Source organism: Falco cherrug, chromosome 3 (genome assembly GCF_023634085.1).
Source record: "Falco cherrug isolate bFalChe1 chromosome 3, bFalChe1.pri, whole genome shotgun sequence".
Taxonomy (NCBI): Eukaryota; Metazoa; Chordata; class Aves; order Falconiformes; family Falconidae; genus Falco; species Falco cherrug.
In genome coordinates, this window is record NC_073699.1 from 19,772,220 (window position 1) to 19,844,308 (window position 72,089).

General features: G+C 43.2%; 1 protein-coding gene across 1 annotated transcript; it reads left to right on the top strand.

The window, feature by feature from the left end:
• The first annotated feature begins 24,692 nt into the window (after positions 1-24,692).
• On the top strand, positions 24,693-45,755 carry HAS2 (hyaluronan synthase 2). The gene is made up of 4 exons (XM_005438423.4): positions 24,693-25,306; positions 35,435-36,061; positions 40,626-40,727; positions 42,775-45,755. The coding sequence occupies exons 2-4, from the start codon at positions 35,435-35,437 to the stop codon at positions 43,702-43,704; spliced, it is 1,659 nt and encodes a 552-aa protein (XP_005438480.1). The 5' UTR covers positions 24,693-25,306; the 3' UTR covers positions 43,705-45,755.
• The last annotated feature ends 26,334 nt before the right edge of the window (positions 45,756-72,089 follow it).

A 72,089-nucleotide genomic window follows, 5' to 3' on the forward strand; every position in this document is an offset into this window, starting at 1 on the left:
TAAAAGAATCTTCTAAGTCAGAGTTAAACTTCTTTTGCAGATTCAAAAATAGAAGCATCCAATATGCAACTAAACCATTCAAAAATGAAAGACAAAAAACTTTTTTTCCTTTCCATAGCACAACTCATTGAAGAGTGGATTTTCCATTGCTTGAGTTGAGCACCAGAACTTGTAATGACAGCGTCTCCTTTAATTTCTGATAGGAAAGGAAAACTAAACAGAATTCTATGTAGGCCTTCACAGTAGATCTTGAAAAGTTAAACTTTATGTCCAGGCCACAAGAGACAACGCAATGAATTACTGCAAAACTCTGCCTGACAAGAGGCTAACAGTTTGCAGAAAACATGTACATCACTAAATGCTAACTGATCTGTCAGACACATCAAGAAAAATCAAAGCTTATTATGAAATGTTCAGATAAAGAGTTGATTAAAATGTTGAATATTGGTAGACACAGAACAGCCCGCTGGGGAATTTCCATGAGAAACACTTCCACTTGGTAACAATTCCCCATTGACAAATACATTTCGAAATCCGCCAGCTGGCCAGATCTTAATCCATGTAACGTGTGCTATATTGACATTTTAACTGCTATAGCACTAAACCAAATGACTTTGCAGGAAAATACCTATGCTAAATCTGAACTGTTATCTTTGTTAGCCAACATGTGATCTCATCAAAAAAAGTGAAACAGCAGAAAATCTGTTTTCCACAAAATCATGTTGATTGGCATTAATGTGTTCTATTATTCTTTATTGATTGTGTTCCATAATTCTTTATCAACTGATCTGTCTCTGCGTTATCTTTATTTTGCCTGGCACTGAAAGCTACCTAATTAAATTTATAAACTGAAACATTAGGGAAACATAAAAACTCTTCTAAAAATTACAGAGGAGAAAAATAGGATTGCCAGGATCCATAAATTAATCTTTACGGAGGATGCTCAAGACCAGCACCGCTCTCTGTCTGGGATGGCTTAAGGGTAAGGAAATCAGTAATGCTGCAGTCAGGGACAAAGTTCTTCCCACAAAGGGCAGGAGGTTCATTCGTCATCAGAGAAGTATGTTGTATTATTCTTTCACTGGAAGTAGTTTTTATGATTCATTTTTCTTTCCCTCATTCATTTTCTATTCTGTTTTTGGTATAAATTGAACCATTGCTTTTAATATGATTTTGACTTTTTAGATCTATGTTTGGATGTTTTTTTAAGCTGTCCATGAAAAGTTATTTTCCTTTTCATATGTTAAGAAAAAATTGTTTTATCACTGATCAGGTGCAAATTGCAAGACTCTGGTGGGCGTGAAAAGAGTTTATGATTATTAATGGGTAGATTCTTCACATATTGAGCTCCCCTGGGGAAAGTTAGTGAAGAGTTTCGTGTAACATAAATCCAGAAAGGTGAAAATATTGATGCAGACTTTTCCCTCTGCAGCATCCAATATTTAAATGAATTTAATGTAAAGATATAATTTAAATATTAAATATTTGGATTAATTTAAACAGTTAAGCAATGGCTTTGGATTTCAAGTGTTATGGCCTTTATTTACTGAATTCTGTGGCAAAAATCAGCATTAAGATAATTTATAGACTTTAACAAAGATACAGAAAAGAGAATGGTAGGGGCAATGTCAGCAAGTTTGTTATATACAGTCCTAAGAGCTTTCTGACTGAAAATCCATGCAGTTCAGATCACAATTCCAGCCAGTGTCATTATTTGTCTTTTCTCCCTAAGAGATACTAATGTCCTTAACATTATATAAGAAACTGAGTAACGAGGCAGGAGTTAACTGTGTTCTTACACAAATTTTAAACACAAATATTTTGTGTTCTTATACACAAAATATTTTTTTGTCCTCAGGTCTCTTCAGTTACTGGATGTCTTCTGTCCAGTTCCCACTTCTGTTTTGAAATTTCCCCAGAAGGGAGAATCTGCCAGACCTGAAGCACTTTTGAAGGGCAATAGGAGGTACTGAGATATTCAAAAAGACTCTAGTTGTCCCAGGTGGAGCAACAGGTGCAGAAATTTGAACCATCTTTTCCAAGGACAAAAGAGAATTCAGCTCTCTTCTGTTGTATGGTTGTTGTTCACTGAAGGTACTTTACCCATCATGTAAGAATTAGGTGTTCTTGACAGATAGATGTGGATCACTGATAAAATTAATAAAAATTTATGTGTGCAGATAATCTAACATAAATCAAATAAATTGCTTGTGATATGCCAGCAACATAAATAAGGGCTGTTCCTTTCATTAAATCAATTGGGGTTTTTTTTCCTTCCCAGATATGATACTGATGCTGCTAGTATGAACAAATAACATGGGTGATTTTAAGCAATAAAGATTTATAAAAATGAGGCAGTGAATGGGAAACAGTACATGCACTTTGATGTCAGAGGAGTGAATATATATTTATAGTGCTTGAGGATTATCAAGGCAAAATAGTCTGGCTTGTTAACACCTGATCAGAGGGATTCACATTGGACTGATAAAATAAAAGGGGGGATCTTGTTAAAGCGCTGGAAGTAGATGGAGTGTTTTGTTACTGATAGTCTCCATCTCAGCAAGACTAACAGTGTTTGTACAACCTAATTATAGGGGAAATTGGATACAGAATGTTATCATGTCTTTAAATGGGGGACTCAGGATGAGTTAGTGCAAGTTTTAACAGGTGGAGCAGCGAAACGTTGGTTAGCAGTACTCACATGACTTGGAAGGTTTGAACTCTTACATTTAGGGAAAAGAGAAACTTTAAAAAAAAAATTCACAAAAGGTGTGTGGCTCCCTCGAGGTGCTACTGCTCCTTTTTCTTTAGAAAATACTCTAAAATGTTGAGTGAGCATGGGCAGAGGAAGCGGTGTGAGCAGACCCAGGAGCAGCTGAAAGCATTGCCAGTGTATGCCCAGCTAAAGCACAACACCTGCAGAAACACATGCGTTTGGTGATACTTCAGCCATCTGGGCAATTCAGGGAGACATGCTTTAGGTGACATTTCTCTCAAAGGGAGAGAAAAGCCAGACACATGGCTGCCAGCTAAGACTCCCACGTGGTACAACTTCATTTACAGAACTGTGGCCTCCCTGCTGCTCTGGGACCTTCTGCACCCCATCCAGCTGGTCAGATCTACCTGGGACGCACTAAGCAGGCATGCATGTGTGTCAGGGTGTCCAAGCTGGGAGGAGGATGCTGTGCCGTATTGCCCTCTAAGGGGAATCCTCCTTGGAGGAAGAGCTGCCTGCATGCTGCCCAGCCCTGACCTCGTCACAGGCTATAGATGTCCCATGGCCAAGCGGAGGGCACCCTCGTAACCTGGTAGAGCAGAAACATGAGAGGTGCAGGGGAGAAGTGGAGATCCACTGCTGGGCTTGGCAGGTGACTCTGGGGGTGCACCTCCTGGAAAATATTGCTACTGTACCAGAGAGGGTACACGTCTCTGCCATCACCTCTGGTCTCTGGTGGCCTGGTGTGGTTCATGTACATCAAGAGCTGCACCCATTCCATGTACACTCATGCAGCAGCATCCAGCCAGTGTGAAACCATTCAATGCCCTGGTGCAGGCAGACTTATAGGTCTGGGAAATCTGTTTGGACCCAGATTCATTGCAATGGGACCCTAGCATCTTTCACTGGGCAAACCCCCCTCTAGTTGTGTTTAATCAGCCCCTCAGTCATCCCGCAGTACTGGTGATAGTGTTATTGTTGACTGACCACTGGAAGGGCAATTGCTGTGTCAATCTAACACTTTTTAGATGAGGTCAAATACTATGGTGATAAAATCACTTGGTTGTATACATGTATGTGGGTATGTCTGTTGATTTCAAAGCCCATCTAAGATATGGGGAGTTTTCTGTTTATCACCATTAACTTTAGCTTAAATCCTGTGGGACTGACATTTAGGGGACCTAGCAACTGGGCAGGGACTCTAGAGACCAGTTTATGCAACTGTTTTTTCCATTTTCCTCTTGATGACCTAAGTCACCTCTCCCTATGACTCAGTTTCCCCATCTGAAAAAAAGTGGTACTAAGCCTGACCTTCCTTGGAGAATTGTTTGTTTCTGAGGATGAAAATCTACAGACAATAAAGGTGAGATGAGCTGGGTATTCTTATTTTGCACCTAGAAATGAGGCAAGAAGTTAAAAATACATGCAATAAAAGAAGATGAGGAATGATCCATTTGATTAAATGTTTTTCTTCTGGTAGGGAAGCTGAGCTCTCAGGCAAATTTGTTTGTTATTAGCAGACACATTTCTCATCAGCAGCTGCAGAGGTTAGTAATCTTCAGCTATCCAGAACTGAAATCCATACTGTCTGCATTCAGAGTGTCTCATTATCAAACCCCTGCTCATCACTCGGTTAGTGCAACAGCGGTAGCTGAGGCTGATTGCCAGCCTCAGACCCTGCCCTCAGTGAACAAAAAATGCAAACCCCTCCTTGCCTCTCCTTCAGGAAGCAGCTTGAGACCAGGCTCAGCTAGAAATCAAACTGGAAAAAGAAGTCTGGGCCCTAATCTAATCAATGGAAACTCTCCTCACCTCTACAAAGCCAGGGTTTAACTCGGTATCCAAAAATAAATATCAAGGATTTTCCAGTGTGTATCTGTGACTTTTAAGACTGAGCCTCAGTGGGTTTCCTCTGAGCAGCGGCAGCCAGCAAGCAGCGTTGTCATCAGCATCGATCCTGAGCATCTCCTTCACCAGAATGTCATATGAAATGCACTTACCAACCCTTGCAGTTATCACACTCTGTCAATTGTATCATGGAACTTCCAACCTTGGAAATGTACGTAAGAACATTTTTTTAGCAATGGCCAAGTTAAGGTTTTCTTGTCTGGAGGGTGTTTTGGAAAGAAGTGCAGCTGCATACTTGGAATAACTGAATCAAGTGAATCTCACATGTTCAATAAAATTTTCATTGGTTTCTGCAGCTACTGGGACAGTGCAGGGAAGGATATGAGGTCCAGCCACAGAGCTGGAAATGCAGAGGAAGATGCAGGATTCAGTAATATCTCAGCTCCCTGCAATCCAGTAACAGGAGTTCTTTGGCACATGAATCTTCCATTAAGCACATTTTTGGAACCAGGCTGATGGTCAGGGAAGGCTTTGTGTTTGCTTGATAGATTTATGATAGGATTTCATTGGCCTTCTGCTCTGTGTTTATCTGGCTCTCATTTCCAGTTAAGCATTCAGAGTAATACCCTTGGGCTCTGACTGCATGAGAACCAAAACTGCTAAACCGAAATGGCTAAAATTTGCACATCTTGCCTAGGAGTCCATGAATCCTTGGAGATAAGTAAGGAAGTCTTGTCACTGAGCTAATTTGGACACTCAGACTGGCCAAAGCATCAAAGTGAGTCTCCATGTGCTGCCACTAAATGCTGGAATTTAGAGTGAGTTTTCTGTCACGAACAGAAATGCAAAATACAACAGTTCTCGTAAACCAGGGTGCACCTTAAAACCCCTACAGCTCTTTGTTACGAGCACAGGCAAAGTTAATTTAAGGACACATATCTTACTAAATTTCAGTAAGCAAAAAACTGCAAATGGAAATTAAAAGCCTCAGAAGGAAAGTGACAGTAGGGTTCAGGCAGCGTAGGGGCAAGGGTGGGCATCAGAGGTGCAAGTCACCAAGGCTGACCTCAGACCATGAAAGGAAAGATCATCATGGATGCCAGTAAGGAAAGCAGATGGGGATGTGACATAACATTGGCTTCCCAACACTTCATTGACTAACAACATGACCAACACCATAACAATGTTTTTGACCACAAAAATCTGCAAGTGTCTAAAGACTTCAAAGGTGGTGAACTCATTTTGTAGATGACAAATATTGATTAATAGCTCCATGAAAGGCCCTATAACCCACCACCTAAATTTAGAGCTTCTTGCCCCAAGCTACATAATGAATCTCTGTGGTATAACGTGAAACTTATTTTAATCAGGGGATATGATCTTCTCCACTTACAGTAGGAATAATAATGGCTTTGTCTTCTTTATACTGGTGTCAGTCACAAATGAAGAAGTACAAAGGAAACGTATCCAATCTATGTCAGCAAAAATAACAGGAGATGTTGCCATTTTGTAAGTATTTATTCTTGAAAAAAAAAATAATTGAAAAGATAAGGAGTTTGGGTTGCTTTTGGGTTTTTTTGGTATAAGGCTTTACGTTGCTTTTTACCTTAAAACAGAAAAGCAATGCTTGTAAAATAAAAAAAGTTTTCCCTGCCTTCTAGCCACAGATGTAAGACACATTAAATATTACAAAATTGCCTAATGTTGATGCAACAGCTGATCATTGTTCTGTTGGTCATTTTAAGGAACCAGACCCACAATTTTGATTTGGAGTCACTGAATCAGCCAAATCCAAACAGAAATTCAGCCTTGGTGGCTTTGTGCCAGAAGCGTGGCTCAGGAAGCCACCTCAATAACGTTTGCCTATTCATTCATTTGGCTTTTGTAAACAGAAACCAGACATCTGGGATATTGGTTATAGAAGGTTGGTTTGGTTACGGTTTGGGGGATTTATTCTGAACAGAATGCTGCTTTTTCTACCGTGGATATTCATGTGATTTTATATAGCCTGATGTCATTCAGATTAGGTCAGGACATCCTGAATTTGTCTGTAAGCTGACCAACATAAAATCACAGAGAGATTCAAGACTACATTTTGGTATCTTTCCATGTGTGTTTTGTGCAGATAAACATCACCTAAAAGAAGGATAACCAGCTTCTACAGAGTTACAATATCTAAGATTTTACTAGAAATAGAAGCTGTGATTCTAACAAGCCTAGCTTTGTCTTACAGAAAATTGTGAATGTATCATTCAGTTATTTATTTCCCTGTTGTCAGGCATTTTATTTTTTATTGATAACATCTGCATTGAACCCGCATCTGTTTATCAAAAGGCAACTACTTTCCTTCAAGTTGTCTGTTCATGAGTTTCATCCCATTTTGCAAGTTATCCTGTATTGCACACAAAAAATGGAGATCTAACTGTTTGCAGGAGGAAAAAAACTATTCAGCTATAGGAAGGGGCTTATCTATAAAATATAGATATTACCCCCCAACCAGACTGCTGCAAAATGACTTCGTCACATCGACTCCTTGTGCACTTGAATACATAGTCTTGATAGAGGGAGGCATCTTTCAGCTTGTCTTCTTGCCCCTGCCTGTTGCTCTAACTCAAAAGCAGCCAGCATTCAGCCTTGCCGTTTTCACATGGGAAGCAGGAAACAAGTCAGACTTTGGACTCTCAATCTGCACTTCTCAGCTATCCCCCATCATCATTCCTGAATATCAGAGACTTTATATAATAGTTATGCAGTGTTTTAGCTAGACTGGTCACTCTTCATGAAGCAGATCTGGACAACTGTGAAAGCTAAGGTTTAGAGTCTGAAGGACAGGCTTTTGCTCACTTAGCTTAGCTGCCTAAGAGTTAGGCATTTTCTTTAAATGATCACTCAAGGTTTGTCCTGAAACACTCACCCAAACAACCTTAGGAAGGGATGAACAGTCATCAGCAGTGTCTACATTGCTCTGCTGAAAAGTGAGAAAGAGTTTAAGTGACCACCTTAGACTCAACATCTAACACTTAGATACACAAAATTAGGAGAAGTGAACACAAGCATGAGAAGTATATGCGAAAACAACCTAGCAACTTCTGAAATTATATAGATGTAGCACTAATAATCTTCACCTGGATACAGGTTAAAATAGTCTCACTTTGCTGTAAACCTATATCTATAAATGTTAGAACCAAAAATCTAAGACAAGATGTTAAGACTAGGTGTGCCAGGTGTATATTTAGGTATCTAAAGAAGTGGTAAGGATTTTTTTGAGTGTGTATACTAAGCAGAGCCATTGGGGCCAGAGGGGAGCTACTAGTGTTTGGTGCTTTTGAAATGAAGCTATGTGTTGAAAGCTTTGCACTGCTGGAGAAATCTGATGGATGCCATTACTATTGCTAATATTGATTTTAGTCTAGAAGGTTTTTATCTTCATGTAGGTCCAGAACAGAAGATTGTATTTTGCTGCCTTGTTTTATATTCGAATCCAAGGACAAGATTCAGATGTCCTGAAATCTTGCCTCGGGTGGGACATACAGAGTCAAACACCTCAGCCCAGACGTTTATGCTTAGATTTGAACAGGCAATTCTCCAGCACCTTAACATTGCCAAGGAGCTAAAATTCACCATGCAACTCACTTGCATCTGCTCAGAAACACCCCAGCCTGCAATGACTGTATCTTAATTTTGCCTTTATTCATCTGCATGCTCCAAACTTTGCAGGAATCTGCAGGAGCACCTCGTACAAGTAAGCGTGCTCTGAACAGGGCTAAGAAATGCTAATAGCAAGGGAGGTTGTTGGCTGGAGGGCAGCTGGAGGAAGTGGGAATCAGCCCTGTCTCACCCATGCTCTTGAGTAACATTAGAGCTTTCACTTGAAAATCTCAGAAACCATGATGGAAGATTTTTGTCTGCTTCCAACCAAAGGGAAGACGACAAAACAGGTTAAATGTATGTGCGTGGTCATATATCCATATGTGAAAGGTAGCATTTATGGTCTGTGTGGAACTGGACTGACATTTAGAGGTGCTTTTCTGGGCTTCGTCGTAAGAAACAGAGCAAGAAAAGGATGAAGAAACACATTCAGTGCTCTTTACCTGCCAAATGATTAAAAATGGTACATCTATCCAGGTAGATGGTAGATGCCTGTCCCAGGAAGCATCACTTATATCAAAACTGCTTCTTAAAACATGAATCTGGAAATAACTTGAAAGCTGGAGGCTAAAGACGTGCATGTAGATACAGAGAGCAATACTTTTCTGTTCTTGGTACTACCAAAAGCTTCGATCTCTTAAATGATAGCCAGTGACAGGAACCAGCCTAACCGGGATGATAAAACCCTACATTACAAGAAAAACACCAAAACAAAAAGCACCACATTCTCAGGACCAAAAAATAAAAATAAAATATAAAAGGGTGGATGGGGAAAGATATTTGCCACTTCCTAAGAAGATTTTTAAATCAAAGGGGGGCTCTGTGATTAGATTAAAGCTCCAGAATGACAACAACTCAGCTTTCTCTTTGAACTCAGAGCGGCTTCCAGGATGAAGTGGTGTTCAAAGACAATTCCTTTGCATGAATAATATGGGGGAGGGTTTAATTACCACCTCCTCCTCTCATTCTTCATCTTCTCTAGCCAGAAAGCTCAAGTTTCAGCAGTTTTGTTTCTCATTGACACTGTGGCAGACTGGGGGAAGGGAGAGAAGGGAGGAAATACTACAAGGCTGGGAAAAAAGGGCAGTAGCCAGTGAGCTGTAGCAAAAAGGACAGAAAATAAAAGAAAAGGGCACTGCCTTCTTCATCTATAAATCAGGGTGGGTTTTTTTTTAAAAAAAAAAAAAAGCAAACAAAGAAAGAGCTATCCCACTGATATTACAAAACTCTGAAAAGTGTAGTGTCCAAAAGTGCAGCTCTTGTGCAAAACAATCCTATAGCTCAACACTCATCTCACTCAGAGGTGTTACATTATAGCTATATGGGAACAATGGTATATACTGAGCAAAGCTGCTTCGAACCTGGTTTCGCTCTGGCTAATTCAGCTTAAGCAGAGTTACAACAGATCCAGACCAAGAATGACTAAATCTTAATGTTCCCTTGTGTGAATAAAGACCAAATCCATGTTGCCATTCTATTTATGTTGTCACTCATCCTCCTTTTAATGGATTTGGCATTATGCATTGCTAATGTTATTGGCAGTAACACCAAACAAAGAGAGAAGTGTGAGTCTTTTTTCACCAGATTTCGTATCTTTCCAAATACAATTGACTTGAGCTCATATAATATTCACAGCTCAGAGCAGAGGTAAGAAATCCTCTTTGTGAATGGTGTTAATAGCTTACAATCAGCCATGCTATCCTTGTCTGTCCAGACCTCTTAAAATATCTGCAATGAGAGTGCCCTCTCTGGACAGAAGCATAGGCTCTCCACATGCATTGCAAGGACAGGGATCTGCTTGTATTTCCATACTCTGAGCGGCTCAGACCTCTTTCTGTAACACTCGCTGGCAGATCGCCTCTTGCCGCTCTCTTCCCGGTTCATTTGCCAGCTGAGAAACTCTGAAATGTGGTGTTCCCCAACGCAGGAACTGCACGCCCTGCCTGACGTGAACTTTCCCTTGCCAGAACTGTACCGTGAGTCAGTTGGAACCAATTACTCTGTTGTGCAAAACTCACGTTAGGCAATAGCAGCTGCGTGATGAAGCAGATTCCTCCCAGGTTGCTCCGTTTCCAGTGGTTTCTGACTAACCTTCCCGGTCCATACCAGGCGTCTACAGAACACCCCACTGGGTGGGTATGGCTTCATTTGCTTTCCTCCAGCGTCTGTCTAGGGCGGAGGTGAAAGGGAGCAGAGCAGGCGGTTAGAATGTACTTCATAGAGTCCACCCAAATCAAGGGCACCCAAGGACACCTGAAAGCAGGAGCAAAGGATCATTGAATGCCTGATGTCTGAATTACCAAGTAGAAACAGCCTAGAGTGTCAAGGACACTCTCAGGACCTTGGTCTGACCTCAGGTTTCCACATCCCATCGGCTCCTGTACTAAACAGCAATGGGCCTTCCTAGCAAAGCTCTCGGGCAGCTCTGCCTGCTGAGTAGAGGTCATATGAAGACTCAGCACAGGGACATTAAAGCTTTTGGCCAGTCACAAAGTGCTGGAGCCCATCCATGCTGTGGGCGAGTGCTCCACCAAACCTCCAGGACTTACCTGGAGAACCACGTGGGCCAAGTCAGAAGCAGCCCCACAGGTATTTGTACCATCAAGGAACACGGGCAGAAAGAGAATTGACACTTAAGCTTGTTCTCAGGGCTATTTTTACCCTGTAGAGGCAGCCTGTAAGCCCCTTTTGTGGTGTGTACAGTAAGGCAAGCCTAGCACCTCACCACACAGGGTGCTGCCTGGGTGATGATCTCCTCAGTAGGAGGATGAGAGGGAAGTGGGGAATATTCAGTAGGGCTGCTGGTTTCTGTAGGAAGAAAACAGAAGGTAAAAAAAAAATAAAATAAAATAAAAGGTAAAGAAACTTATATTTTGCTTCAGTAAAAGATTCCTCTCTGTTCCTGAGAAAGAACCAGAGATGAGCCAGCATAACACATCACCACAACCTGGCTCTACCCAGCTTCACGCAGCATCTGGGGAGGAGGGGGGTTGTTGCTGATTTGCATTTACCGAAACATTGTCCGGCTGCTGAGGGGTTTGATCAGCTATCCAGAAGATGATGAAACAAAAGACACCAGAGGGTATGGAGGTTCCCAGCAGCAGACACAAGATAAGGATTGCAGCCCTGCCCTCCCTGCTCTGGGTGGCTGGAGCAGCTCACACAACCACTGAACTGCTTTAGAGAAGACTGGATTCTGGAAGAGAGAAGAAGATAAAAAAGGAGACATGGACATATCATCCAAGATTAATGATGGAAAAAAAATTGAAAGGACTTGTAAGAGGAAATTTTCGTTATGCTAGAATCTTTATTAATCCCCTGCAACTCCCTATGACTAAGATCTGTTAAACTTCATTGGCATTTAAAAATGTAGATATTCCATTACACAAGAAAAAAGTGGCTCAGATATTGGGATATGCAAAGGGGATTAACTGTAACAGGCATTTTTCTTTCAGATGTTAGGGTATTTTTTCGAAATTGCTTATTACCTTGTCTCTAACGTCTGGCAGATTTTTTTTTACCTCCTCTGTTTTTAACTTTTTTATTATTATTATTTTGTCAGGTTTTTTTAACTTCCATGCCAGTTTCTAGTTAACCAGAGAGACAGAGAAGTTTCAAAAGTATGAAGGTATTCCAAGCACTGGGTAAATAGGTGTCCAAAAAAAAGCCCCAAATCAATTCCCTCACTGAGCTAAACATGGGCGCAACCCATAGCAGACATTAGAGAAGCAAAGCTTGACAGGAAGCAAGCCTTGATGCAGGAAACAGCGTCACCTGCTTTGATACATGTTTGTAGAATTATAATTTTAACCATTTTTTGCAACTTTTTCTCTTCAGGGTCCCCATCACAAATAAAACTAATGTAGCATCTTTGTCTTTCGTTGCTTTACACAGCATGCCATTGTTTGAACAACATGAGACTGAGTTCCTCGCATAAAGCAAGACTGGCATTCAGGTTTCCAATTTGTTCAGCTATAAATGGGCCACATAGTGACAAGGATTGAACCTTTTGCCTAACAGGGATGACATGTTAGTAGGCAATACCAGGCTGCTTATACACCACATACTCCAAACTCAGGCATTCCCAGCAGCTCCCAGCTGAAGGGCCACCCTGCTTTTCAGTGCAGAGCCAGCACTGTGGTTGTACAGGGCTGCCAAAGCACTAGCACGTGGCAAACCCTCTGCAACGTTGGACTGGGCAAAAAGCTAAAGCCCCAGCAGGGGCAAAAGGTTGAAAAGCCCCTCTGAGGCTGCAGACACCTATGTTCAAGTTATCATCACTCCAAGATTCCTCAGCTCTTGTGTGCACCTGCAGACTCCCTTTGAACGGGCAGGTGGGGGATTCTGATTTCTTTGTTACCTCCTCTAAGGAATACGTGATACTGCCTCCTGAATCTTCAAGATTACACTGTTTGCAATGTTTGTCTGAAATGGGCTAAAGAGGCACAAATCCACCTCTTGGAAAGTAAATGCTGCTAATTGAAACACATGGCCCTTTACTTCCTCTGTTAAGAGGGGGTCTAGAGCAGCTAAGCAAACTCAGAGGCAGGATACAAGATAAAGGCAGCTCTGAGAAGAAGGATTTGAGGTTTTGTTTTTCCATTGCTCCATTCTAGAAATAACAAACCTCAGGAAGGGGTGAGGTGGCACCCCGTTGTTACAGACTGTGAGTGTTGGTACAGAGATGCTATGGAGATATCCCTAGCTGCGGCCTGGACCTGAGCTCAAGCATGGAAAGTCCCTCAGGAGTAGCTCTGTACTTCTGAGGAAGCAGTAAAAATGTTATAGGTCTCTGCAATAACTGGTGCTCGCCTGCTTTCACAAATCACCTCTTTACATTCACATTCATGCCCATATTTCTTCACTATGAGAATGGCAAGGCACTGGCACAGGTTGCCCAGAGAAGCTGTGGATGCCCCATCCCTGGCAGTGTTCAAGGCCAAGCTGGATGGGGCTTTGAGCAGCCTGGTCTAGTGCAAGACATCCCGGCCCATCGCAGGGGCGTTGGACTAGATGATCTCTGAAGGTCCCTTCCAACCCAAACCATTCTATGATTCTGTGATTTCTTGAATGAAAGAAACAACTAACATCCCTGTTTTTTCCACTGTTACAAGGAATTGTAACTAAAGGATGGAGACAAATTCCGTCTGTCCCAGGTCTCAGGAGAGGGAAAGCCTCAGTACCTCCAGGAACTGGGGACATCAGAGGGTGAATCCAGGGAAAAGCCACTGTTGTTTCAGAGCACAGGGAGGAGACAGGCTGCAGGATCAAAGGACCCTGCAGATGTGTCTGGAAGGGAAATGGGGAAAGAAATGTCTGTTAGCTGCGGAAAGCTAGGGGAGCTTGCATCAGGATACAAAGGGAATCGACAAACTTTTTCCTGTTCTCTTGAGAACAAAGATGTATGAGAAACTGTCCCCTAATTTAGTTCTACTTTTCCCATGATTTCTCTGCCTTCACTTGGGGTGGGTCTCCTTCCACCAAGGAGTACAACTTACACAGATTAAGAGAACCCCCGATCTTCAAAGGGCTGCAGCACATTGCCATAATGCCGTCATAGCATGGCTTAGCCCCATCTATATAGGCAAGATCAAACAGTATCCTGCAGAGTCAGGATGCTATTGCATTACAACATGATTCTTCCCCGTGACAGATTTGGCCAAAAGCCAGACAACAAAATGGGTCTGCTCAGAGTGAATGGACTTGGAGTCATAGACAACAGTTAGAGATTTATGCTGCTGCAGTTGCCTCAATCTCCAATGTATTCGTGTCAGAAATCAAATCAAGATGCTGTCCCCCAGTATTTCAGGCTTACTCAGCCATCTGCAAACCAATGGTATGAACTTTGTGCCTTCTATGTCATCACTGTAGCTAAACATCTTGCATTTTTCCTTCAAAAATGTGTTAATCAAGTAAATTACTCATTAATAATAATTAATATCCGTTAATATTATTCTGCAGAAAAATTGAGGGGGGAAATGCTTTGGGAATACCCCTATGTGAGCATATCAAGAAATCCTGTTGTGCTCTCATTTTCTAATGTAGCTGCCTATTCAATAGCCTGATAGAGAGTGGCATAGATCTTTTTGGTGGCACTTTGCTGCCAAGATGTTTTACTGAAAGAGAATCAGCAGGAAGGAGCAACCTGAAGTACCAAGCAATGCCACAAAATGCAGACATTTTGCAAAGAGATTTTACCTGTCCTTCTTCATATATCTGTACCATTGATCTTGGCTCTGAGGTTATGAATGTATTTATTATTCCTTGCAATATGCAGGATGGATCCATCAGTACTGTGGATTGGAGAGGGAAAGGTGAGAGAAGTGAGCCTGTTAAGGCTTGGTGAATCTAGCAGGACTAGCAGAGGGACTGAGGCCCTTAATGTAGAGACATTAAAAGACCTTGTGTCTGCTATAACCTGGAATTTGCCAAATGTATGCTGCATGCATGTAGGGTTGAATAAAACTTGAGTTTATGCTGCGTATAAACCAGCCACCAGATCTGAGATGAGTCACAGCATGCACTAAGCTCAAACCCAATGCAGAAAGGGAAAAAAAAAAAAAAAAAAAAAAAAAGTGAAGGAATTTATACAAAAATATAGATTAGCATGGCCTGAATGAGTGCATTTCATTGGGTCAAATGATGGGTTGCAAAATCTTAAGCTGCTGCAACTTAAGTCCTAGCAATCATATGCCTAATATATTATGAAGTCTGTGTCTATCCTAGTAAATGAAATTAATTAGAGTCTGTCCACTGGTCCTGAAGGGTCTTGTTATGGCTTTTGTTCTCATGACCAGGCTGCAGCCTGCAACTCGTTCTGCCTGGTTTGGTATAGTAGACGCACCTGACATGCTGTCAGATGAGCATATTCAAAAGAAAAAAAAAACAAAAACCCAAAAAACAAAACACCCCAAACAACGCTTTCTTGACCTCAGAAAGCTGAGATGTCCACAGGTGACATTAAATGTCATGGGAGGACAGAGCTGTCTCCAGTAAGTACTTGCAGACCAGAGACTTGTTAAGTGTCATGTCCAGCAGGAACCTGAGCTCCAGCTGGATGGCAGATGGAGGGTGGCACTTCTTACCACTGGTCACAGAACATGAGTGTTTGCAGAATCACTGTTTAAATAACAGTATCAGAGTATTACGCTAAATTGTGTGTTTGCCTGCACAGACCAATGTGTGAGATGCGGAGGGTTACTCCAAAAGGTTAATAAAATCCATAGGGCAAGGTATATTTAACCTCCAGAAACACGCACGTGCCAGGAACACTGGAGATATTTTAATAGCCAGATCACTGTTGTATCCTCCAGCCACCACGGGGAAAAGCTACTCACTAAAACACTGGAAGATGGGATGGGGGGGGGGATGTCTCTTTATCCGTGATGCTCCCTTAAAAGTCAGTTCACAACATAACACGACAGTTCTGAACTACCCTCTGTAGGAAGCTGCTGTCCTCCACTGACTATGGAAGGACCTTGGAAAAAACATCCAGGCTTTGCACATACTCCCCCCCTGCCCTGACACGCTGTTACCAGCTCAGGGGGTGAGGGTCAGAGACACAGTGGCTGCCTGCAGCCTGCAGCAGGGACAGCGGGTGGCCAGGCTCACAGCTCTCCCTGCCAGATGCATGTGGAAGTTCATGCTTCTCGTGGCATTGTTCCCACATCAGTGTCTACTTGCAGGATTTCTTCTTTCCATGCCTGGCAACGGAAAGACTTTCCCCCATCATAGGCCAGACAGTCCCTATCACTTCAGACCGCAGTGGGCAGCAGCAGGAGAAGCTGAGCTCTGCGCTGGGACATGGTGACGCTGCCAAAGCTCTGTCAGTTCGCTGGGAGCTCTGAGGCGTCACCTACTCCTGTGGCTGTGGTCAGGAAAAAGACCCCCTCTTCGTCAAGGCTTCAGTCTGACAACAGGCATGAAAAAGCAGTGTTTTTGAAATCTGCCCACATAACCAGAACTGGAAAAAAAAAAAAATCAGTAAAAGATTAGGAGAGCCAGTTGAATCAGCAGGCTCTGCAGCCTGTCATTACTCACAGGTTTGCTTTGTTATCAGCACGTACATTCAAACGCATGTTTGCAAAAGGCTTGTGGTACAGTTGCCCGGTTCAAATCATGGAGGAAAGCGAGAAAATTATTTGGCTTGTGTTTGCCTGTGATGAGGTCTTGCCTTCTTTGTGTGCAAGCTGCTGGGGATCATTAGTACTCTCTGATAATCATTATTTGTAAGCAGGCCTGCTCTCTTCAGGTTCATTTCCTGCTCCTCAATGCAACACTACTAGACATTTTCACACACTCCAGATGCATTGCGTAACATGGGGCAAAAATCTTCAGCAACTAAGTGACCCCCTGACCATCCAGTAACCCAAACAGCTCAGCTGTCGTACTCTGCAACCCAGCGTCCTACGCAGCCCACATGCCGAGAAAATCCATGAAGGCCAGAGAGCTCCACAAAGTAGGACTTGCACCCTTCCCACAGCCTAACAGTACATCCCAGGCAAGAAAAAATATGGGTGAACCCAGGCTCCTGGGGAAGCAATTCCATGCTAGTGTTATCACACAAGATGTTGCCATAGACCAGTGTGTTAGGTCCTATCTTGAGATGCACCCTTCCTTGGTAACATCTGCATGTCACAGACACATCACACAGCCGTGCTGCTCAGCAGCCAGCTGGGAGGTGCACAGCACCCCACAAGTGTTCACTCCTGGTTTTTAGCTGCCTTTGGTGGGAAATGTGTCACTAACTCGGAGCTACTGCTCTGATGTGGGACTTGCAGAGAAAAAAATAAGACATATGTGTGCCCTTCAATTTCTGGCAAATTTTCATACACCACGAGCAGAAAATGGACCTCCAAGTTGTATGAGTGCAGCTGCATCCCTTGGGGTCTCCTGGGGAAGCTGTACTCAGCTGTCTGCAGGATGTGACCCATCGCTCACTGAGCTGGTGATGGTAGGGAGGAGCTGTCAATGTAACAGTATTCACCTTCCTACCACTGATCTGCAACATGAATCATGCTCTTGGGAGTGGACAAGTGACCGTGCAATTATTTCGGTCAGCTGGGGAAACTGGTTGGTAGGTACCAGCAACAGACAGAAGAGCACCCTGAAAATTAATAAAAGGGGTGTCCTGAGCCCCCACCTAAATCTCATGCACTCTAGGAAAGTCTCACTCATTTTTTTATTTCAGTTAATGAAAATTTCATTTCAGCAAAAATGGAAATTCAATGAAAACTGAAATTTCATTTCAATATTTTTTTTTAAATTATAAATAAGCATGTTAGAGGGTTCAGATCCCTGTTTTTTTGTTTCCACATGGCAGCTGAGGGTGACTGCACTGCCTCAGCTAGCAGCACTATAGGGGGGACAACCACAGACAGCAGGCTGGCAAAGCCCAGGGCAATGCTGCAGGCAGGCTGTGACCAGCTGCACCACTTCAGCGCCCTGCCTAGGCAGCAGGACGATTAATGAAGGCAACTACTTCCAACCGGTTGTGGAGGCTTCTAAAAACCACTATGCTGGTGGGTGTAAAAACCATTGTTCTGTCCAGTTCCTCCATCTGAAGGCATCTGGGAATGTACGGGAGTATGTGCCCATCCTGTGAGCAGCCCATTGGAGGTGAGAGCCCCAGCATCCTCCCAGGTGGGGAACTGGTCCTCTTCAAGGATGGTCAGGCTCTCCAGACTGATCAGGATCAGCCCTGCCAGGAGCTTGGCAACAGTAAAATAGCGTGGCTGAACATGTGCCAACCTTGAACTGCCTGGCTCTGGTCAGTTTAGTTTACTAGCACAGTCATTATTTGTAGATCTGTCTTTCACTTGTGCGTGCTCTTTGTTTTGTGTGGTGTTACCTATGGATCCTACACAGCATATAGTGCTGCTCTTTAAAAATAACATCGAGTCGTTCTAAACTGGGCCCTCACTACTGTCACATTAAACTATAGGCATGCGATTAAGTCATTTCTCTTAAATTAGACTTCACAAAAGAAACCTCTAACTGACCCGCTTTTACTTCTGCTCCATGCTGGTTACACATTAAAACTCATTACTTCAAACCGTCCTAAAGAGCATTTTTGCTGACAGTCACAGTCCATTCTGGCCAAGAGTTCTGGACACATCCAAATGTGCATGACTTGTTTCTAGTCTGAACCTGTGTGCTATTAACTTCTAACTGTTGCTTCGAGTTATGGCTTTCTCTGCTATATGAAAGAGAAATTGTTGGAAAGTTTCGATTTTGCAAGAGTGATTTCATTTTAAAGACCAGCGGTTTTCTCCAGATCCTGTAAAGCTTCACTTATAAATAACCTTGGATTTAAATGCCCAGAACACTGGCAGCCTCTAAGATGGTGCTGTATATAGTGAAAACAACCACAGAGCTTTAGGCCTGTCTGCACTCAGTCTTCATGAGCCTCAAACTGCCCACGACATTTATATTAAAATCTGCAAGTGGATTCTCAGATGCCATGAAACGGTAATTTAGGGCATGATTCCGCTCTCACTTACACCCATATCAGTTTCTGTAACTCTCCTGCTTCCACTGGAATCTGCTACATGTGGAAATAGGTGTGGAACACACCTGACATGTCAGTCCAGTTCTTAGTAGTTTCATGGAGTCTAGGGATGGAAGAAACTGCTAGATCACTTAGTCTGACATTCTCATTACGAAAACCCATTCAGTTATTCTTGTACTGGGTCCAATAAAATGCACTGAACTTAACTGTAGCTTCCAAAAAAGCATCCAGAGGATTTCAAAACATAGGAATCCACCACACCCCTTCACCGTTCACACAACTGTTAAAGAAAGCTCGCTATCAAATATGCCTCCTGGCTAGCTTGAATATGTCTACCTTCACTTTCAGCTTTTCACTGTTACGTGAAAAAGATCCTTATTATCTCTAGTTTTCTTACTGTGAAGACAACGGTGCATTGCACACAGGTTACTTTTTGCTTTTCGTTTTGATAAGCTCTGTGCAGTAGCTGATCTGCAATAAAAGACCGTGTGTAAATCCTTGCCTTGGAGAAGATGCGAGACAAGAGCCCTTCGGCATGGATGGGCTCAGCCACCTCAGCCGATCCGAGGGAGGGACTCCGTTCATACTTTCCTGACAGCAATGCTGCTGAGGGCACTGTTTAGGATAGTCCTGCTGGCAGCTACCACTGGCTGCTCATTTCCAGCCGAGAGCATCCCTGTTCCCCTCACCTTGGACAGCCAGTTCATACACGTACATAGGAAATGGCTTTCATGCTTTACGGCTGTCTTCAGCACAGATCAACTTGCTGAAGCCACCAGTTAAGCACGGCAAACTCTGCTGGTCCAAGCGGTGGAGGCTGAAGTGTGTATGTGCATGGGTGGTATATATTACGGGGGGGGGGGGGGGGGGGGGGGGGGGGGGGGGGGAGAAGATTGACACTTTTAAGGGCAATGGGAGAGAAGAGGCTGGGAAAATGCACATGGAGCCATCCCCTCCGGAAAAAAAGCAAGTACTGGGTAGTTGTTGGAGAGTGGCTAACATACCATCAATTAACCCCTTGTTTGCTCTACAGTAACCAGTTTTTTTAACCATAGCCTATGTCAGACTTCCCCCAAAATATGTTCTGTCTGACCACTGACAAACAAACCCATTGCCTCATTAAAAAATGAGGTCAGGTTAGTTCATTAACATTATTCTCCTGCTGCTGGTGATCATCTGTGCCTGTGGACAGTGACAGCCAAGAAGTCCCTTTTCCCCATTACTTGTGATTATAAATCCCAATTATAAAACAGGATTGTTTGATAATGGTAACCATGTAGACATAACATAACATATAAACGTAGATGTGATATACTTCCCATGAAACACATCTACATCTGTTTTCTATAGCACTGCGTGGATTGGCATTAATCATATTCTCCTACTTTTAATTCCTTCCTGGTAGGCTTCAGCCTAGCTTCAGCAACCGACGTTATCCTGCTTGCCCTGACAGCATGATCACACAACATGAGCTACGGCTGTGAAGGAAGTAGCTGGGACATGAGAGACTCACCACTCCCATTATGTCATTTTCTAAAACAAAGTTTCAGTGTGATTTAAATGCTGCTATTGCTGCCCCTGTAATACAAGCAGGACACAAAGATTTGTGCCTCACCAGACTCCGTCTCTTGATCCCTGTTCAAACCTAAAGAGCATGGGATTAAGCCAAGGGGACACTGTGTATTTCCAGAGTAATACACAGTCGTCAGTAGAGGAGCCGGCACAGCCTCCAAATTTAAACTGTTAAAAGGTGGGATTAAAAATAAAAAGAAAGAAAATAAAGTAAAAAGAAATACTAGTTAATTTGTAACATGCTAATTTGAAAAAGTTTATTTCTAACATTTGGTTACTAAAAGAAGGAAAAACCCAACCACCAACACCACCCGGAACCTCATTTCAGAAATTATCCTAGATACGAAGCCCCTGTGCAGGGACATCTGTGTCCCTGAATCAAGACAAGGCAAACAAGTGCCCAGGGAGCCTGAGAGAGGCTGAGAGCAATGTCTCCCCAAGGCACAGCTTTGGGGGTAGCTGTATTCAAGGATGAACTTGGGACATCTGGGTTACATCTTAATCCCCTCTTGCCTCTGGCAGCACCAGGGAAGGTCTGATGTCAGGAAATGCTTTAGGACTCACACAGACACTGAGGATGTGGTTACAGGCACGATGGTAGCAGAGCTTGGTGATAGCTCCTTGCCTGGCTAAGTGACATGCATCCTGATATAAGCCTGGCTTACACTAGACATTTGGGTGGTAGGAAGGCTGGTGAGGGCAGGAGACTCAGTAACCATTTTGACACCCATCTGTCCTCTGTTTAGAGCAGACACTGCAGCTTGCCCCTTACCTTATGAGAGAGATGTGCTGGGCCCCATAACAAGAGGTGGTGTAACACAGATTATTTGGACATGGTTGGAATATGGGAACAGTGCTGCCTAGGGAGGAAGGTCTGAAATGAAGGGATGCCTGAAAACCTTGATAGTCTTCATGCTTGCTAAGCCATGCTGTACTTTCAAGGACCATCATAAACCAGATTGCTGCCACAAGCAGTTGTCCTGTCTTCTCCCTGCCCAAATTAATTGTTCTTCCTTTTTTGTTGCTCCCTCTCCCCAAACAGCTATTTTCTAACCTAGGTTAGTTCTCCTGCCATGGAGAAAGGGACAGTGAGGAGACAGGAATCAGGAGCCGAAAGCAGGTGGAGGGTGAGAAAGCTGCTTTCCCTGCTACTGTGAGGTAAAAACAGCCACAAAACTCTGGCTTAAACTAGAGGCAGACTTATTGTTTGAGGCAGATCAAGATGCTCGTCTCCATGGCACACCTTAAAGCCATTTTTTCCCTTGGCAGTGACTGAGCACACCTGAAAATCTGACCACTTCCCCAAGTGTCCTGGTTTCAGCTGGGATAGAGGTGGTTTTCTTCTCAGTAGCTGGTGCAGGGCTGTGTTTTGGATTTGTCGTGAGAACAGTGTTGATAACATGCTGATGTTTTTCATTGTTGCCGGGTAATGTTTATACCAAGTCAAAGACTTTTTGGTTCCTTGGGCCCTGCCAGTGAGGGGGTTGTAGGGGCACGGGAAACTGGGAGGGGACACGGCCAGGAAAGCAGACCTGAACTAGCCAAAGATGTATTCCATACCATGGGATGTCGTGCTGAGTATATGAACTGGGGGAAGAAGAAGGAAGGGGGGGACATTTGGCACTATGGCATTTGTCTTCCCAAGTAACTGTTATGTGTGATGGAGCCCTGCTGTCCTGGGGATGGCTGAACACCTGCCTGCCCATGGGAAGCGGTGAATGAATTCCTTGTTTTGTTTTGCTTGTGTGCGCGGCTTTTGCTTTACCTATTAAATTGTTCTTATCTCAACCCTTGAGGTTTACATTCCTTCCTGATTCTCCCCATCCCTCCGGGTGAGGAGGAGTGAGCGAATGGCTGGTGGTGCTTGGTTGCTGCCTGGGGTTAAACTACGACCGTCCTTTTTGACGCCCAGTGTGGGTCTCGGGGCTCGAAGGGTTCGAGATAACAACAGATAATAACTGTTATTGCTGTTTAGCTATTAAAGGACAGGTTTCTGCGCTTACCATGGGGCTTGCTTGCCTCACTGTATATTGGAGTGTAGTGTTCATTAGTGGTTGCTTCTTGCTTTCGCTGCTTGCTGTACTGCTTATCATCTCACTGTGCTATGCCCAGGAACATTTTGATAAGAGCGATGGCGATGCGCCTGGGCTGGCAGATGGCCAGGGCATAGCTGCTGTTTCTGTGCTGCTGTACTGGACAGGCTGGAACTCCAGTGTGAACTCAAGTCAAAGTGACTGTGACCTGTGGATGAGTCCACGTGGGAGCAGGACACCTCAAAGCCCCTGTGGCTGTGAACAAGCCCATGCCCAAGCAAGTATATCTCAGAGCATCTGTGGCCATGGTCATGTCTGTGTCGCAGCAGGTATGACTCTGAAGGAATTGTGGCCCAAGGGCAAGTCCATGCTGGAGAAGGTACACCTCGAAGCACCGGTGGCTGTGCATGAGGTCATGCTGGGGTGCCTCAAAGTGTGTGGTCATGGATAAGCCCACAACAGAGCAGGTACACACCTGGGGGGGAATGCGGCCAGAGATAAGGCCATGCTGGAGCTGATTTACTTCTGAAGGGACTGTGGCTGTGGGTAAGGCCATGCTGGAGCAGGTCTATGGTCATGGCCCATGGATAAAGCCATGCTGGAACAGGTGCACTTTGAAATGACTGTAGCTGTGGAAGACTCTATGCCACAGCAGGTATACCCCTGGAGAGACTGTGGCTTGTAGCTGAGGCTCCACTTGGAGCAGGTACACCCCTAAGGGACTGCAGTCTGTGGATAGGTCCAAGCCAGAGCAGGGGCAAGAGGAGGAGTTAATCGTAATGTTAAACCCTACGGGCTGGTCTGAAGGGACAAGAGGTGGAGATTGTAATGGAAATACCTTTAAATGGTTGTAACCCATGATCTGAGTTTCATGTTATAGGAACGATATAGCAGCAACCACCTGAACCAGTGGACAGGCCTTACAAGAAGCAGCGCAAGTGCAGCAGTGACCTGACCTGAGCTGGCTTTGGTGCCCAGTAACTCCACACAACACACCTCTCCTCTCCTGAGTGACCACTATAAGAGACCGTGTTCATGGACTATATGAACTCAACAGACATTTTGTGAATATTTTATAGACATTTTTACAGGGGTGGTGCATAGACTAGGGGAACGATATCTGTGTATTACATCAAAGGATGGGAAGGGTGATCGTGGTTAATGAGGTACCCAAAGATACCGAGGTACCCAGTTCTAGGTAACCACCAACTTTAAACCATTTATTGCTCATGAGGAGCCCCCAGAGCGCTGCAGATTTTTCCTCCACCGGAAGGTAACGGCGAGGAGTCACCGCCGCGTTTCCCAACGGCGCCTGGACACCGTCCCCTTTGTGGGCTCCACGCCTCCGAGCGGCGACCTTTGTGGTGCTTGAGAAAACAGCACGGAGGAATGAGAAGCTGATATCCCACCCCCTTCTCCCTTTGCATCCTTCCGCGGAGGGTCCCTGCCAGGGCACGGCGAGACCCCGCAGCGCCCAGCCCGGCTCCGCGCACCCGCCCGTGCATCCCGGCCCGGGGTGTTCCCGGGCGCCGCGCTGCTCCTCTCGCCTCAACAGTGCCACCTAGTGCCCTTTCTAGATCACTGCCAGTGGGAACGGGGGCTCGGGAGCGGGGAAATCCGCCTCGGAGGGCAGAGAGGAGTTACAAAGGGAAGGAGCCCGTCCTTGCCGCTGGCGAGCGGCAGGCGGTGAGGGTGTGCTGGTAACTGCTGGTGCCCCTACCTAGCTGTAAACCATCAGTGGAGGGCAGGGTGAGCATTTGTTTGGTTTTTTTGTTTGTTGTTTTTTTTTTTTAACAACAACAGAACAAAAAACCAAAAAACTAAAAAAAAAAATAAACCCCACAATTTCCCAGTTCTTCAATTGTCCGGTATGTTTCGTGGCTCATTTTAACGCAAGTGGCATGGGCATTAATGCCAGTGGGAGCTTCCCCAGGTACTTACTACAGCAAATGTTTCCGAGAGTGAATGGGTAAAGCAGGATTGGAAACTGCAAAATTCATCCATTCATAGAGGCAATTCCCTTATTAATAAAAACCAGCAGCAGCAAAAAGTGTCCCAGCCGAATAGTGGCTGTGGGAGGGATGAGTCCCACACCCCAAGCCTAGAGATTCAGGGAGTGGGGAAAGTGGGGGGTTCCCCCTAACTGCGGGGCACGAAGAGGAAATCAGGTGGTGGCAACATGTGCGTGTTGCATTTCTCTGCAAAACTTGCAACTTAGCTAATTGAATCCCTGCCTCTGAACTGGTCCTTGGCTGAGATCATTTCAATGGGCAGGGTTGGTTTCTTTTTTTTTTTTTTTCTTCCCTCCTTACAGGAGTTCCCTCCCCTCCTTCTTGCCATCCTCCGCCTATTAAAACAACTCAAGTCTCACTTGTTAAAAGACCCCATAACGTGGAGGAGGCAGAAAAGCAGCAGCAGGAAAGAAAAAGACGTCTGGAAAATATTACCCGTTTGCTGCTGCTGCTGCTGCTGAGAAACCTCATTGAAACAGTTACTCGGCCAGCAAGGCATCACCAAAGAGACTTTATCTGATGCTGTACATCTCTCAAACTTTCAGACGCTGCCTTGCAACTTCACCAGGCTCCTGGCTAGCCGGGTTTGAAACAAGATCTTCAGCTTCGACAACAAGAAACTAATTCCTAATTTATTAATTCTAACTTTTTTTATTATTAATATTATTATTTGGAAGAAAAAAAATCCCACATCTTTGAGCTAGAAACTGAAGCAGAGAAAGACAAATACACGATAATTGTGCAAACACGTGGGAGAAAATGAGTAGGACTGAATAGCCTTAAACAATTTTTTTTATTATTTTCATTTTTAATTATTTTTTATTTCTGAGTGTCTCAACAAGTCCCTGAAAAGTGCGATTTGATCTTTTACCTCAAACTTGGAAACTGTTCAGCGGGAGCAACGGTACGTGAGACCACACAGCTGGCTGGAGCCCCTTTATGACCAAAGGACAGAAGAACAAACAAGGTAGGTGATTTACGATTCCGCTTCTGTCACCTCCAGAGCAGAAGACCCTCTCCTCCCATGGCCATTGCTCGAGGGAGGAAAGCTGGGACCGATTCCCCAGATACGAGCGGGGCTGGGGGAGGATCTTACCGGCTCTATGCTACACCTATTTCGGCAATGAATAGGACCTTCGTGAGGATGAATGAGGTTTTCAGCTTCAACCCCTCCTCCGTGTAATCCGTTTAAGATATCGCTGAGCTTTAAGATTTGGAAGGAAAAAAAAAAAAAGACAACCAAATAACAAAACCAAAAAAAAAACCCCAAACAAACCCACCACAACCAAAACCAACAGCAAACCTAACCTAAAATCACACTAAAACCGAGCAACAGGTTAGGCAGCCGCTCCGCCGAGACCTGCTCCCAGCGCGGGCTGGCTGCACCCCGGCCGCCCTCTGCATCCAGGGCCGGGAGCGGGGACGTGACAGGCGCGGAGGGCGGGACGGGGCTGCGGGGAGGCCGGCGAGGAGGCGGCGGGCGGGAGGAGGACGGGGAGGAGGAGGAGGAGAAGGGCTGGAGTCCCGCCTCGGCGGGGCCAAACCAAACGCGCCCGAGCGGCCCTGCTGCCGCGCTGAGCGGGGCGGGCGGTTTCCCGGGGGAGGGGCGGGCGCGGCGGGGCGGGCTGCCCGCCAGCCCTCAGCGATTGCCCGCCCGAGCCCGAGCGCGGCCCCTCCCCGGCGGGCAGCCCCGGCGGGACCCGCGAGGTCCGGCCGAAGGAGGGTCACGCCGGGGGGGCGAGGGCAGCGCCGCGCAGCCGAGCCCCGCGCACAGACGCCGCCGGGCAGAGCGCGTCCCGCCCTCCCGTGACGTGGCAGCGCGGGGGATCCCCCGGCGCCCCGCCCAGCCGCTGTGACGTCACCGGCACCGCCCCCATTGGCTGCGGCGCCGGGCCGGGGTTCCCCAGGAGGAGCAGCCCCGGCAGGCGGAGCGCGGAGCAGCGCGGAGCGGGGCCGGGGCGCCGTGCCGTGCCGCCGTGCCGTGCCGTGCCGTGCCGTGCCGTGCCGTGCCGTGCCGTGCCGTGCCGCTCTGCCGGGCGCCGCCCGGGGGTCTCCCCCCCAGCTGCACCCCTCCGTGGGTGGGGGGTGGGTGCCGCAGGCCCTGCCGCTGCATCTGCTCGGGACTCAGCTCCGCCTGGGGCGCGGCCCAGACCCAGCTCCAGGAGCCCTGCCTGGGTCCGTAGCGGTGCCGGCGCGGAGGGGCGGCGAGGACCCTAACGTGGGGGGGATTTCCTTCGAGAGCCGCTCCCAGCGCACGGTGGGCGCTGCCCGCCCCCGCCTCGGGGCCCCGTCACTCCGCGCCCCGAGGCTGCCGCTCTCCCCTTCCCCACGGGCGCTACCCCCGCCCCGCCCCACCCCAAAGGGCGCTCCCCACCCCCCCTTCCCCACGGGTACTACCCCCCCCCCCTCCCCGGGTGCTCCCCCCGCCACGGGCGCTCCCCCGCGGGCACACGCACGGTTTCACTCCCGCACACGCTGCGGGGGGCGGGGGGGTCCCGGGGGCTCCCTTGGGGTCGGGCAGGTCATTTCATTCCAGGGTGATGAGACGTGGTCGCTTCCCTTGAAAACTGCTCAAAATCCAGCCCCCACCCGGGTGAGAGCAGTTTTGTCACTGGTCTCAATAAAGCCAGGATTTTATTTTATTTCATGCTCTTAAAATCTTTCTTACCCTACATGTAAGCACAAAAAAGCCTGGGAAAAGGTCAGTAGGAAGAGCAGCTCTGCTGGTTTCAGTGGAGTTTCCCATGCTAGCAATGGACTTGGCCTTTCATATTTATGCTGGGGAAGCAAATTTGCTTCATTTTGTGAATATTCAGGTTTAGTGCATAAAGCAGCAAATTACTTCTCCATCCAGTGTAGTGGGACCTGGCTAAGTCAAACAAGATACGGCCTGTGCTTTATAAACAAATTACAAGATAATAAGCTATGAACACCAAATAAATATTTATTTGCTGGATTATGGCATGGGGCAGTCAGTTTTGTGCCAAAAGCGTCCATGGACTCCATAACTAGCAACTAGGAAACATTTCTAAACCAAATTTTTTTTTAACCGCAATGCAAAATATCTGAGTGCAAATACGGTTTACTTCGTGATTTTCTGATTTATTTCTTAAAGCTTTTATCTGGGGCTTTTGGGTTTGGTTGTTTGATTTGGTTCGGTTTGTTGATGGGGTTTTTTGGTGTTTTTTTTTTCTTTTTTTCAATGAATTTAACAACTAGTGTATCACTGTCTACATTAAGGACAAATCCAACCACCAGCTGTAGAATTCATTCCACGTTGGTTACTCAAACCTGTAAGAGACCTAATTTGGGCAGTTTAGTGGGAAACATACATTGAGCAGACGGGATATTCTTGATTTGCTGATCAAAGCCTGTGCATGCAGATACAGTTTGCCATCATTACTAATCCTGTTCTTTATTTTCAATCTAACCCCAAAGTTAATTTTAGTCTTATGTGAGCCCTTTCCAGAAGATCAATGGCATGACAAAATCTGGAAGTGATAAATAACCAAAAGCACCAGATATGGTAACTCTGCTGTAGTAAAGATGTACAGATGTAACATAACTTTCCAGTTTCCTCTCTGCAGGCTGTAAAATAGAAGAGGGAGTCTGGACAGCTATTTTATGCTTGTAATTAATGTGTACCTGGAATCATTTGTACTTCAAAGATGAATGATTTATTTTCCCAACAAAATAAGGCTAATAATGAATCTAAATATTGGTTGAAAAATTGTAACCCTTATTTACTGTTTGTGTATATGTACAGAGTGCTTGTGTATAAGGCCACATACGGTATGTGTCAGCCCATGTGCATGCACACTCACGCATGCACTCAAACACGCTCATGGCATTGAAGCAGCTGCTCTGTTGAAGCCAATGCTGTTCTCACAAGTAAGGAGTGGGATTTCCAAGGCTTGTAAAAGATGGTACTCTTCCTTTGGTTGTATACAAAACAGCCCTGGGTAGCTGCATGCGCTTACGCCCACGTGTGTCAACTTTTATGTTGCCAGCCTCACTGATCTCAGGCATCCTGCTGAGTGACAGTTGCACGTTCATTACAGACAAACCCCTACTGACTGTACCTTCAGGTAAATGTAGGCAAGGAAAATGGGAGGTGGTGTGTTGGGTTTTGTTTGGGTATTTTTTTTAGGAAAAATAGTTATATGGGACCCACCAGTTCTCTAGTTCCATACTACACCAGAAAGAGTAACATTACAAACAGGGGTAACCGCAGCCTTAGGAAGGATTTTGTAGACCTCCAAGAACCTCTTGCTTGGTTATGATTCCCATTTTACAGGTGAGGAAGCTGAGACAGAGAGAGGTGAATTCACTTACCTAAGGTCACCCAGCAGGTGTATGGCAACACTAGGAAGAAAAATCCGAATTGTCTGGGTCCTGGGCCACTTAGATTCCCTAATGTAAGAAATGCAGTGGTTAGGTAATGACCCATCTGACAATCTTCATAAAGGAGATTCATCTCTATAATAAATCTGTCAGATGTATGTGTACATTTTTATCATGAGTACCCCAGAAACAGCAGCTTTGCAGGGGAAGATTTTTTTATTTTACACATGCACTACAGAACTGCAAGATAAATTATCCACTGACTTCCCTTTTCAGCAAAATACTTAAGAGCACTCTTATCTTTAATGACATACTTACATGCTTTGCTGAATCCAAGGCCTCAGCACTAAGGTTCGGAGGACCATGACTAGTAGACATTCAAGAATTCAGCTTCTCTACAGGCACGTAAAAATGAGTCATTTTCAAAGGTTTTCGGTGCTCAGCACTTCTGGTTGCGACAGATTTGCAGACAAGTCTGATGTGCAGATCTCATATGTGAGGTTGGTTTGTATTACCAATTTATTTTGAGTCAGGAGTGTGCCCTCGAAACCAATGCTACAAACACTCCCCTTCCAACGAAATTGTTTGGCTTTGTATCACAAAGTGATCACTGGGCACACAAGCTGGATTCCTCTTGAATATAACTAGTCGCAAGATGTACCCCTGGAACACACTTTTCAGATCCTAATGGGTTGTCAACCCATGGCATCTGACTAAACCTAGTTCAGAGTAAAATATGTATGGAGGGTGGAGTTGGGCCCTCAGCACCAGGTGTTCCTCTCTGCAGATCTGTTCCTGTAGTATTAGACTACTTGCTGATGTGGCGATAGCCCTCAATGTTCGGGGAGAGGCACAGCTCTTTTGAACCTTTAAAGGTGAAGGGGACTGTGGTGAGTTGACCTTGGCTGGATGCCAGGTGCCCACCAAGCCGCTCTATCACTCCCCTCCTTAGGAGGACAGGAGGGAGAAAATAAGATGGGAAAAAAACTAATAAGTCAAGATAAAGGCAGTTTAATAAAGCAAAAGCAAAGGCCGTGTGCAGAAGCAAAGAAAAACAGAAGTTTTATTCTCTACTTCCCATCAGCAGGTGATGTCCAGCCACTGCCTGGGAAGCAGGGCTTCGGTATGTGTTGCAGTTGCTCTGGAAGACACACATTGTAATAACAAATGCCTCCTGCCCCCTCACCTTTCTCTTAGCTTTTATTGCTGAGCACATGCCATACGCCATAGCGTATGGACTATCCCTTTGGTCACTCTGGGTCAGCTCTCCTGGCTGTGTCCCCTCCCAAGCTCTTGTCCACCCCCAGCCTGCTGGTGAGGGGGGGATGTTGAAGGGACAGCCTTGATACTGTGAGAGCACTGCTCAGCAGTAGCCCAAACAGCGGTGTGTTCTCAGCACCTTCCTAGCTACAAATACAAAGCAAATAGCACTAGGAGGGCTGCTATGGGGAAAATTAACTCCATCTCAGCCAGAACCAATACAAGGATAAAATAAGCACACTTGTGACCGAACTCTTTCTGTTGTCTCCTGGAAAAATACTGACTTTTGCAGTGTAAGGTTTTTTAAAAATGTTTTCAGATGTTTGGAATTAATAAGTGCTAATTCTTTCAAACAACCTTCCAAATCATTAAGCTTTATGTATGAACTTCCTGTGTCTCCCCCTCTTGCTTTTTCATCTTCTGGGGAAAAGCTAACCAGAAGAACTACGTGGCAATATGTTTTGAGTGTCGTACATGAGAGATGACTTCTGAAACAGATGATGCAGTGAGCTGCATCCCATGTGTGACAAGCAAACCTAACTTCAGTTTGACCTCCCGTCAGTTACTGGTTCCATGTTCTGTATCAGCAAATGCTGGGGACCACCTGATTGCTTCCTTAGTCCTCATAGCACCTACACACACAGTGGCTGTTGCAGAATAAGTGAACAGACTGCAGACAACATTGATGTGTTCAGACACCAATGCACATAGGTTTTCTGGTTACGTATTTACCCCTATTCTGTTTACTACTCTCTTGATGTATTAGTAACAAATTCAGCTTTTTTTCTCTTTGCCTCCTGACTTTGCAAAGGGATAAACTATCTCCAGATCTTTTTATTCTCAGGGATGCATGAAAGCTGATTAGTAAGCCTATGGATGGACTGTGCTGTATGGATTTGAAGGAAGGAAAAGGTTGTACTTTACCATGGAAGTCAGCAGTGTTCTTTGCTAAGTAAAAACCCAGTCAAAAGCAGGACAGAAGAACCTGCTGAATTTCAGTCAAGTGTCTAGATCTTCTAAAAGTTAGATCTATGTACCTACATATTTTTCAGAATAGAAAGAACTCAAGCATATTTTGCTATTATTCAGTCTGAGAAAGGAGTGTGATCTCTAGTGTTAAGAGTTAATACCCCAGTCATTATATGTACAGTGTAGGTATCAGTCAACTCTTTGTTAACCTGAAATTTTTAAGGAAAATAATGTTAGAAGACTACAACTTATAGTTATGCCAACAGTTAATAGCAGTGTAGAGTAAGTTCTTCATCATAGGTGTGACCAAAAAAACCCAATAACAATCCTCTTTTTGTGGCTTTATCAGGATGACAAAAGAGACATAATGCCAGAGTTCAGTAGGTGAACTCTGATGTCAAGAACATGGAAGGGTTCATTTCCCATCCATGTTTTTCCATAGGAGCCTCCAAAGAAAGGCACACATTGCCTCCTCCTGCACACTCGCTACAAGACACATGACTGCTTGGTGAGTCAAAATGTGTCACTGAATCAGCAACAGCCTACATAGTGTTAGGATTTAGCATATGGTTTTCCTATTTCATTTCTACTAGGTGGGCTGGTTAGCCCTGACCAGCTTCATCCATGGAAATAAACAGCTGGAAATTGCTCAGCAGCAGACTTTGGAGCCTCTCTACATACACTCATTTTGGGCTTACAGACCTTTTGCTGGAGGCTGTGTAAAGCTTGTGCTGGGTGCAGCGTTGTAGGGTTAGGTGAAGGTGCCCACAAAGGATTTAGTTTGCCCAAGCTGCAGAGTAGAATTAACAGTCCTGTCTGAGGCTTGCTGGGCAGTACATGGGGGATGGAGGCACCTCCAAAAGAGTCTGACACGGCCAGTGCAATCTTATTGCCCTCTGGAAATGTCCTTCAGGGCTGATGCAAAGCAATGGACCATCTGACTTCTTTCAGTGTTAAAGAGCACTCACTCTTAAAACAAAAGAAAACAAGAAACAAAACAAAACATTGTAGGTACTATCCTCCTCCTGCTGCTTTACAGAACTGGTTAAGAACCTTCCCAGAATGTGTAAGATTCAGATTTGACTCCAGACACAGTGAGGTAACCCACAGACTCAGCTTCTCACCAGGTGAGGAGCTGTGTTTTTCTCCTCACTTCCACACCTATTCCCATGTAGCAGCAGTTCCATTTGTACCTGCAACTACCTTTGTTGATCCAGGAATATGTACTGGCTGCATGTCTTCCACGTGTTGAGCACCTCGTCCCTAGCCTAGGTAGTGTTTTTTTCTTTTTTAAGTGCTGCAATGCATATTCCTCAGGAGAAACTTACTGGGTTAAATCGCTCAAGGAACTGAAGATCCATTAGGCTGAGACCTAAAGAAACTAAGCTACGCTGGTCATACAATGTGTGTATGGTACCCTCCACCCGTTAGTCACCTGTTGAATAGGGTTGTAGTGATGACAACTTTGAATATAAGCAATTACATTTTGCTGAAAGAATATTGCTAGTGCTTAGATTACCAATGAAATGACTGAAAAATAATCGTGGCTTTGAAAGTCAGGGTGGCTGTTTGTCCTTCACTGAGCAATTGATACCTCTTGGCTCAGCATGGCATTATTTTAGGCTTGCAACTGTTAAAACACAGTACTGTATGCTGGTTCTCCGGTAATACTTGATTTTAGCTTTGTGTGAGAAGTTCAGGAATCTTCAGGAATAGATTTCAACTGATGCCTTATGAAGGATGTCCTTTTACATTTCACTCTGTTAGGCCAGGCTAGATACTCATACCAGCGCTGTCTGACCTTACCATCTCCTGTGCAGCTATTCCCTACCCTTGGTGCTGGTATTTGACTCAGCAGTTCATTTTTCGCCCCAGACTTGTACAAACATAATTTCCTTTTAACTTCTTGGCTCAATTATTGGAGAAGGGTGGAGAGTTTTTGGCTTCTTTGCCATTTTTTGGGCACGTTCAAGTCGATAAAGATCAGTTCTGCTGGGCAAGTTATCAATAGCTCACATGCTAAAGCTTGAGAATATTGAGCAACATTTTCCAGACTTTCCCTGAGATTCAGTCAGTTAAAAGACTATACATAAAAACCTCAATTGCACATACAAAGGAGAAAGTTTCTTTGATGAAAGCCAGGAATTTAGATCAAAACACAGTTTATTTTCCCAAGGTTGACAGTGAAAGGATAGGGAAAAAAAATGCTGTTTTATTAAGACCAGAAATCCATTTCTTGATCTTAAAAGACTGGGTTGTTTTTTGTTGGTTGTTTTGGTTTTGGGGTTTTTTTTTGGTTTTTTTTTTTTGCGAGGGAGGGAAGCTGTGCTGTAATGACAAGATCAGAGAATTAATTTCTTTTTTTTTTTCCTTTTTGTGCAAAAAACACTTCTTAGGAAAAGCAATAGCAAATTAATATAAAAGAAGCCTGGTGTAGAACATAGTCAGTCAAGTGTAAATGCTCCAGATCTTAATCTAAATCCTGTGAGCTCTACTCATACAAGTGATCCGTTTATGTCAGCCATATAATTCTTAATGTAAGCAGACTTTAGCCCCTAGTCACTAATAGGAATTTTCTATTTCTGGCAAGAGAAGAGAAGTAGCGGACCCCAAATGGGAAAGCAGAGTACAACTGCACCATTAATCAAACATTTACCTTGATGATTGTGACCTTCAGCGTCCTTAAAGGATTAATAAACACACAGGCTATTTGACTTCAAGGTAATCTAGAGGGGATCCATTACTTAATCTGTTTTCTAAAGCGAGTCTATTTTGGGCACTGAGTTTTAATTCGCCTATAGCAGTGGTAAGCATAAGGTATCTTTTATTCAGCTCCTTTATGACTTCCATTGTGAGAGGCTTTCAGACAGGCCAGAGAGGGGACAGTCCCTTTTGCTGGGGGTGATTAGAGCACCTGTCGGAGCCCAGCCGTAAGTATTCAAGGACGTCCTAGAGATAGGGTCTGATTTCTTTAACAGTGTCTCCAAATATACATTCAAGAGGCTTCCTCCTGTCTTGAAATTTAAGACGCTAAATAGCCAGTGGAAAAAAGCATAGTCTTTGTAACCTCAGACTTTATGCTCGCCTGGTTTATTTTTATTTTGTAAGTGATTCTGTGTTGACTTTTTTTTTTTTTTTCCAAGTCTGTAACTTTTCGGACAGAAATATAATTGATGACAGCTATGCTGCTGCAACTTGGTAGCATTTTTTCAAGAAAGAGTTAAAGATATATATGATGTAAGAAAGTGCTGTTCCAACTTCAGCTTTGGCCAACAGATGGTGAAATAAACATCAGCAGCAGATGAGCAAGATGATAGCAGCAGGAAAAATATGAATAATAGTTAGAAAACACAAATATTAAGTCCATTACCCTGAGAGGCCCTAATTCAGCAAAACATCCAAGCAGGAGTTTCAGATTCATTGACTTGCAACACACTTGGTGGGTTAGCCTTAAACAGACATTACCTGGTTTATGTTTTTAACGTCAAATGCATCTGTTGGCATAAAACGTTGCCATTAACTTTCCTGTAATTCTGAGAAAGCTGATGCATCAAACGGTTGATGTGACTGTCAACAAAAAGCAGTTAGGTAGCAATATATTCTGCCTGTCTGCCTGCTTAGATCATTTGTCTGAAGAATACCAGAGCAACCTCCATGCCAGCCAGCTCCTGCATACCCAGAGCTTAGGTTGGACGATTTTACGGCCAGGTAACCTAAATATGCAGGAATGCTCAGAATCAGCTGATGTTCTAATGAATTTCTGAGTCCAGGGTGGAGTCTTGGCTCTGTTAAATTAATACGTACTTTTGCCACAGACTTAATCTCAGTCAGGCTTTAGCCCTATACACACATGCTCACACGTCCATATATATCTGTGTACACAAATGTATGAATAATACATTTTTGCAATGGTATTGAGAAGACCTTTTAAAGCAGATGTCTGACTATATAAATATAAATTATAAATATAGTCAGACATCTGTTTAAAACATTATAAATACATTCAGACATCTGCTTTAAGAATGTCTTTCTAATATTTTTGCAAACATAATTGAAGCGACAGAAGTGATTCAGGGTGGGATGCAGTCATGACATGGATGGGGGATGAGGAGAGGCTGCCCAGACATTCAGCTGTTTCACTCACCCATCACCATATGAAGCGAGTGGTGGCCCAAAAGCCCCTTCCCCAACGCCCGCAGGGTAATATGACAGAGTGTCTCATTCAGCAAGCCCAGGATGCCAAAATCTGATCCTGACATAGACAGCACCTTCTGTGAGGACATTACAAATAGTAGAAAACACCCCTGGTACATTAAGTGTGTTTGAATCTTACCCTACATGGAGAAAGCACTGCAAAGGGATCTTAGGTTGAGCAAGGTGGTGCAGTAAGCCCATGATACAGCCAGAAGCACAGGGTGTAATCTGTTCGTGCTGAGCTCTGTGTTGTAGCCATGTGCACCCCTTACGAGTTCTTACATCAGCAAGTGGTGGATCTGCTAATGGTTTCCATACTTCTTTGCAGATGTATTGTGAGAGGTTTATATGTATCCTGAGAATACTTGGAACCACACTCTTTGGGGTGTCCCTCCTGCTGGGAATCACCGCTGCTTACATTGTGGGCTACCAGTTCATCCAAACAGACAACTACTACTTCTCCTTTGGACTCTATGGTGCTATCCTGGCATCACATCTCATCATCCAAAGCCTGTTTGCCTTTCTAGAGCACAGGAAAATGAAGCGGTCACTAGAGACTCCAATCAAGCTGAACAAAACAGTTGCCCTTTGTATTGCTGCCTATCAAGAGGATCCTGACTACTTAAGAAAATGTTTACTTTCTGTGAAACGATTGACCTACCCTGGAATTAAAGTTGTTATGGTCATTGATGGGAACTCGGAAGATGACGTTTACATGATGGACATTTTTACTGAAATCATGGGTAGGGACAAATCTGCCACTTATATCTGGAATAATAACTTCCACGACAAAGGTCCGGGTGAGACGGAGGAGTCCCACAGAGAGAGCATGCAACATGTATCTCAGCTGGTCCTGTCCAACAAAAGTGTTTGCATCATGCAGAAATGGGGTGGAAAAAGAGAAGTAATGTACACAGCATTCAAAGCACTGGGGAGAAGCGTGGATTATGTACAGGTAGGTATTAGAGCGCTAGGTCAGTGCCAATTCAAACACACTTTGAAAGAAAGCAGCTTTTGTATATTTTGTACAGCATGTTAGAGGCCATCCTAGTCCCTGATGAACACAGTGCTCCTTTCAGTCTGTTTGGAAACAGCTTGACCGTTAAAAGTGTATTTTGCTACCTTTTAAAATGGTCAGTCTATCTGTGAATATGTTAAATCTGTGCACCAGCTACTGGAGAAAACTGAAATCCTTCCCCAGACTTCAGTACTGCCCCTTCATCCAAATGGTTTTGCTCCAGACAAAGCCAGTGGCCTCCTGAAGACCCCATCTCTGCTCCTGTAGGTCAAGGTCTCAGGTAAGGTTTGATTTTGTGAGGTTGTTAGCAGCCCCGTATGCAAGCAGACAGATAGGTATTTGCTGGCACTAGGGAATATCTCGGAGCAGTGGTGGAGTCTGTAAAAAAGACAGCGATATTTTAAAGCCTTCAAAGGCCACGTGGAGTATCCAATAAAAGGGTCAATGTGCAGCCTTGAAAAAGAGGTTTCTTCAGCTAAAGCCTGAAGGAGCTTTTCCTTCATCACTTACAGCTGCATTACCTCACTCACCGCGACTTGGCCTTTAAAGCCCTTATGACACTATTCACTTAAGAATGAATTAGGCTGGGTCCTCTTTCCCTGTTTCCAAAGCAGCAGAGACACATTTCTTTCCAGCTGCCTTGGATCCTGTGAAAGATTTCCTATGTTTTTGCCGTACACATGGAAGTACTCCTCTCTCCTGCAAACAGCCCTGCCGACCACGGGAAGGGGAAGAGGTTGTGCATGGAGGAAGGTGGGTGGGACCAGAGTCTCTGGCTGGACACTGAGGATCCTTCCTTGTCGATCAAGGCCAGCAAGGCTTGACTGATACCACTGAACACGAGATGACATTCCTAATTAAGCACCCTCTGCCCTTCCCACCTTCTCTCTCAGAGCGTCCAATGGTCTCCTCCGGTGGAGCAGCAGCTCCCCGTGAGATGCTGTCTGCTCTCAGGGCAGCTGCATGGCTGAGCCATGTGTGTTTCTGAGGTCCGTGCCCAGCCTTTGTGCGTCTGTGTGCATGCATGCTCCTCACAGCCCAGCATCCATGGGCACAGAGTCCAAGGGACACAGAGAGGCTGCCAGTAGCTGGGCTGAGAGCTGCGAGTCTTCCACATACGGGAGTGGCAGAAACTGAGGAGTGCCAGGAACCACCCTGTTACTGGAGCTGGGAGAGTAAGTCAAAGATTTAAACCCCATCCCCTACCACTTCCAAAACTGAAACTGATTTATTATCTGAAAACAATGGGCTTAAGCTCTTCATTGTCTGCACTTTGATTCTGTGCTGTGAGGGACTACGATGGGATAGAAATGCTGGTTTTCTTTATTAGCATGGTTTTATAATCACTTCACACAGAAGGATCAGATTGCAGAGAGAGAAGGAAACAGATTCATTGCAAGTTTCCTCCCTCAGTCCAGCTCTTGCATTTGTTCAGGGAACCTGGAAAAAGTGTTTCTATTTCAACAGTCATAGCATAAACTGAGAAAATGGAAGAGAGGTTTCTGGTCTTTCAGTCAATTAACACTCCTGACCTGGCTCAGAAGTCCTAAGGGATGTGTCAGGGTCTGTAATGCTGCTGCAAGCAGCCACCAAAGGCTGCAGTAATGATTGATGCCAGAGTCACATCTCTGGTCACGTCTATATTAGAAATGCAGCACCTTGGTGACCCTGGCTACTACAAAGTCGTGATGCAATGCAGCTAAAATGCAGCTCTGTTTTACAAATGATTGAAAGTTGAGATATCTGAAACGGTTCTTTGGGGCTACCCAGAGTAAATTACTTTAAACAGGCCTGATATTTTACGGGCTGAACAACATACATAGATGATCAAGCACTTAAAAAAGTGGACCAGTCAGCAACATTGCCCACCAGTCAGCACCATTGCCCACCCTTGAAACTGTAGGCCTTATGTTTTTTAAAGACACCTCGGGGTTGTGGACAGGCGATCATAAGCATTCAGACCGAAGCAGATATCAGGCTGTTGTTCATTGATGGCATCTCATTAAACACTTGAAACTGCTGTGAGGGCTTATATCCATCCTGGAAGAGGTTTGGAGGGTGCAAGCAATCTGGTTAAACTGGCAGGTATCGTATGTGCAGAGATGGTCAGGGCAGCCAGGGTGCAATTCAACTTGGCTTGGTGGAGGTACCTGTGTGGACAGTCCAGTGCAGCCTGAACTTCTCAGAGCAGCTTGGATAAACTGCCACTGGTTATAATGAGTAGCTGAACAGCTCGCTTAAGGTTGCATCCCTTTCATGCAACCCTGTGAACCAAGACAGTAATTTCTAGGTCATTCAGCCCTTCTGTTGAAAGACAGCAAATTGACTTTTGGGCTGTGCTAGGCCACCCCAGCTGGGCAGACCTCAGTGTGTTTTATTTGGGTCCCTAACTGACTGCCTTTCTCTGGCCATGTCCTCTTTTCACCTGCAAAAACCTCATCCAGATGGAAAATGCTGGCTTGTTTGCCCCAGAAACCCAGACATGTCCACTGTGCCGGCATGCCCAGGACACGTGCTGGTAATTTGTAAATAAATCCAGTGTTTTCAGGATTTCTCATGTCACAATAGTGATTGTTGCTTATGGGCCGTTCTTTCTGCTATAGATAAATGCATCTGATGGGGTGGGGGCCACTCAGCCACAGAAGTGACAGGCACTGGAGGGAAAGCAGAGGGGCTGGGGAAGGAACTGATCCCAACCCACCACTCATGATCACAAGAAACAGGATGAGTATCACTGCCTGAGCCCTGGGTACTCAGCAAACTATAGATTCCCTTTGCAAAACACTCAGCAACAGGTCTGTCCAGGAAGCCCCAGATAAAAACATACGCATCCTGTCCCCTTGTCAGCAGAATTGTTTTGCTCCCTTTCTATCACTGAATGCTGTTGCCGGTGATAGCTTTCCACTTAAGCTGGAGGTCCACCTTGGCCAGGTTCCAAGGATGCTCCTTGGGATAAGTCCTTTGAGGAAAGGAGCTGGATGCATTAAGTTAGTGGGAACTGGAGATGCTTGTAGCTTTTCTTCTGACAGAAATATAAGAGCTTTCATCACCTTTCTCCTCTCGCCCCCCTCTGAATGAGCATGGGAGGGAGCATATTGGCAGACTCTCAGCTGCATCCCAAGCTATGCAGCCCAGCTATCCTGGGTAACCTCCCTGCTCGAGTCTGGTCTGCAGCAGAGCCCTGAAATGCTCTCCTCCCCTTTCACAGACCAGACATGAAGGTTTCCACTCCCCTGGAGTGAAGGAGCTTTGGCTGAATTGAAAGGATGGATGGAAGGACACCAAAATTAGGATATGCAATACGAAGTCTCACCAGAATCTGACTTAATATGTTGTTCATGCAGAGCTACTGACTTTTGCCCCTACCTTCCCCATCTGAAATCAGAGGAATGCGACATGGGAATGAACTGGAAGCAGTATGAGACTTTGTAGGGCAGGATTCAGTCAGCCAGAAGGGTGTTTCTAGGACAGCCTCCTCTGCTCTAGCTTCTGGGCATTTGCAAAATGAGTTTATACACAATGGGGACAGCACTTTCAGCAGCAGCAGCTGCAACAAGGAGACACCCGCTTGTTTTAAACAGGCTGCAGCCCACGTCATTCTCCTCCCAGCAAACGATGGCAAGGCCAGCTGTCTCAGACTGGACAGCCTGTCTAATCCCTCCTCCTACTCTCCAGGGGAAAGCCAATTCCTAATGTACACAGCGTTTAGTTGACTAGGAGTGTCTGTGTGGCTGAAACGCCTTGTGTGTGTCATCTATTTCTGCCCCAGTCTCATGGAGTGCTGCACTTCAGGACTCACTCTTTCTGGCCTTACATATTTTATCTAAGGATGCCAGAGGAAAATAGCAAATAATTTCTATATATCAAATGTCAAATCCCTGCACTACTAATAACACACCATGCATCTAAAAGTAAAAATGTGTTTGTTCTGGAATCCAAAATACATATCTCACATGAATTGCTAAAGCCTTCTGTGAGTGAAATAACTATTAGGTTTCTTCCCAGACTCTTAGCTGACTTTTCCTGTTTTATAATCAGTATCTGGAATTTAACTCCTCGCTCCTTCCCTCATATGGCAGTGGGAAACATTTGACCAGGGTGCTCCAACCATGCAGCCGACACAGGGAAACCCTATGTCAGGGCTCAGCAGGAATCTGCCACGCACCCACAAACATTGTCCTGCTCTCTAGTGCCCCAGCTCTGAGAGCATATCTTACTTGAAGAAGCCAGCCCAGTGTGCCAGTAAAACTAATAGCACTGACACAGAAGAGAGGTTTGTTTGTGTGCACAGCTCTGAAAAGCACAGTTTCATTCAGCACCACTGCTTGCTGCCTGACACAAATGGCCTTTAACAGAAGTATCAATGCAGACTCCAAAGTGAGGTTTAATCGCATTTAGGAGAACATGCGTTTAGAATCACCACAGTCACTTGCATGATCTTTATTTTCTCCTCTAGTGTACTCCTTAATCCATTTTTGTTCTTCTTTTGTCTTACTTGTAGGTCTGTGATTCAGATACAATGCTTGATCCAGCCTCATCAGTGGAGATGGTAAAGGTTTTAGAAGAAGATCCAATGGTTGGAGGAGTTGGAGGTGATGTGCAGGTGAGTGCGACAATTTTCAGATTAACAGAGGGTTTTTGCACTGCACCAGATTTCCCTGCCTGGAACAGTGTTGCATATACTGTGATACCACGATTGAGGCATTTGTGATACCTTAACCTTCCTGTGTGTTGAACAGAAACTTATTCTTGGATGTGAACACTGTATGATTTTAACACCTATAGAAAGCAAGCAAATATTATTTTTCCCCATATACCTGAAAAGTGGCATTGTCAGGACTGTTGTGGCATCTTTGAGGCTCTGGGTATAACTGCTTGTCAGGGTACCAAAGAAAAGCTATAGGGAAGAAGGGAATTGAGAACAGGTCTCTCAAAGTCAAGTCTAGCACCCCAAGCACTTTAATTTTGTTCCTACTGGCAGACGAGATTTTTAGGAATAAAAACCTTTTTGAAATGCAGCACACCTATGCACTCTGTGTATTGTTGGGTTTCCTCTGCTTCTCTGTCAGGCATAACAACAGAAAGCCCCCAAGTCAGCCCAGGTCCTCTTCTGTCAGGATTTCCAGCATCGCCAAGTTTGGCTGACAGCTACAGTGGAAGCCTGTGCGTTCCTTTTGACACAAGTGCTTCTGCTACAATTTATAAAGAAAAAATGCATATGAAAATTTCAGTTCACCTTAGGATTGGTCCTCTGTACTCACTTGATCTTTTATGTGAGACAGAGGCGAAAGGGCCATCTATATGGGCAATCACTTACTGATGAACACCCCAGTAGTCAGAAGTATTTCAGGCATGTGTCTCTTAACTGCAGAAATTAAGATTCCCACAGAAGCCTGAATGTCTCTGTGGCTCTGAACTGACCACGAACCAGGCGTCATGCTCACCCTACACATGTGAGATGCCGGGCATGTGTGAGTACAACTGGAGGGGGACAGTATGGGTTCAGCTATGGCAGTGAAGGTTCATAAGCATCTGCAGAGAGATGTGGGAAGGACATGTGTCCTCTGGGAGGAATGAAAGCTCTGGGACTTTTTTTTCCCCCGATTCACTTTCCAGCATACCTAAACACATTTGAGCCAGGCTTAAGCTTATCCCTGAGCCCTGCTGCTTCTGAAATGTTTTGGAATTAAACTGAAGCAGAAACCAAGTTGGCCCTTGGCCTTCAAACCTGACAGGAATTAGGGCCATCAGAGCAAAAGACTGTTTTTTTCTAGTTGCAGGAAAATGCTTTCTAATTGTAAAGGCCACAGATTGCCCTGGCAATCCTCACACTGAGAAGATACAGGTGCAGACCTGGCACAGCCACCCTGCTACACATTTCCTTGCCACATTCCCCAGCACAAGGTGTGTGCTTAGAACCTGGATGTGATGGCATGGACTCGGGCATCTGCACATGCTCATACCTCCATTGAGTGTGCAGACTCCTAGACTATGTCTATGTTGTATTTTAAGTGTAGGACTGAGCTTCAGGTGAGCTTTGGGGCATAGAGAAGGGAGAGACTGAGACCTTTATGCAGGCCAAGGCAAGACTCTACTGGAGTATCACAACATTCCATTCATAACAGGGCTGGTACTGCAGAGACAGATCAGAACAGGTTGTTCCTCAGAGGGTCTAACGTCAGATGTGGGGACATAGTCCAGGGCCAAAAATCTATGGCCAGCCTTATGATACCAAAAGTATAGGCCAAAGACCATGTACTCAGCCTTTCTCATGCTCCAACATAGCTTTAGCGGGACTGGAAGAAGTCATGTGAGCCCTGGAGGTGTGTGTGGGGGGCAGAGCAGGTCCTTAACTGGGGGTGAAGGGAAGAATGATCCAGAAAAGAAGTTTCTTGGTGGATAACAGGAAAGGTTGCAGGGAAGAAGAGAACATTTTGCTGGAACAGGCTTTTGAAGGCTTCATCTCGCCCCTCCTGTCAATGTCCTGGACTGTACAGTAAACTCCTGGATTTGCCATGAGTTGGACACAGGAGTGAGGTTCCCCCTGTGTTTCGGCTAATGGTACTCTAGTCTCTGCAAATTATTGATGCAATGTGCATATTTTCTGTCTCAAGAGCTCATCTAAAATGGAAACTTTTTTAATTTTGCAGATTTTGAACAAATACGATTCCTGGATCTCCTTTCTGAGCAGCGTGAGATACTGGATGGCATTTAACATAGAAAGAGCCTGTCAGTCTTATTTCGGCTGTGTACAGTGCATCAGCGGACCTCTGGGAATGTACAGAAACTCTTTACTCCATGAATTTGTGGAAGATTGGTACAACCAAGAATTTATGGGCTCCCAGTGCAGCTTTGGAGATGACAGGCATCTAACTAACAGAGTGCTAAGTCTGGGCTATGCAACAAAATACACAGCTCGATCCAAGTGCCTTACCGAAACACCGGTAGAGTATCTCAGGTGGCTGAATCAGCAGACCCGCTGGAGTAAATCGTACTTTAGAGAGTGGCTTTATAATGCAATGTGGTTCCACAAGCACCATTTGTGGATGACCTATGAAGCTGTAATCACTGGATTCTTTCCTTTCTTCCTTATCGCCACAGTCATTCAGCTCTTCTACAGGGGAAAAATCTGGAACATCCTCCTCTTCTTGTTGACAGTTCAGTTAGTGGGCCTGATAAAGTCTTCCTTTGCCAGCTTCCTTAGGGGCAACATTGTCATGGTTTTCATGTCGCTCTACTCGGTGTTGTACATGTCAAGTTTACTGCCAGCAAAGATGTTTGCAATTGCCACGATAAACAAAGCCGGGTGGGGCACGTCAGGAAGAAAAACCATTGTAGTTAATTTTATAGGACTCATTCCAGTCTCCATTTGGTTTACAATCCTCCTAGGTGGCGTGATTTTCACTATCTACAAGGAATCAAAAAAGCCATTTTCTGAGTCAAAACAGACAGTTCTCATCATCGGCACAATACTCTATGCATGTTACTGGGTAATGCTTTTGACTTTGTACTTGGTTCTTATCACCAAATGTGGCAGGCGGAAGAAAGAGCCACACTATGACATGGTGCTAGACGTATGATGTTTCCATGGGAAGTTACCCAGAGAGTTGTAAAGCAACCCAACGACCTTGTAGTATCTGTGGCATCAGACGAATGTTGCCAAGGGAAATGGATCATTGCTGCTGGGAATAGGACATTGATATTCCTCTGGGTTCATTTTCATCCTGCCAAAGTAAGAAAAAAAAAACAATAACAATTTTTTTTTTTCCCAAGGGGGGGAAGACCAAACCACACAGTTTCGACCTGTTCGCAAGAAAATGGGAGAAATTCTATGTTTATGCACTTTTTTATTGTGCATACGCCTGACAGTGTTACATTCTATATACCTCACTGGTCATGCTTATGTGTGTGGACAGGAAGGAAAGGAGTCTGGAGACTCAAGAAAAGGATCTTACAACCCCTTGCAACCTAATTTATGAACTTCTCTTTTTTTATAGTTCTGTTTATAGGAAGGGTCTTTTGTGTTAGGCTGCCAAATGTAATGCCAAAGGTAAATTTTAAGAGGCCATTGGCTGAGCTGTATTTTTATATTATTGTATTATTTGTGTGTGTGTATTTTTAAGCCAACTTTTTTTTTAAATTACATATTTCATATTTTACTATCTGCCAAAAAAAGCTGCCTCCCCAACATTTTGTTCTTTAGCCTTTTTTAATACATTTGGGGGAAAAAAATCATACTTTCTCCTCCCAAATTTGTGCTGAATTCATATTGTTCACAACAGAAAGAATTAAAAGTCTTTCTGCATTTTTGCAATTGATGAATGGTTATTTCTGTGAAAAAGCATTTAAATGTGCTCTTTGAAGACATTTATTAGGAAAGGCCCAACATTGTCAGTTTTTGAATACAAGCATATTTGTGCGTAAACAAGGCCAAAGGGGTAGATAATGTGCAATTTGGGGTTTTGTTTTGGATAACATTGTAAAAGGGAAATTTTCTTCTCTGCTGAGAGCATAATATCTCTGGCATGCACAATAGCCACAAGGCAAGACAGGCCTCCCTGCCATTGGAATAGACATTGCCATAGGAAAACTCCCACTGGTTTTATATGGGACATGAGGAGTCAAAAATGTCTGATCTGGAGAAATATTGGACACCAAAAACTACTATTGACTTCACTGATGGTCATAATTGTTCATAATCTGCTAGTACCGAGAAGATAGTTCAGATTTCTGAGTTTAAAAAAGAAAAATAGATAGAAGGAAAACTTGTCAACACTTCAAAATGTAGGGTGTCTTACTGTAAAGCTTCTGCAGTGCCCTTCATACAGTTTACAGAAAATACAGATATCAGCTTCTCTGACATCCAGTGTAATACAGACCCCAGTACTGAGCTCAGTAATTTGTGTTTGACTAAAGCATATCTACCAGAAAAGAAGCCAATTTTTTATCAGAAAACATCAAGCCTTAGCAAATCAGTCACTTCTTTGGTGCCTAACAATCAGTCTTGGACATTTACTTTGGACCATGGTTTTGAGAAATAATATTCAGGACTAAATTCTGCAGTCCTTCACCAGCCAAAGGAATGTGGCATTGAGCCCTAATATACTTTATAAAGAGCAACAGAAAGCCAGCTGCATACAGATACATGCCCTTTTTAGATTCTGGTATTAAAAGCACTGTGGTAAAGCAGAAATCAGCATATGATGCTTAAAGAACTTAGAAGCATTTTCAGCTTCTCTTTTTTATGCAGACATTAATAGACTCTGCTGTAGAATGAACTGCACACACACTACCTTATTTGTCTGATTATCTTGAGGTACATGATTGCTTGAAAGTTATACTAATATTATGTTAATGATTGGAGAGTTGATTCATGTTGATTACAAAATAGAACAGTATTAAAAACAGCAAAAGAAACAGTAAAAATGAAAAAAAAACTTGACTATGCCTTTTAACTATTTATGATGTAAGTTAAAGCTTGGGTTAACATTCAAATGTCAAATAAATCCTCTCATTCTATAAAAAGATTGAATTAATTGCCTGTATTTATTCTAGCAATTATTCAATGTACTTCCAATATAGGTTGTATAGTATAATTGTTACTTTCATAAATAAAATATTTTTGATAAGATTATGACTAATTCATGGTATTTCTGATGAGCACTTCTGCTTTGAAGCCATCAGTCTGCATGGTTTGAAGGTCATTTTTATCATGTCACCAACCTGATTTCCAAGTAGGAATGTGCCATGGTGCAGCGGAGCACCTGGAGAGTGCGTGCCTGGAGGACCCAGGGACTGATCCCTGGGTTGAAAATGGCAGCCCAATATTTGGACGACACTCAGAGTCTCTGCCTGCCTCTGCCAACAGCTGCTAGATGATTTCAGTCCAAACACTTCCTTTTTTCCTCAGCTTCCTGGTTTGTAAAAGAGGAATAGCAATCCAACATCCTTCTGGGAAGCACTTTGAAGTTTATGGCCAAAGTACTTCAGATGAGAGCTGATAGTTTCCAGCCCTCCCGTCCACTGGAAGTTACTACCCTCCATAGCTGAGGAAGCAGAGGAGAACATGTGCGTGGCCTTCTGCTGCTCCTTGTTCATGATATTTTTCAAGCCCACTTTGCCCTGACACAGCTGAAGTGCGTGTATTTGTATTCTGTCGCTGAAGGTTACGGGCAGCAGCCACTGGCACAGGGATGGCATGAGCAGGGGTGCAAAGCGACGTCTCATGTCTCTCAGACCATGACAGGCTTGTCACAGGACAATCACTTAGGAGACTGCTTCTCAGCACTCAGTACTTGTTAGCCTATGTCTGGATACTGTGCCCTGTTTTGAGTTCCCCAGTACAAGGCAGTCATTGCTAAACTGGGCAAGTTCAGCACAGGGCCAGTGTGATGGTTTGGGCTGGAGCAGAAGGGCTGAGAGAGCTGGGGATGGTTAGGCTGGAGAAGGGATGGCTTTGGCTGGAGGACACCTAAGGTCACCTCCAATACCTATAGGGAGGCCATCATGGAGATGGAGGCAGAGTCTTTACAGCGCTGCTTGGTGGGAAGATGAAAGACTCCAAGTTTAAGTTAAAAGGGGAAAGGTTTTGCCTGGGTGTAAATAGGGACTTCTTCCCCACAAGGAGAGTCAGGCATTGAAGCAGGTTGTCAGGAGAGAGTGCAGCTTCCATCCTGGGAGGGGTTCAAGACTAGACTAGATAAAGTCCTGAGATGCTTGGTCTGACCTCAGAGGTGCCCTGCTTGTAAGCAGGAGGTTGGGCTAGAGACATCCAAGACCCCTTCCAACACGAGTTCTCCTATCATCCTTTCTAAAGCAGGTGCTGACAGTCCGTTTCCTAATGACAGCTCCCACCCACACGGAAGCTCATTCCCATCTCTGTTCCCCCCACATCCGTCCTGACCCCAGGCACAAATAGCTCATCAGCAGCTGGTGCTGAGTACTCCAAAATCACAGCCCTTCCTGTGACTCTGTCATTGTCCTCACCATTTTTACGGCAGTGTAAAAGATGGTTTCAGCAGAAAACTAGACTACAAAACGGTTCTTAATGAAAGTGTTCTTAGACAAATTCTTCAATAACATTTCCTGGTTTTCATTATTAGCAAATCTAATAGTGAGATCTCTGTCAAAAGAAGAAAACATGTTAAAAGAAAAAGTCATGCTTTGTTTTGAGCTTTTTAAAACCAGATTCAGCTACCTCTGATAGACAGATGGTGCTGAACACTGTAAGAAACTCCCACAAATTAAAATTCTGCATAAAAGTTAAAAACCAGTCTTAAAAAAAAAATAATTCAATGGATTGGAAGTATCTCAGGTTAGAACACATTTCTAGAGTAGGGTAACTTGGGCTCGAGAGCATCTGTTTGCAGACATCAGTTGTAAAGCAAAGCCTGCAGGAATCAGAGGTGCAGCAGGGAGGAAGGAGCCCTCCTGTTCCCTCTGCTAACAAGCTTCGGTTTGGCCAAGAGTCAGGTTTCTTTCAGTGGGAAATGCATGAATATTTAGCAGAACTTTTCTAGGAGGTGGAAAAAAACCTGTCAGACGCATACTGCCAAACATGTCCCGATGCATAAGCTATTGTGAATCTGTCTGTTAACAATTTTGGTCTGAATTTTATTCTCAGCAAGAGATGAAGAGAGGTGAAGAGGAGGCAGAATATACTGAAAGTTGTTGATGTTTGATACTACTGAGGCTTTGTTGGAAATGCTGCTTTTCTCCTGAGTTAACACAATTAACTTAAATATAATGCAATTTTTTTCCCCAGCTTTCACTTGGCCTAAGTTTGCTGCTTCAGTTTCGTATTTGATGGGTAGATGGCTGGATGAGGGCCCCAAATTGTTACTGCTTCTTCCAGCTATGGTATTTCACATAATAAAGTATTCTGTCTCTCCCAAAGAAATCCAACTTGAATCCTAGAATAACCCTAAAATGTCTATAAGTTGCCATGACTGCCTAGAGGAAAATGGCCTTGTAGCTACGTTTGCAACAAATAAATGAGAGACCCAGGCCACGTGCCTGAGTTTTGGTACATAATAATATTCTGTAATATTTAAGTGTAAGCATGGTCTGTGGCATGTTTTTTCTGTAGGCCAGATACTGCTGCTCCAGGCAACATTGGACACAGGTAGGAGAGATGCATGGAGTGGGAACCAGCCTGGTTTGGGAGACTGGAGAGCTCAAGTGTGATATCTGTTATCAGCTGGTCTCAGGAGAGAACAGTCCTTGCCTTTTTATTTTATTTTTTTTTTCTTTTTAACTAGATTAAATATAAGCTATCAGTACCCCACTGAGGATAAAAATGCAGGTCAGTTCACCCCTTACTGGACATCATGCATGTGGGATCTTATGCTCAAGACATCAATAGTTCTGCAGCTGTTGAAAACACCTTTCTTTCTTTTTCTTCCTTTCTTTCTTTCTTTCTTTCTTTCTTTCTTTCTTTCCTTCCTTCCTTCTTTCTTTCCTTCCTTCTTTCTTTCTTTCTTTCTTTCTTTCTTTCTTTCCTTCCTTCTTTCTTTCCTTCTTTCTTTCTTTCTTTCTTTCTTTCCTTCTTTCTTTCCTTCTTTCTTTCTTTCTTTTTTTTTCCTTTCAATTAAGTATCTCCACATGTTTTCTAATTCCTTTGGTTATGTCTGAGAAGCAAAAGCCAACACTGTCCACAAATAAAAAACTACTGTAGTCACAGCACTTAGGGTCTAGGACCCATGACATTCATACTCCCATTGCTTCTTTCACAGCATCCCTGCTGGGCTGCCTTTCTCCCGGCAGCAATCTACTTTGATTTGCACCAGGCTTGACACACACACCCTGTTTTGACACACACAAGGTTTAGTGAGATCAGAAAGCATGAAGGGCTTGCTCATGATCAGTGCTGCTTTATACTATCCAAGAGAGTGATGTCTGGAATTTAACATTATCAGTCACATTATTAAAGATCAGAGAACCCACAGAAAATCATGCACAAGAGTGACAGCTAGCAAGTGAATCACAGGAAACTAGATTTTTTAAGTTTCTCTGTCCATATGATTATTTATTTTACAGTTTTTAGGATGGTAGCCATCACTTTTAACTATGCCTTAACCCTATGGCACTTTGGGGACACATAAAACACTGTAGCCATGAAGAACTGAGCTGAATGTGGCTAAAAATAAATTAAATGGGCAACTTTGTGGCCTATATCTGCTCCTCAAAAACACCGTTACATTTTCCATACTGATTCTCTTTAATGAATGTAGCTTATAGGCTGAACCTACCCAGTAAGTTGATGCTGCGGATGACCAGTGATTTCTGTCTGCCCTCATTGCCTTCCACCAAAATTGCACAGCATCTTGCCAGCATGAGCTGGTGCTGGCCTGGTTTCTGCCAGCATCTATGCTACCTGCATAACCATGACAGCACTGTCAGACGTAGAAGATATTAGAAGATATCTATTTGAAGATACCTCAGCATCAAAAGAGAAAGTCTGTGAAGACCGTAGAGAGAGCTTCTCCAAGGAAAAAGAGCCACTTGACAACAGAGGTAAAAAAGCAGCATTTCATAGTATGCAAAATAGCTATTTGGGGAGCTAAAGCTACGTCCGTCCCTAAAGCGACAGACTTCCTTCCCTACAAGTGCCTATTTCTCTTTGTTGACAATGCAGGGAGGCTCAGGTCATCAACCCACAGTGTAATTCAGGTTGGATGGACCTCAGGAGATCATCAAGGCCACCCCCCTGCTCAAAACAGGGACAGCTATGAAATGAAAACAACCTGAGAGAAGCCAGAGTCACAGTGTAAGCACAGCCTTTCCTAAACATTGACTTTTGTAGATGCTCACACTTGGTCAGGCAAGTCCTACCCCAGCTGTTTCCAGGCAAGAAACAGCCAGCTTGCTTCAGAGGGTGAGCCCAGCACCCCGTGTATAAACCCTACACTTTGGCAGTGGTGGACCAACAACCTGGTGTTGGAGCAAGGGTCCTCGCAAGAGTCCTAGCTGCTGCTGTGCCATTTCTCCCAGTCATCAACTCAACATCCTTCACATAACACTTATTTCCTCAGTTCCACACCATACATGGGTTCATATATACATATCAATATCTATATCTATATTCCTTCCTAGGTCTTAGGACTGTAATAGTCCCTTTCTCATAGCAAGACAAAATCCTGGCAGATAGGACAATTTCACATGTATTGAATCTGTGTGCTGCGGCAATGCTGCAGACAGACGTTCTCTTTCCTTGTTATTTTTATAAACAGCTCTGTGTATACTTGATCTTGTCTTTTTTAAAACGACCACCAAGGAGACTTGCTGGCAACTTTTCCTGGAGATAGGGGGAGGAAGGGAAGTGGGTGGTTAATGCTCTGACCTGCCATCTGGCTGAGCACGTCATGTAAGGATATTAAATGTTCGGGTGCAAAATTTGTGATGCTTCATTCCAGCCAAGAGAAAGTTCAAATAAAACCACCTAAAAGGGGTATCCATGTAGCTCATACCATGGATATGTCCCAGAAGTTTAATGTAAACCAGGCATCAGATTGGAATTGAATCATAGTTGTTTTTTAAAAATGATCCATTTGACTCACTGTGGAGTTCTCTATGGACACTTTTATCCATTAAACCTCTCTCAAAGATAAAAGCTAAACAGATACAAGCCAGGTTTACATTAATGTAAAAACATGCACTGTGAAAGCCTTGTCTCCACAAGAAAGTTTGTCTGATGTAACCAAAATCTTTGTGATTTTACTTATTGTAGTATAAGTGTTATTTGATTCATTTTGATTTATGTTTCTTAGGAAATTATGCCCATAATTGTAAAATTGGAACTCCTGTTTACTAGCTTGAACAAAGAAGAAAGCTGCACTTAAATTGTGATAATAAATTGTTTTAATCAAACTGGCAGAGAAACATGACACTTTTATGTCGATCTATGCCAGATACATTTTAGTTCAGTCTTGCATGATTTACCTTAAGATAAGCCACGATGTGAATTTACAGCACTTCAGGCAGTCCATAAGGGCTGCCCTGGGCGAATCCTTGCTCTGCAGTAAGTGTGAGGTAGCTTAGCCTGCAGCATCAGAGTCATTAGTTGCATTGCATTTGCCACAGGCTAAGAGTGGACACATGGACAGATAATGTGTGATGACTAAGGCAGTGTGAATTCATGCCCTAGGCTGCTCAAAGAAGCTTTTAAATGTATCTGTACCTTAAACTGGTCAGGACTGCCTTGTAGGTAAACCAGGGGCATGTGCACACAAAGACAACCGGGACAGTTGAAATGAATTACCAAAGATTTCAGGCTGGTTATTTAAACTGTGGGAAGCCTCCATTAAGAATGTGTTTTCAGAACAAAAACAACTCTGCTTTGATTTAGTAATCCCCCCTGGTTTTTGAGGTAGGACTGCAATACAGTTTACCTCTCGCACACTAAAAGTCAGGATGTGCTCACAAGATTGCAAGCATACTGTAAGAAGAAGCTGCCCTCCTGCAGGCACTGGAAGAAGATGCTGAGCACATACCATCTGCTGCAGAGCAAATTAAATGAGGATAGTTGTAGGTGTGCCTCTAGACACGCACCATCTTTGCCTCGCACAGGACTTTGCACAAGCCAGAGCCAAGATACCTGCCTCAGGCTACCAGCACCCATTCTGCTTGGGATGTTCTTACTGAAAAAGAAGCAGGCTGCTGGCTGAACGACTACGTATGCCCCTGTGAAGCAACTCCAGTGCCTGACAGAAGCATAGGTTACATATATGATGTACCCAAGCAGTAAAACAGAACACGTTGTATGTGCAGCAAACCCGTATTTGCCAGGAAGCACAGGATTCAGGTGTGCAAGCGAGTCATCTGGTCTTGGCAGCAGTGGAGGGAGAAAAAGAGGTTTCATCACTAAAGGAAGCATAAGTAAGCTGTAAATGTGCTGCCTCACTGTGAGGCACATCCTTTTGTGGTCAGATGAGCTTTGCTCTGGCTGCTTTGCCTGGAGGCATTGGCACATCAGCCTGTTACCCCAGGGGAAAATGTATATGAACCTGTAGTGCATTACCCTGGGTGCAACTGCCACAGTGCATGCTCTTGCCTCTTGGCCCACTGGAAACGGTTTACTCCTCTTTCGCTGCTTTACACATGCTGCAACATGAAAGCATGCTCACAAGCAGCTGCCAGATCCATTAATTACAATTTTGTATAATTATTACTCTTTAATTCTAGTAATTAATTAATTGATGGTCATTTGGCCAAACTCAGTTCTAGGGCTAAAACACATGATGCAATCGGCAGGATAGCAGTGTTCCTTGCAAGTGTGATTAAAATACTTCCATGGGGAATTAATCACCTGCATACCCCGGGCAGAGCGTGCTCCCCAGGCAGCATGAAAGATCTCACACATGTATGTATACCTGTTGGGTAGCCTGTGTTGGCCACAGCTGCCAGCTTTGCACCTCTCTTACTTTGTCACTGATCTGATTGCTCCTTATGTTCTTAATTAAATTAAAGGAGTGTGAGGTTCTGGCCAAATTAATCATGGCTGGAAATCAACATTCATATTTCCCTTGCAGCTTTGAAGTCTGTCTAATCTGTCCTGTTATCACTATAATATCTGAGATTTGATGAGGGCTTTGTAAGTACATAGATTAGACAGATTGCAAAGTTAATGGGGACATATGGGTGTTGTTTCTCAGCCATTATTCTTTCTGTAATTGTGGTGGAAAGAATCTGTCAGCAGAAATGCACTCTTCAGTAATACATTGCTGCGGCCTGTTGGTAAATGTTGGGGAGAGTGCCGGTCTGCGAGAGCACATTCTGCACACATAATCGATCACTCCATACCTTTTGTTTATTATATTTTTTAAACACCGAACCAGTGACGGCGTCATTTGGAAATATATCTGGCATTGACTTCAGCTTCCCAAGCAAGGTATGCAGTTTTCTGATTAACCTGGTGTTGAAACAAAACAAAAGGCTTATTATCTGTATAGGTTTCTGCTTGTGACTTTTGGATGATCCACTATGTGCTAATAAGCAAAGCCCAGGGAAACTCAGCATCACCACACGGGACACCTGCATTCTTTTGTTTTCCAGCTACTTCCTCAAATCTAATTTGTTGCTTCTCTGTTTAAATTAGCACAGCCAGGCAGGTATAAAACTAAAGTCTTAACCACCCGTAGCAATTACATGATATGTTTCATAAGATTAGGCAGGAAGCACTCCATAAATTCCAGTAGTTAACACTTGCTTTAATTGAATTGCCCCCAAAGTTTGAATGGAGCCGGTATTCCTCTGCACTGAATAGTTGTGCTTCCCAAAACATGGCTGCATAACAACAAACAGATGTTTTCCAAGGCAGATAAGGCCACAATTCTAGTAATGGTAAAGTGATGCCTCTGTTTTATACATTTGTCAAGTACTTCTTACATCTAAAATAACTGGAAAAATCTTTCAAATTGGCTCAGCTACATCGAATCCATTGGCATAAGCAGAAATTTGAAAAGATCTAGCAGTTATCTGGAGCTTAATGCATATTAAATCATTTGATCTTGATTTGTCCTCTTGTCCACAGGAAGGAATGGATCATTCCTTAGATCCATTTAGGCTGCAAAACATACATTGCTATAGGACTGTATCATAGCAGAGCTGCACTTACTTGTTTGAATGAGGTAAAGTACTAAAATAACTTGCCTAGGATAATACTGTGTTGTAGAAGACTAGCATCTAGACTGTCTTCACATGCCAGATACTTCAGATTGATTTAGCAGTTGATGAGGTATGCAAGATGCTCCCACTGTTATATCTGCTATGCAGCTATAGGAGATTTTATGCTTTGCATCCTCACCTGCTTCAGCACCAGATTAGCCAGATTAATGCAAATCATGTTCATCAATGGTAACTTCAGATAAAATACTTGAGTAGTGATATTCAGGCAAATCGCACTCTCAGTCCCTTGTATGACACCAGTTGTGGAGGTAACAACAGCAGCCAACAGCCAGGAATATTTACTTCTTCGAGAGGTACGGCTACATCAGCAAGACACTGTCTGTCTTTGCCCTGATACATGTAGATTGTAATCCATCTGGCATCGTCCTTTACTGGTGCTGCCAAACTTCTGAAAGGGAGGGGCTGCATATTTTAAAGCCTTGTCTGCACATGTCAGTTTATTTAGTATATGCTAAGTCATTTATTTTAATCAATTAGATCAATGAAACTCCTGGGAGTTTACTCAGGCACACCTGTTTTGGTTTTTTCTTTTAAACCTATGTTATTTGGAATCAAAGCCAAAAAAATCCATTCTTCTGCCACAGTAAGTCTATCCAAGAGTAGAAGAGCCCTCCCCCATGGATTATCCTATAATATTATTGTTGTTGACAAAAAGAATAAAAAATTCAGACAAGCCACAACTCATTACAAACAGGAACATACAAACTCAAATGCTAGAAGGAGCAGTCTTACATTACTTACATAGGAGCAGAATACTCTGGAAAAGCAGTTTGTAACCCACAACTCTGAAAGCCCTCAAAAACTAGTTGTAGTCAGAGGAAATAATTTAAAGATAAGACCAGCAGACAGAGCCAAGCTTGTAACTTCTGCAGTTTTGCTTGTAACTTCCACCCATGAGCTAACTACAGGTTGTAGAGCACTGAAGAGGTTTTTTTCCATCTCTAATGGCTATAATTTCACTATTGAATTCCTTCTTCTTAAATTCACCCCTAATTATGCTTGAGTATTTAACAGAAACACAAGAAACTCCCCATTTCAGAAACTGAAGCCCTGCAAAATGCATTCCTCTTTAATACACTTCTGGTAAGAATTAGAATCCTCAGAAGTTGTTATCCACTTAAAGATCTGAATATGTTCCGGCAACTCTGTAAATACAGGTTCTGTGCATATAAATGCTCAGTGAAATCAGATTTCCTCCAAAGGAATTCTAAGATTTTAGGAACATTTTATAACACTCGGTGAAATGTTTCAAAGATGAGTCAACAAACATCCATGCTGAATGATGGCCAGTTTGGATTCAAATTCTCTGGCACCATTACCATGTCCTAGAGTTTGAATAAAATTTAAACCACCATTTGACTGATCCTCAAATGTCACAGATATAAAATGGATTCCAGACAGGCCTTGATTGTGTCCCAGCTGAGACACCCACTTTGAAATGCAACCTCTTTTATCAACCAGCTGTCATGTACTGTTGTCTATATATTTTTACCAATCTTATACCTTATAATGGTTCACCAGACCCATTTGTTTGGATTGTAGGTCCGCAGTTTGCTCAAGACATTGTCCTGTCCGCAGTTTGCTCAAGACATTGTCCTGTGAAATGTCTTGAAAGTTGCATCAAAATGAGAAATAGCATGTCTACAGCTTCCCCCTCTTCCTCTCTCACATAAAAGTAGACTGTCAAATAGTTTGAAAGAATTTGTTCTCAGCAAAGACACATTAGCTAATTTTATCACTTACTATTTTCTGTCTTCCTTGTTTTTCTCCTGCCTCCCTTTTTATGATGTTCTTTGCCAGTGTCTAATCCACTGGAGCATCCCATGTCCCAGAGAGTCCCTAGTGGTCCACAGAAAGTTTGGGGTTAGCTCAGTAAATGCTCGAGGCCATGCTAACTTGCATACATAGCTCTTTCAGCACAGTCTTTCCTTTTGGGCCAGACTGTGGACATTGGGTAGGAAGCAACAGAAGGTACATGAGCTGGGGTACCTCCATTCCTATCAACCATGCCCTCTCCTTCTTCCCCTGAGATTTGACTAGTATGTGAGCAATAGTCCAGAGCCATCCTCCGCATTCAGGCAAATGCAAGCACCACAACCGTGTCCAAAAAGATGAAGGTGGATAATGATTTTGAGGTTTTCTCCATCTGTTCTCACACATCCCAACCAATATTAACCTTTCCCTCTACATTTACTGTGGCAATTGAATGTTTAATTTCACCTCTTCTCCCTGACAAGACTATTTTTATTTCAGCTCTTTGAGCTACCAGAGCTAAAAGCAGGTAGTTTCTACAGCATGGTTTGGGGTGAATCAGAGCACTTCACACCCACTGTCTGAATATATTGTGCAGCAATGAGAAACTGAGTCTGTGCTGTTGTTAAACCTTGAATCAGTTCTATCCGTAAGCTAGAAGATGATTCCCTTCATCTTCTTTCTTAGACCAACATGGGACTCAATGAATTCAAGATGTGTGTACTCTAAGTCAGCAGGGACACTAGGATAATGGGAATTACCTAATTGACACATACCACCACCCACACACTTCATAAAACCCAGTCTCAAATTGACTAGTATTACATTCAGAAGCAGGCTTTTCCCAGTGTAACTACATGTAAAACTACTAAAAGTTTCTGGCCCAGTGTTACATAGGTATGGGTCTAGTCTTGTGAGGTACTAAGCCTGTACACCCACTAGCAGAGGAGGCATCGAACTAATCTACAGGTCTAAATTCAATGTGTATTTTGCCTGAGGAAAGACTAATTATTATTTTTTATATTACTTGTTTTAATAAAAACTCTTTGAAGTGCTAATTACCCTTCTGCTGCAACTTTTCCTATTAGTATAGGCAGAACGTACTGCTCTGTGATATTTCTATCTTATCTATTTACTGTTTTCTACCAAGTGGCTTACTATGAGCAATTCATTCCTTCATTTGCTCTTTTACCTTCCTGTACCAACATTTGAGCTCAGGGTGGAAACTTCCACTTCTCTGCTGGAAGAGATCAGACAGTTGACAGAATTTTTGCCAAGGTACGCAGAATTTCTACAGGGGCTTTTTCTGTCTATTTGGCTATTTGTAGCCTGCTTGGTCCTCTTACACCTTCAGTCAAGATACGATCGGTACTTGCAGAAAGGGTGCATTTTTTTCGATTTGGTGTTGAGACCAGATTTTACAAAACCTCACAAATTCTGTTAGCTGAGCTGCATGCTGGAGTGCAATGTATTTCAGCAAATGTCTTTTATGCACTTCATTAAGTGTAAAAGTAACAAGCATCTCAGTGTTCTTCATAATGAAAGGATTCTTTGAGAGTTAAATACTCCTTAGATGTTTTTAATCAAGCTTAATATGTGTGAAATTTGTGGGAACGACAGTCCATATAGTAACAGCAACAACAGGTACAGCCAGAAATACTGACTTGCATAACATACCCATAACATGCCATCAGTTTTCTTTATTTTTGACCTACTCAGAAGACCTTGTTGATCAGTTTTGCTCTCATGGCCATTCAGTTGGAGTTCTCCCTGTTGTCTTTCAGCAAGTATATCCAGAGGTGGCTTTTTGACAGCTATTTAGGGAGAAGGTGTAACATACCACCTGGTTTTCTTATGCAATTTAACTCACTGTGGTACCCTGTCTATGCTTTCACAGCTGGCAAAATCAGTAAGACCATTTCACAGCTGGACAATGCAATGTTAGGCACCTGGAATTAGTCTGGGGGGGCTAACTTGTCAGTTAGATAATCAAATTTTAGCACAAACTTCCAGCTATTTGTATCTGGAAACACAGACACAGAGCAAGCAGGACAGGTTTATATATTTGTTTCAACTTCACTTAAAACAATAGGCTTGAGGTGTTATTTGCCCTGTTCATTTCAAAGGATTGTTAACTAGATGCCCAGTGCCGATAAATGTCATCACACTTTGTCCTTTTCACAGTATGTTCCAGATCAAAACCCTGGACCGCTGCACATGTACCCTTCTTGTGTCACCTGCTTACAAACCAATTACATGCTGGACACATTTTAGCCACGGTAGAGCCAGGAAAACTCATCTTAAGCTGCCTGTCCCAGGTGAACTAGCTTCAACTTTAACTTGGAAGCACTCAAAGAGCATGGCAAAGGTGAGGAAAGGAAGAGATGAGGAGTCCTAGGAAACTCCAGCAAAGAGGAATAAGAGCAGGAGTGTCCAGCAGTCTTTTCCAGTGACACCACCCAGGCAGAGTATTCACCTCTCAATGGGCTGCACTCAGCTGTGCAGCAGAATGAGTATTATACAGTAAAGCAAATTATATTTACAGCCCATTCAATGCTACAGCTGCTCTTGTAAATCTGGCTGCAGACATAATGGGCTGACAAATGTATTCCAAAGACCATACAACAACATAGCTTGAAATGAATCATGATTGCCATGTAAATCAAACGCAAAGTCCATTTTAATGTTCTGAACTGTGTTTCCCCCCCCTTTTTTTTTTTTTTATCTCTTCCCATTCCATCTGTACTTTGGACTCCCTTCCCGACTTGCTAGAGCAGTCGCCCAGACGCAGGGCCATCTTCTGTTGTTCACTCACTCAGTATCAGTGAGCTCTTTTTGGATAACTTCTTCCTTGGTGATAGACAGTTTAAAATGAGGTAACTTTGTGGTAGAAATTGTTGGTTAGTTTAAAAATATGTAAGTACATATATGCCTATATATTTTTATGTATATATGTTTGCATAGAATTTGTATATATGTTTTAATGTAAGAAGAAGAGTAGGTATAGCTTTTCCAGCCATAAATCAATAATGACCTGAACATCAACAGCTTTTAAAACTTGAAATGAACTAAATCCTGCAACTTTCAGTTTTTCTGGTCATGCCCTATCTCATACATCCCAGTGATTTCCCCTCTCTCCCATCACTGTGTTCTCTCTCCTGACAGTTCCAGACCTCTCCACTCCCTCTCTCACCACACAGGTGCTCTAGTAAAGCTCATTTGATTTCACACACCTGGTAAACTTTTGCTTAGATTTTAAAAACAAAAGAAAGAAAAAAAAAAGTTCAGTAAGCTGTTTTCACTCCCAAATTCCCTAAATGCAAGGAGCAGGAGAAACATATGTTCTTAATAAAACCACACAGTCCTGAGGGACGAGGCCTGGACAACCTTTAGCTCTCAGCAAGATGGATCTGCTCTTTTTTACCTGCTCCACTGTAAAAGAGAAGTTGGAAGGGAATTGCACTGCAGCCGTGCAAAAGCAACGTGAAGCAGCAATGCCCCACTGTATTCTTTCCCCCTGATTTCCAACCCATTTGAGCAAAATCTAACCATCAAGCCTCACTGAGTCGGAGCCCTTCTCTTTTGTTCCTCAGCTCCAGTTTGAATGATCCCAGATTTTCCCCAGATCTTCAAACACATCCCCTGCCACTCCCCAGCCTGAACAGAAAAAGGAAAGCTGGCAACTTCAAGAGCACCAGCCACTCCTCCCTGCTCAGAGGCCGCTGCACATCTCCACTTTGATGTGGCTGACCTCCTCTGAACTGGAGAAGACTGTTGCTTCTCAACTCAGATTTCCCCCTGAGGCAATGAATTATCCTGACAACTGACTACTGACAACCGACACCTCCCCAAAGGGCTCCGTCCTACTCTGGGAACCGACACATCAAGGGGAAGCCTCGATGTATATCCCAGCCTGAAAGTGGGGCACTTGGTGCTTAATGAATGTTTCTATTTAGCAGAGAGAGAAACACAGGCTGGAGGGTTTGAGCTGGAATCTGAAAGAGTTTCGATGTGAGGGCTCAGCTGTCTCAAGACAAAACAGAATCCAGTTGTGAAATCAGAAACATTCCCAAATTTCCCCAATTTCTAAGTGGACACTGAGATAATTTTGATGTGTAGCTCCATGGAACATTCGTTTGTGCCTCCCTTTACTTTCTTTTTTGTGCTATTCTTCCCATGCACATCTCCTCTACTTCCCACTTTCAAGAATAAGAGTTTATGAAATGATTATTCTTCTTTACCAGGCTCAGTCAGCTAAAATTTTACAAAAATGACAAGTGATGAAAACAAAAACTAGTCTTAGTTGTTTCTAAGTTGACTTTTTTAAAAAGTATTTTTGTCCTGGGGAATAAAAAAATCAAACTGCATAAGGAAAACCTGAAATGTCAAATTATTTTTAAGGTTTTACGTGCTAAATCCACTCACATCCTGTCCCAGCTGCAAACTTGCACATGCGCAACACAGTAACACCTTCAAAGGACCATTCATAGTGTGTGATTTAGGGCTGGTCCGTTCTGTGGACTAGGGTTTCAGGTTAAGAGTAATTTTTTTGTTGTTGTTCTGGTATATTTTACTGGGAAACATGCAACTGAAGAAACTCACCTGGATTATTAAGTTTAGCCCACACTCATAAGTAAGTCCATATAGTGCAGGTGGCTTGACAGATCAATCAATCCACCACAGCCATAAAATACTACCCTTGGAAAGAAAAGGTGAATTAGAAGGCATCACTAGTGCCCCAGACTAGTTTGGTTAAAAACACAAGATATCCCTTAGACGTTGAGTGCCAATACATAGAACCAAAATGCCTCCCTTTCTGCCATTGGGGCCTGGGACATAGCTCCTTCTAGCCCCAGGTTTAGTGGTGAGCCCAACCCTGAGCATGTGAACTCTGAGGGTACTCAGAACACCTGAGGGTACAAATATTTTGGAGTGCCATTAGGAACAGCCTATATACCAGGTGTACTGTGAATAATTCATCTGCCTCAGAATTCATCTGTCTCAGACATTTTGCCATCAACAAATGCAAAGAAGCATTAAATAGGACGCATCAGAAGCTAGATTCTCAGTTTGTATAAATCAGCCTTGTTCAGCAGATTAATGCTGATTTACACCAATTAAACACGTACTCAGTTTGGAATTGCATTCTACACAATAGTCACGTAAATTCAGAAGACTTACTATATTTTTAACAATCCTTTTTTTTTTTTTTTTTTTCCCCAGCAAACCAAAATGATCTTGAGCTCTACTTTCAAGAAAAAATACAAATTCTTCTACATGTCTCAGCTTTGAGTGTCCCTTTCTTCAGTGTCACTGATGGGCAGCAAGTGATTGCAGCTGATGGTATCTGCTAGCCAGAGGATACGAATGTGCTAATCTTACTTCCAACATAAACAACAGTTGGGGCAACTTTTTGCGATGTAAATGGTTGCTGAGTGCATTTTATGACACACCTTGTGCCTTCACAAGCACTGGTCATTGTTTGCTTTTCTTCAAAATGAAGTCAAAGTATTTCACAGCCTTGTTTGGCACCAAAATAAATTAGGTCCCTTTGTGTACGATCTAGGTGCAAGTATGCACGTAGGCATTTGTGCTCAGTTTTTAAAGGGGATGCGGTTTTCAAGAATTCAGAAGACCTTGACTGCATGTAAGGACTTACATGGTTTTCTTAACACTGAAGAGAATTAAATATTAAGAACAACTATGTAGGGCTTTTTTGCTTTTTTTTTTTTTCTCCAATTTTCGAGAAATGCACTAATATTGTATATGCAGGCTTTTCTTTGTGGCAAGGACAAATGGACATTTACCCTGGTTGGTTACTGTTAGCTTGAAAACAGAATTTTTTTTGTTCAGATAAATTTGAGACTATCAAGCTGCCCAAAACAACCCCAAAACCTTCAAGTCAGAAAAATTGGATTTGAGTCTTTTTGTTTGTTTATCCATCGTAATTTTAAAAGACATTAAAAACCTGCCATTAACTGAAGCGAACTTCACATTTCCAGTCACTGAACTCACTTGGAGATGAAAGGCTCCTCCTGGCCACTACTCAGCACTTTCCCTCCATGCTGCCCTGTCCCACCACGGAGGTTATTAACTTTTTACAAGCACAGCTTACATCCTCCCTTTGATGGATGGTGCTAAGCTTGTATTTAGATTACAGGATTTCCCAGCAAAGCTGCTTTGTTATTGAGGGGGAGGGAATTTGAACACGAGATGGTTTTTCATACCAGCCACTCCATTTTCCCCATAAAAATTTGCATGGGGAATCTGCTTCGAGGAGTTTCGCACCATACCAGCCCGAGGCCTTAATGCAAGGCCATGGGTGTCCCAAGCACAGGGTGCAGTGGTGGGGTTTGGACTCGTGCTCCCCTGCTTTTTGTGTCCAACTGTGAGTTGCAAGGGGGCTTTTCCCCAGAGCTTTCAACACTGATCTCCCGCAACTCCCACCGAGATGTAGGAAACCTGGGGTGGCCTGTGGGAAGACTAAGGGAGAACAGAGTCCAGGAAGGGCACAGAGAGAGAGAGAGGAAAGAAAGTACTCTTTTGCCTCTCTGAAATCCTTGTCCTCTTTCAAAGGGGGGGGGGGGAAGAAAGAAAAAAAAAGTGAGAGAAGGTGGAAAGGGAGGCTGGAGGGGAAGAAATTTCCCCGCCACCTCATTACCTTCAGCTCACTGTAAACTCCGAGCTGTGGCCAGCCTGCCTCCCGCCCTTCTCTCCCCTCTGGCCTCTGCACCTAAATTTCTCACAACCTTCTTCCCAGCTGGAAATGTAAATCAAGACACAGAAAAGAAAAACCTAAAAAAGCCCAACCAACAACCAACCACAAAAAAAACCAAACCTAAGTAAGAATGCCCCATTCTCCTTTACGTAGGAACAAACGTTGTTGGTCTTCACTGTCTCTTAACTTCTGTGATTTCTAGCTGAATTTTCATGACTTGTGAACTTACTTTTTGGCTAAAGAACTTACTGGCTTTTTTTTTTCTCCTTAGTGGAAAAAAGCTGACAGGAGATGTTTCTTTACACCCTTCCCTGTCCTGAGTGAGTAAACACCAGAGACAAACAGGCTGTTCTGTCATCTTGCTCCTCTCCAGAATACCAGCAGTTTTATCACTTTGTTTAAAAAAAAAAAAAAAAAAAAGTAGTTTAAACTGCTACCAACTGCATTTCTAGCTAAAGACATGTAAGTCCTCACTCTTAAAATTAAATAGAAGTGTTTACGCATGAATAATACAACAGTTTATGAGCACTGTGGTATGATGCACGGATACAATAAAGCTCTTGTGCTGCCGGAGCCCTCAGCTCCGAGTGTGTCTCCTGGCCCAGGAAAGCAATGGCCCTTTCTAACAGCCGCCCATCAGTATTTTTAAACCTCCTCTCCTAAAATAACATGTCGATGTTTGCCTACCTGAACTTACAGGAAGGCTGAATGAAAATTTGTGGGCACACCACTGTAAATGGATTTTGTCATGGTTTTTATGATGTCATGAGCTATTTATCATGCTGTGAGGAGAATGCAAGTGAGAATTGCACTTCTCCCTGCAGCACCCTCGCCTTTGAAAGGATTTTTGAACTGTTTAACACCTCTGCAAGTGGGGTGTTGAAATTGTGGACAGCATACTACCCCTCCTGAGGTGAAGGTGAGCATGTTGAATCCATTCCATTAGCTGGCGATAAAGTTTACCTTGCTGCTTACAAATATATCCTGAAATGAACTATAAAAAAACCACACCACACAGACAATTTTAATTCCTTCCCTGTCAGTAATGCCGCTGCATTTGTTGCAGCAGCCAGGCATGGAACTGTGGTGATTGCTGATATTTTATCTTGTGTGGGCTACTGGTAAATATCCACTTATTTTGTATCAAGGTATTTGAGAGAGAAGGAAGAGTAAGCAAGCTCTCAGGTCTGAAGATGAGACCACTACATCTGCAAGTTACAGATCTCTTAAACTTTCTTCAGTTATGAACACATAAAGTATTAGAACACTACATGGTTAGTTAATGTTAGTGTAACAACACTTTTCATGTAGAAAAATGTCCATCCCTCCCACCTTAGTCTTTGTTTAATAAATAATTCAGAGAACAAATCTTGGGTGTAGGAGTTTTCTCAGTTTACCATAGTTGTTTAAAATTCTGGTCTCACCCTAGCCTCCTTCTGTAGTCGGAGGACAGCCATCTACCTTCTGGGAGCTACATGTCCATTAAAAAATAGATGCCTGGTTTTGCATTGACACTGAAACACAGGTACACGCTTTTCCAGTAGGGTCCTAGGGTGCCCCAGAGCAAGACATAATCATGTGAGTGATTTTCATTATAGGCCATAAACCACATTTATGTATATGTGCATTTTGCAGCACAAAGTGCACCCAGCCCTTTGCATCACAATTTCCAGCGCGGTGTCTTTACCGCACTACCTCATGGCTTTCGGTTGCAGCACTAGGGTGGGTGGCAAGTGTTTGTAGGTGGTGGGGAGGCATTTCAGTCTGCCAAGCCCTCTGATACAGGTCTGGGGAACATATTGGAGGGAAGGTGATGCTGTTACATACTGTCAGTGGGCAGCAGCCCCTGGAGCAAACCCTCCTACAGCTGTAGTTGGGTTACGTCTCAAGGGAAACCAGTCCCTTCATGTTGGGAAAGGTCCTGAGTGAGAACTAATGCACAAGCACTGTGGGTGATGTGGGGAGAGAAGCTGGGACAAGGGAGGGAGCAAGGGAACTAAAATAACTAGGAAGTCTGTCTGGAAACTGCTGTTGCAGCAGTGCCAACATCTTTGTAACTTAAATCTGATTTCTCCTTTGGTCTCTGGCAGCCTGTGTAATGCAGTGGAAACCATGAACCTGAGTGTGTCTCTTAGCTAGCGTGTGCTTAAATAACTTGCAGAACTAAAGAATAGGTGTGGGGACAAGGACATCTTCTTGGACAATGGTATTTGTGAAACGTTAAGATAAGAACATCTTAGTCTTTGGGGCTGCAGCAGGGCTGGAGTTTTGTGGCAGGGTGTCAAAACCTGTTCCTGGTATTGTTTTGGTTTCCTTCTGAGCTTGCAAAGTCACCCCACTTCCTTCAGTACTGCAAGCCATCCAGATGGATAGGGGTGATAAGTGGTGAGAAATTGCTTTGCAATTCAGCCACATATGGAAAACATGCTCTGATAAATGTATTCATTTGTCTTCTTGAAGGTGGATGTAGAGATTTTCTAATCTGAGGCATATTTCCAAGTCTCTAGTTCAATTTCTCAGTATAGATCTATGTCTTTATTCCATCAGAGGTAAATTTAAGAATATATTTGTTTTGCAGTCAGGAAAAATATTTTTTATCCCTGCTTGTTTCACATTTCTGCATGATCGTTACCCAGCAGACATGGTAAGAGAGTGATTTTTTTGTTGTCTTATTCCAGTCAGGACTTTATAACAATGGCAGACTGAGAAGTGAAGACCAGTTCCTGACCACTTAGACAGGATGAGCCACATCTATGCTCCAACATACACATCCAGACCACCTCACTGCAGCCAGCTGGCACTGAATCACTTATTACTCTTCACTACTGTAGGAACCAGGAACAGAGTGGAAATCTCCACAGTCTGAAATGATCTTTTAACTTTTGAAGGATTACAGTATTTAAATGGATCTGGATGTGGCCTATAGCTCTGATTCTATAGTTAATCCCTACATAGAGAGCCATTAAACACTAGTTTAACTTTGGATAGAGATGCAAATTATTTAGTGTCCTTAAACGGGTGTTTAGAAAGAGCATATTATAATCTGATGTCACAAAAGTACAATGGGTGGCAGCCTAGTTCATAGGCAAAATGAATAGGAGGAAAAACTTTTGTGCTACCAACAGAGTCACCAGTTGTAAAGCAATTGTAAAGCACTGAGACTCAGATACAAGCTGCTTGATTTCTATAGTATCCGACAAAATGCCCATGCAGTGAGCATTTTCATATAAAATGAACAATCTGCTGCTGTTTTATTGAATCACTGCATTAAAAATAAATAGAAAATCTTTTGGGAAGCAAAGTTGTTTTCTCTACCAACCCAAACTTGGATGTAAATTTCAGAGCATCAGAGAAATGTTGATGCTGTCTTGCTTGTGAGGCATTACTGAGGGTACAAGTGTTGCCCAGGCATAATTGTGCTGGAAACTCATGTTGTTGCTTCATTCTTTGTTAATTCAGGAAATGTTCGTTCTTACAAAGTAAGGAGAGGGAGTCATCATCTTGTTGAAGGCTGAATAGGCTTTTCTGAGCACTCTTGAGTGGCCACACTAGTTTACAGCCCAGTGCCACACACAGTTGGTGCATACATACAAAATCTGGCCACAGGCCTTACAAAACTAAGTAGTGGGAATATCTGCCCATGGGCTGTAGGATCCCTATTTCACAGGTACAAACCTTCTGGTCTGAGGATAGTTTGGGGCATTTTATGGGGTCTTATACAATGAAACAAAGGATAATTGATGTGTTTCAGGAAACAAATATACTGAAGAGCATTCAGGATAAAATTATTGGTCTCCAGCATTATCAGTCTTAATGTTGTTAGTTTCTAGAACGGATCTAGTTTAAATATGCAAAATGAGAGACTGTAAATCAACTTTATGATATTTATGAATTTTCCTTGGGAGGTTGATGAAGTCTGTATCTTTCTTGCTTCATTTTGTCTTCTCTTGGTTACCCTTAATTCTCCAGATGCAGTTGACACCCTAGTTAATTGGAGTACTTCAGATTCCTGCCATGAATATACTAACTTACCTAACTATACTACTTACTTAACTTCTAATTGCAGAGCTGGCTGTATTTAACTAATTTCAGGGGTTTAGGTTTGAGGGTTATTAGAAATATGGTCCACACATGCAACATTTTGCCTCAAGATGTCTGAGGTTACATTAATTAATCAAGCATTCATCAGATAGGAAGCATTAATCATTTGTCTCTGCACATGGCTGGGATTATTCCAAAACCTCCTTCCTTTTCCCTGTCAATATAAATAAAACAAAGAGAGAAGAGGAAAGTTTAACATATGGTCAGAGATAGAGAGCATGGCCTTTTCTCCAGGACCATACATCAAAGATGCAGAGATAGAACGTACTCATCAACAACGCTTTTAGGCCAATATACAATCAAGCATATGAGTCAGTCAAAAGCAATGTGACTTCTAACCTTCATAAACAATTTTTAAAGATAATGCAATAAATTTCTGTTTTCCTAGGTCTGCTCCCCCATTGAATATTCTGTTATAAAATATTCCCTTTGTAGCAATTCCTTTTGCCTTTATCTCCAAGACACTAGGAATAGCTGTGGATGTGAAAACCTGAAAATCTCTATTCTTGAACAGGGTCCAGGAATGAAACTCCAAAAGCCATACGATTAACCAAGGAACCAAGTGTCTTGTCAAATCAGTCTCCTGAGGGTTCACATTCATGATGTTGGTGATATAAAGGAACTGATAATGTTATGATATTCTTGATGTGCATCGCCTGTTCATATCAGACACAGATGAAGTTTTCCAGAAGAAACACAGCAATCTAAGGATAAGATTGGCAGTATCTAGAAAGATGAAGCTGAATTCCAGTTGCATGAAACATTTTTCACCTAAAACTAATAGTCATACTCTCTTCTCAGCTACATGAGAGAGAAGCCCAGGTTACTACAGCTAAACCAGTGAAGTTGCTTCAAACTGTTAGTGTTGTAGGTGTACTTGATTCCCAGGAGAGTGGGGGAAGCCCTCTTATTTAATTCCCCTTTCTTCTCTTGATATTCTCAATTTCCAATTAATTCTTAGTTTACCCTTTCAAACTATAGGCAGTAATTAATGTTTTACATGCTTTAGGGAGTTTATGGTACAAAGAATCTAAACTATAATCTGATCTTCTTTTCTTGAATCTGAATGACACCATCAGTGTGAGTTTGCTTTCCATTGTACCCTTTTGAAGAGCTAGGCTATCCTGAAATTATCTTGGTCTCTGGAATTGCATGGTCAAAGGTAGTCATAGGCCAGAAAGATCAGTCAAGCCCCAGTGGGGATGTGCAATGTATGTAAACTGTGATATGTCAGTTCTATAGCTTTCTTGCAGTAAGTAAAATCTCATTATCAAGCTTCTGTCACAGGAATTTACAGAAAGAAGAATAACGGAAATGTGTTGGGGACAAAAGATTTTTCTCCTGCTTTCTGTGGGAGTAGAAGGAATGAGAAGATTAAATATTAGATAATTAAAAGGAGCAATGGGCTTTGAAGGAACAGAGAGTCCTATGATCAAAAGGCTACGTCATATCCAAAGCTAAAGAGTTTTTCTGTTTATACTTTTTAAGTTAAGCCACTTGGATTTGCTTTTGTAAATGATGCCCTATGGCTCTGAAGGATAAAACCATGTGGGAAAAGCCTAACTGCCTCAGTTTTTTGTCCTCGTATGGAATTGCTGCACCCTTGTGCAAGAAAGCCAGCCTTCCCTCACGCCTGTAACATAATCATTGGGCCACACTCTTGGTTTCAGCTGTCCCTGCAGGCATCCATATCAGCAGTCAGTTTACTTTTGCCAATGAAAAAAGAGGGCGATTCCATTAGTCAAGACCCAAAATCCACACTGAAGTGACAGCTTGCCAAACTGCACAGATGCTAGTGAACGTATGCATAGTTTCAGTATTGCTTCAGAAAAACATCATGTAGCTCATTACCTATCTTTCCCACAAGAGAAACAGCATCGAAAAATAGAAAACAAACATGTCTTTAAATGGAACTGCTAAATTTTTTTGTTACTTGTAAGTAAAAAGCCAGATCATGTTGGCAGCAGCTTGGATTTTTCTTCAGTTGATTTACGTATCTACAGGTGAAGGAAAGTGTTTATCACCTCTCATAAGAAATTTTGAGCATTCAGCATAAAATAGAAATCTCCATTTAAATCTTTTGTGCTTAGTGAATTCTTTTCAGTATGACACAGAGAGAGAGAGAGGAAAAATTAGATAGTATTGGTTTGGAACAAAAAATAATTGCCATTTTTTTAGCAAGTAATTTTGGAAACAACCCCAGTTTTGCAGAAATCTCTGTCCTGCCTCATCCTGTTTTACAGAGTTCCCTTTCTGTGCAGATCCTGGCAGAAGTCAGCTTGTTAATTCCAAATTCGCCAGATAATGGTTTTTATGGAACTGCTAGAACATTTGACTCCATTAATTGGCCAAGAACATGTTTACGCTTAACCAAATAGCCTGCTTAGAAAATTGCCAAGGAATAACCTATGCATTGAAACAACTTTTGCAAGAGACCCAGCATTTTCTGCCTCAGTTTCAGGAAACTTCATGTAAAGGCAGTGCCTACACGTGTGGGCCTGCATGCATGCTTAAGATCTAGGGGATCACACCAACAGATGGAGTTGCTTTAAGGAAGAAGTGAGATGCCTAAGTCTAAACCTACAATCCACAAAACCTTGCCTAGCCCTGCAAGGGATAAAAAGGGCCACAACCATTGGCCTTTTCCCTAGTAAAGTTGACTAGGTGTTTCCACGGCTTGACAGCCTGGTCTGCTCCCATCTCTCCAGAGCTGAAGCATTTTGGTGCCTTTTTCATTCTTGCAGCCCTTTGGGACTTGCAAACTGGATGCTCCTCCACCCCCGTCCCCGGGGGGTCCAGTCTAGTAGGTGTTTTCTGGAAGAGCTGGATGTGTATTGGCAGCACTGATTTCTGCATGAAGCACAGCAGGCCCTTGGAGAAAGTCCTGCATCTGGAAGGGAAGCAGAACTGTTGCTTTCATCTAACAATTTAGAGGTGTAAAGCATTTCCCCAGGAAGCTGAAGCTTGAGACTTTTCTCCTCAAAGGCAGCCTCAGCTCAGATCTGCAACCACGAACAGCAGCACAGGGAAGAAACACCCTCCTGGCATTCTGTCAAAACTGGTGTGGCCCAGAAAGCCAGGGTCAAGGCGGGTAGGAAGAGAGTAAGCCACAAATGGGTGATGTTGCCCTTGTGCCTAGGAAGCGTGGGCTTCAGGCTCCCTTCCTGTACTGCACACTAAAGATCTCAAAGAATTTTAATACTTTAAAATTAGAACCCCAGCGAGGGAGGATACCCCCAGCATCTAACTCCTGTCTTTCTTCTCTCTCAACTACTCATCAACACCGTTCTTTTTAGACAGGAGACTCAAGGTAAGCACTTCTCAGTTTGCTGGTCACTTGCTAGGATTTGAGTTAGCAAATTATAAAAAAAATCTTGGAAATATTTCATTTTCTCATGAGCTCTAAGGAAGGAAAAAAAAGAACAAAGGCAGGCAAACTTAGATCTTCTTGTCTTTAAATTGAGATACCTATAAATATTTTTTTAATTAAAAATTTATTATAACAATGTGTGCGCTTGAACATCTGAAAGAGTGAAGTGACTAAATTCCATCTTTCCATATGAAGGATAGAAAGGAATTATTTTATGTATAAAAGAAAGCAAAAATGTGTATTCACAAATTGTTTTTCATCCTAAGTGCTTCAGTTGATGGTTTCTAAATGACTGATTGTACTTGCAAACAGATTTCCTCCCATTACAATTAAAAGAGGTTAGTTATTAAAATTTGGCTTATATTACTATAAAGTACCTCTGTGGTGTTTTCTACAGTAAATTGAATATACTTTTGATGTTGTATGTAGAGTTGGAAGACTGTTTCAACCTGTCCATTTCCCTAATAGACTGAGAAAGACATTAAAACATCAGTATCTGTCATAAAGGTAGGGAAAAAGCAACAGGCAGTAGTTGAAGGCTCTATACAAAATTTGTTTTCTGATCAACATCTCTTTAAGCAATGAAAGAATTATCTAAAAGCCAATCAGACTTCAAAAATGAACTAGAGTGCATCTGTATGAAGATTTTCAAGAGCAGATAGCATTTCTGGCAGCCTAGCTTAGATGGAAAGTTAATTTAATAGAAGAATAGGATGGTTTAGGTTGGAAAAGACCCTTAGAGATCATCAAGTACAAACACTAACATAGCACTGCCAAGTCCACCATTGAACAATGTCCCTAAGTGTCACATCTACACATCTTTCAAAGACCTCCAGGGACAGTGACTCCACCACCTCCCTGAGCAGCCTGTTCCAATGCTTCACCACCCTTTCAGTGAAGAAATTTTTCCTAATATCCAATCTAAATGCAACTTGAGGCCATTTCCTCTCATCCCATCACTTGTTCCCTGGGAGAAGAGACCAACCCCCCCCTGCCTACAGCCCCTCTCAGGTAGTAGGGAGCGATAAGGTCCCCCCCTGAGCCTCCTTTTCTCCAGGCTGAACACCCCCAGTTCCCTCAGCTGCTCCTTATCAGACTTGTGCTCCAGCCCCTTCCCCAGCCCTGTTGCTCTTTGTTGATTCCTTTGCAGTTTTGGAAATGCTTTCCTACTTTCCACCCATCCATTTCAGTTAAATAGCCAGTTTGACTAGAAGAAATAAAAGCAAAAGTAATCTTTTTCTATATTATCTCATTCTGTAGCCAGAAGCAGTTAGAGCAGTGATTTTCTCACGGAAAGGTATTTTTACTTCACAGAGAAATGAGTTTGAGATTATGAGGAAAAGTGTGACTGCAAAATCCCAAAGGACCCTACTGCATGTGGGTTTCTTTTGAAGGAGGAAGCTCATAAATCATTTGTTCATATTCTATAAATACATTTATACGTGTGGATTTAATTATCTATTTTTTAAGACTTAGATTGACTACTATAGTTCTCAATCCTACAATACTCAGCTTAGCCTAGAGAACTATTTTTAAAATTAATATTTAGAAAATGAATAATCTGGATTTTCATCTCTAAAGCATAATTTATACATGGAAGTTACAGGTTATTTGTGGAAAATATTGTAATATTCAGAAACTGAAGTAACATTATAGAAGCACTGATTACAGAATAATCTTTTCCTTGGAACAAGAAGATCTTAACTGTTTGACAAAAACTTAAATAATAGTCTGCAGAGAGGAAAACAAAGGGAAAAGAAGTGTATGGAGGTCAGTCTGGGTGACATCCATTATCACATTGATCTAAGTCCCATTAGTCATCTCAGTGTGGGGTTTTTTTTTACTTATGTCACCACTTTGAATGCTTGAGTTCATTGTGGGAAAGGAAAGGGAATAGTAAAAGATGAGGGAAGGGAAGAAGGAAAGGAAAGGAAGGTAGGGGACTTCAGAAATACACACTGTCTTGGGAAGATGGCAAGATGGAGGAAAGGACACAGGATGGAAACAAACTGTTCACAGTTCATGGGCCCTCAAAGGCACAATTCTTAACTGAGCAGGTATGCTGTTGCCTTGTTGGTTGCTCTCAAGGATCCTGAGCTTACACAGCATCTTTGGCTGTTTTTTAAATGCAATTTTTATACTTCTAATGTGATAGCTAAGTGATCCCCATTTCTTATTCCCAGTTTTCCCCCATTCTCCCCACAGAAAGGAACAGCCCATTCCCAAGCTGGACAAAGAAAGGATGACTTCACTGAAAGATTTTTTAAGTGTCCATGAAGAGAAGGTATCTGCTTTGCAGGACAGCTCAGAGAAATGGCTCAAGGACAAGAAAAACAGAA

Bases quoted from the DNA above. Each gene is read 5' to 3' on its own strand.
- HAS2 (XM_005438423.4), top strand. From the start codon at position 35,435: ATGTATTGTGAGAGGTTTATATGTATCCTGAGAATACTTGGAACCACA. The intron at 36,062-40,625 runs GTAGGTATTAGA...TCTTACTTGTAG, and splicing joins GAAGCGTGGATTATGTACAG to GTCTGTGATTCAGATACAAT. The intron at 40,728-42,774 runs GTGAGTGCGACA...TTAATTTTGCAG, and splicing joins GAGTTGGAGGTGATGTGCAG to ATTTTGAACAAATACGATTC.